The following is a 72,089-nucleotide window of genomic DNA, read 5'->3' on the forward strand; positions in this document are numbered from 1 at the left end:
AGCCATGCCAGCTGGGAGGCAGAGGGTCATGAAGTTTGCAACAGGGGCTGTAAAAATTCTACCTGTAAAAATTCTAAGTACCCTGAGGTGCAGAGGGTCAAGCAGGGTCAGAAGCAGAAGGTCATGTAGCATTCAAGGCAGATGTAATACTAGTTTTGCCCACCTGTCCTAGCTACATGACACTCTTCCTGTGAGTTCATATTACCAACTGCAGGGTTGGCAAAGTAGGTTTACAGTTGTTCATATGGAAAAAGATATGCAGGTTATGATTATTCCAGCGAACTCACAGCTGTAAACCTACTTTTGCGCACCCCTGTATATTAAAAATAGCAGCAACTATTTTTTTGTGAGTTTCATACTGATTCTGTGTTGGGTTTTTTTGGGTGTGATATCTGAGTAAGACAAAGCTATCTGTGGTATTAGACTAGGAGCCATCAGATAGTGTGAAACAGGTTTAGAGACTTCTGGGCTAGGACAGCTACCATTGGCAGTTCATAAAACACTTCAAATTGATTTTTTCACCTTTCACACCACTTTCTAAAGGGACTCAAATCAAGTTTTCCAGGAGGTACCTGAGGTACAAAAGTCTTTCAATACACTTAAACAATTATTCACTTCTGCCCCGGTTCTGTAGCACCCAGTACCCAATAAAGTTGAAGTGGATGCCTCTAATATTGGAGTGAGTGCAATATTGTCTCTGAGAACTCACCCCATTGATACATTACATCCTTGCATGTTCTTTGCAAAAAAAGCTACTGTTCATAGAACAGAATTATGACATAAGGTATAGAGATTTGGTGGCCATATCGGTTCTTGAGAATTCTTGTGCCATCAGAATTTAGAGCTAAAGTGCTCAGTTAGATTAATATATTTGGACATCCCAGCATAAAACAAAAATAAGAATTAACACTACTATGATGTCTCTAACACTATTCTAATAATATCTGTAAAGATATGTACAGCTTTGTTATGGCGTGTGAGGTTTGTGCAATGGTCCTCAATTTATTTTGCTGCGGACCCTGCTTGCTGCTACTTTAATCAGTTTAGTCTGGATCACCAATTTGCCACCGTCACATAGTTACACACTTATTTTAGTAGTTGTTGACTGCTTTTCAAAAATTGCTAACTTCATCCCTCTCTAGAAGCTTCCTCAGAGACCAATATTTTCAGATTACCTAGTTTTCTCTCAGACATCACCTGGATAGAGGGCTTCAGTTTTTTTCTTGTTTCTGTCAGTCCTTCTGTGGAATGGGAAGCTGTACATTAAACCTTGCTTCAGGTTACTACCTTTAGTCAAATGTTTAAATTGAGTAAATTGTGATATTTAAAAATTTATTAGACGTATGATTGGTGCATTTTAAGAGAGTTGGAGTGAAGTATTGCTGAATATTGGCAGAAATATGCTGTATCACTCAGACACTAAAATGCCACTGTTCAAAAGCCTGTACAGTTACAAGTCTAATCTCCCTGCAGTGCCAAATCTCACAGAACACAAGTTATAAAAAAACTGAGTGTCACAAATCTTATGACCTACAGATCACAAACAATGCAACACTCCTGATTTCTGTGTAGGGGACAAAATGCACCAGTCCAATAAAAGACATTAGCCTTAAGGTTGCTATATGAAAGTTTATCCGTCATTTTATCAGTCTTTAAGCTATTTTATTGGTTGGCTCTTCCAAATTGTTTTAAAATACACACGTTTGAAACCTGTAAGCACTAATCTGTACTTTCGACAGTCTTGCTCCAGCTCCTTTAATTGTGTGATGAGTGATTAGACTCTCATAAATGCACTCATAAATGCAGCACTGCAAAAATGGTGTTGCACATAAAAACAAAACAGATGTGTGAAAAGTATAAAATAAATAAATGGCACTCCTTGGTTGAATATCTTGTTTATTGGCAAAGCTATGGACTAAAGACCATTCCTGGGTACATTTGACGGACCTTCATGTTCTTTGATTCCACCATTCATTTCATGATTGGCTCCCTGATGTTAACAGGCAAAACAATGGGAGGAGAACTTTGTTGAGAATTGGTAAATATGCTTTGTAAATTTTTTTCTGGTTGGAATAATTTTTATAGTGTCACACACATGCATCAAACGGACAGTTCAAGGGCTGGTGATGGTGTTTCTCCACTGTTTCAAGACTTGGTGCTGTATAATAACACCTTCTCTTTTCCTACTTCTGCAGACAGGAAGATTGATGGTTTTCACAACCCCAATATCACTTCCAGTGCCCGCCCACCTGGACCCGCCTCTTCCTGCTGGAAATCAACCTGAGAGTCTGTCATCTTTGAGTCAGTTCAGTCTTGGACTCCTGTCTGAAAAGATGTTACCTCAATGCTTTGAATTGCATTTTATTTATTTTTTGAGAAATCAGTTACACAGGGTTTGCCCACAGGTGCCCCAACACTTATTGTGTCCTTTTGTTCTTACAATAGGATAGTTTTTTTTATTTTTAAAGTTTAGTTTTGGAGCTCTTCTTCATATATAAGATTAAATATTTAAATATTACCTGCACCACATCACCACTCTGAAAGGCTACACTTTGTACAGGTTAATATATGTGTTATGAGATCTTGCCTGGTTTGCAGGGTCCACTGTTCTGATGCAAACTGATCAACTGCAGTAAAGCAGTAAAAGCTGCTTTGTGTATGATATGGATTCAACCAGTTAAAAAGTGCCCTTTGACAGTTTTGTTTTCAGTATTCCAGTAATGACTCTTGCTGTCTCCCTTATTAGCTCGACCGTCATCTCAGTGTTTTTGCTCTGGTTATATTGCAGAAATTTGGTGAACAACTCCTTGCAATTTTTTCCTGGCAGTATTAATGGTTAAGCCCTCTGGTTTAGAACAACAGATTGCAGTGCTTAGAAAGGTTTACTATTTGTTTATGATTTTATTCCTGGATTTCTAAGAAAAAGATATTTTGTTTTATTTCTGACATAAATACAAATTTACTGGTTAACTGCTTTTAATATCCAAGGAGTGCTCTCTAATAGTGCCAGTAGTCAACTCGGGTTGGTTGCTTTGGGAAAAGAATGGGCAGTGGGCATCAGTGTTGCAAATCTTTTGAGCTGTTTTGCATTTTTATTAGGTAAAGCAGTGCTTTACACCATCACTGAAAATATTCTGTGTAAAATGATGTCACAGTTCTGTCCATGTGATGTCACACACCACAGTCACATGAACAGCAACGCACATCATAACTATAAACAATACGGTGGTGCACGTGACGCAGCACGGCAAAAATGGTGTTACACATAAAAACAAAACAGAGCTGTGAAAAGTATAAATACAAAGCAATAATAATATTTCAAAACTTTCTTAAATGAATTTAAAAAATGATCAAAATTGTAAACATAGGCACACGATCATGACACTTTTAGACATTAGACACCACATGAATGTCACATCTAGTTACAGTTGTTTATTGTATTATTATAGCTTTATTTTTTCACATACGTTAATTTGTTTGTTGAGGTTTTCACAGTGTCTTATTTCATTGTAGTGAAATTCCTTTGGATATGTTAAATCATTAAATAATGTTTCATTGATTTCTTAAATTTTAGATATGATATGTTATTAATATTTTTGATTATATTGTTGTTTTTATTTACTTTTTATCACTGACAGCTATGCTTTCAGGCATATTTAAAAGTGGAGGTTGATTGACATACATGTTAGGGCTGCTTAACATAGTAATAAATTTGTAAAGTGTTAATTTTTATTAAAATTAGGCCCACTTATCCTGAGCAGGGTCACAGAGAGGCTGGAACATGCCCAAGCAAGCATAAGCATGTCTTCTCCCTTCCTATTTACTGTCTACAGGAAACAACAAGCAGAATTCCAGCACAATACCAGCGCTTGCCATCTACAGAAATTTTCACGAAGACATTAGCAAGACAAAAGAGCTGGTTGTAGACTTATGGCAGGCCAGGCAGTCTATGAGGCCTGTCACCATTCAGGAGGAGAATGTGGAAGTGGCATAGAGCTACAAGTACCTGGGGGATCACATAAATAACAAACTGTACTGGTCTGACAATACAGTGGCACTGTAGAAGAAGGGCCAGAGCAGACTGCACTTGCTAAGGAGGCTCAGGTCTTTCGATGTGTGTAGCAAGCTGCTGGAGATGTTCTATAAATCCACAGTAGCCAGTGTGGTGTTCTACACTGCAGTCTTCTGGAGAATCAACCTGAGCTCAAAAGAAGCACAATGCCTGAGTAAACTTATCAGGAAAGCCTGCTCCATCACGGAGCAAAACATGGATACACTGGAAGCTGTTGTTGAAAACAGGATGGTGGCAAAATGGAATGCCATCATGAAAAATACCCTCAACCTCCACACCATGAGGTGCTCTCTTGGAGCATTTTTAGCCTTAGGCTTATTCCAACACATTGTGCTAAGAAGTGCTTATGGGGGTCTTTTCTGCCAGCTTCTATCAGACAATTCAGTGCTTCCATCCTATGTACTTGTTTATTTATTTATTTATTTATCGATTGATTGAGTAGATTTATTATCCGTCATGTGAGTTTGTATTCTTGTTTTTTATGTTTCTGCTGTTGTAGCCATTTGAATTTCCCTATTAGATTAATAAAGTTTATCTAATCTAATTCATAAGGCACAGGGAAGGAAAAGTTCCTGGATAGTACACAAGTCCATTGGAGGGTGAATACACACACACACACAGACATAGGCCAATTTAGCAACACCAGTTCCCCTAACCTACTTGTCTTTGAACTACTGGAGCAAACCTATTGAGACAGTGAAGAACATTCTGTCACATACAAGCGCATGGGAGACAGCTGAAGGACATGATAATTCTCTAGCAAAATCTTCCTCAAAAGTGCACTACATCAATACCCTAATAACTAACCTCAATACATGTAAAAAATGTAGACAGTGTGGCATAAATGTAAATAATTTAAATTTCAATTACACCTCTAGATGAGCAATTTATTAAAACTATAAAAACAGACTATAAATTAAATAAAAAATATGACAATGCAAATACCATACAGAGAACACCTGGGACAGACCCTGGTCTCCTTTGTTGTGAGGCTGCAGCCCTACCACTATGCTACAATGCCATCCCATTAATTTTTCAAAAGTATTCAAGAAGGAGTTAGGATTATTGGCAATTCTTAATTCTCTTCTGTATGTTTCCTTAAATGTCTTTATTTTCTTCCAGTTAACCTGCTCTGCATCAGTCATATGGACAATTTCACTGTTCACTCTAATTATTTGTGACAATGAAAGTATATTTTTTTACTATTTGGTACAATCTTTTATAAGCCACGCCAAAAGAACAATTTTGGAAGTCTTTGTTTTGAACATTTTATATTTATACACTGCTCAGGTATTGGGACGAAATCATGTAGCAAGAGTATGCAGGCAGTTCCTGGAGGATGAAGGAATTGATACCATTGACTGACCCCACGCTCACCTGACCTCAGTCTAGTAGAACACCTCTGGATGTGACATTATGTTTTGGTCCATCCGACGCCGTCAGGTTGCACCTCAGACTGTCCAGGAGCTCAGTGATGCCCAGGTCCAGGGCTGGGAGGAGATCCCCCAGGACACCATCCTTTGTCTCATTAAAAGCATGTCCCTCCAACGTTGTCAGACATGCATACAAGCACATGGGGGCCATACAAACTACTGAGTATGATGTTGAGTTGCTGCAATGAAATTTTGGCAAAATGGACTAGCCTGCCACATTATTTTTTCAGTTTGGTTTTCAGGGTGTCTTTGAATTCAGCCCTCTGTAGGTTTATAATTTTCATTTCCATCAAACAATGTGGCATCCTTTTGTTCCTAACACATTACCCAGTCTGTATCAGTATAGATATCCAGCAGGATTTTTTTTTTTGAGATCTGATGTGTTTTCAAAGTGTTCCTTTAATTGTTGTTCATCTTCAGCTCACAATATACCATGACTGTTCATAATATGACTATATGTTCATTTCAGGAGTAAAGCCAATAGTTTTTGTATACATCGTGGAGCAGAAATGTCTGCTGGTGAATGCAGGACTTTAATTTTTTTTTTCTTCCTCTTACTGTCTGATATAGCAGGAGAAATAAGTCACTTGGATTTCAGAATGGAAAATAAATAGAAAAGGTACAGAAAGTACAAGTACAAGTAAATATGTAAAGGGTAAAAAAGCATCATGTGATATTTCAAATTAGTAAAACTATCAGAATGCAGACAGAAAAAATCCAAGAAAATAGTTGGGGGATCAGATTACTTAGATTCAAATACTTTTCTAAAATCTGCTCAAATCTCAGTTGTCATCCCACTTAGTCTAGTTATTAGTGTGTAGTAGAAGTGTGAGCTACCAGCCTATTCTAGATGTGCCGTCAGTCCAACACAAAGCACCCATGTGTAACTCCACACTCACTCAAAAAATTTTATTTAAAGTTTATAAAGTAATCAGTGGCATGTTTGTCTTTGCGATATGGGAGGTAAAACAGAGTGCCCACAGAATGTAAAAGCTCCTCAAAGAGAGTGACTTGGCTGGGATTTCAATCCAGGAATATAAATCTGTATGGCAGTTTCACTAAGCACTGCACCTTCATGCCACCCTGTTGGGTTACATGTACTATAATATTGTACTAGCAATTAAACAGATGGCAGTGGTCTTATTCATTTATGAATTGTTTATCTGGCATGGTTCTCTCATGTACTAAATTCAGCTACAAAACACCAGGAAAAAAAAAAAACAACTATAAACAACACCAAAGATTTTGTTTCAAAATTCATTAAATGTAAATTTTGAAACCTGGTTATTTAAGTGCAGAATCAAAGTGGACATGATCCTATAAGTGCTATACTAGATCCAAGGCAGGAAACCAGCCACCCATTCATCTCAGGCTACAGTATCTCAAACCAAGCCAATTTTGAATCGCTTATTAATCTAACCTGTATAATAATAATAAGAAGGAAGAAGTTAATTGACAGCATGCCAGGGCGAATTGCAGAGGTCTTGAAATAGAAGGGCCATCACTGTAAATATTGACTCTTTGCATAAACTTAATATAATTGTCAACAAAAGCTTTTGGAACGTATGAAATGCTTGTAATTATACTTCAGTATACCATAGAAACATCTGACAAAAAGATCTAAAGACACTGAAGCAGCAAACTTTGTGAAAACCAATACTTGTGTCATTCTCAAAACTTTAGGCCACGACTGTATATATAAATGTATGTTCAACTTTAAAGGTAAATATGTGTCTTATCCAGTTTCTCCTCACATAATCATATAAATATATTAAGCATTTACTTAAAACATAATAGATGTATTTTTCAGTATAATGAATATATAGTTGTAGTTGCAGCATTGACTTGTGTACAGTATACAGCAGATGCATGTTACCAGCAGGCTAATGAAAGTTACTATTACTTACTGATAACTTAAATTCTTAAGTTTAATGTCACCGTAAAGATTTATGAACTTGGGCTTCCAGTTACAAACAGAGCAGCCTCACTTATCTGTTTAACTCAGGTGTGAGATTCCTAATTGCCTACAAGCCTAAGCCCTCTCTTGGGTAATTTGCCCACAGACACTTATGAAACACATCTGTGAGGTGGTATCACATTTACTCATGAAGGAAAAATCCTGTATGGAAATTAAAATGTGCAATAAATCTGTGTAAGATTCTGTAAAAAAGCAGGCTAAACAAACATGTTAAGCAAAATATCTTTTAGCCAAACTAAACAAGGTTCAAAAGAGCATATATAAATATTCCAGAATTAGGTGCCATGCATTAATTTTATTCTAAGGTCTAATTGATCTAAAGGACATGCTTTAAAATTTAAACTATTAAAAAAGTAACATTAAGGTCACTGCTCCACTGTACCAGAAGTGTTAAAAAATAATTTACAGTAACAAATAAGAATAATAATAGACCAAGAAAAATATGCATTCGGCAGAAATGCAAAGAAAATGAGTTTACGATAAAGGAAAAAAAGATGAATAAAAATTGCATGAAATTATTCAGTGCTTGGATTCAGTGTACAAACGTAAACCTGGACTGGGAGTTGCCAAATTACTGTTGAGGATTGCTCCTTCATTTAAAAACTCTCCATGGCATTATAACTGAGTAGCTTTGGGAAGGATCAGGTGTTAAATGTAACATGAGATTGTTAGACAAAGAAATTATGTTACTTTATAACTAACAAAACACTTCATTAAGTTTAATTGCATAATTATTACCTGTTTCAGTGAAAGTCAGAGCAAGGAGCAGTTATAATCTGACTACAATAATTGTTGGGGTTTTTTTTGTTTGTTTTTGACAATGATAGTGAAAAATTAAAACTTGTTTATTGTATTTGAATAAACATAAAAGAAAAAGAGTGAAAAATGCTGGTGTCAAAAATAATAAACTGGATTTAAAATGAAAATTCAACCTAGAGGCCTTGGGCCTTGTGCAATAGGACAGACAACAGCATTTGTGATAACATCTGACTTTTTCTGCAATACTGTATAGCACATTATTTCAAAATGCTACATATCATTATCTTAAAGCCAGTAAGATAATTTGGTGTAACTTTAATTACTATTGTCATAACTCCCTTTGAAAACCCACACAAACTCCTTTCTTCCTAATGCCATATGACTTTTCAATAATAAATATCAGAAATAATGATTAAGGTTTTGATAGATATCCTGTAACCTTTTTTTTTTGGTGTAAATATGTATTATCTAACTGCCTTACCTTAACCTTTCTTGTTTCTATTTGTCTGTTTTATCTCATTCTGTCATTTATTAGATGCAACTGAGAAGGCAAATTTTGTGTTTTCTTGTGTAAACATGAATAAAATAAAGAAACCTTAAACCTTAACTTGGAAGATCTAAGTAACTCATCGCATGTTCTTGCACAGGTAGACCTGGGCACAGTGATTTGATGTATCTGATGGACTTTTAAATCTTTGTATAGTCTTGGCTTAAATGTTCAAAAAAGTGGACATGGAAGACTTCTATTTCATTATATCATGTAGTGAGCATAACTACTGGAATTTAATTTTTATATTGTTTAGAATTAGTGATGTGTTACCTATGCTTAGATTTTTTCAAAGCACAGTTGACTCTTCCATAACTTACTCATTTTATAAAATTCTCTCTTAGAAACCCCAAGTTGCACTTTTCCAAAAACTAACTAGATATAATGAAGCAGTCTTTCTGTATCATCGAGTGTCACAATATCTTAAACTGAGAACATGCAATAAATTTCTAATGTTAATTTCTGGTGGCCTTCCAAATACTCGCTTACTGTATAGAAATATTATGCTTCCCCCATCTTAGTATGTTGATCCCCATCTGGATATTATAAGATTACTACTCTCTAAGAGACCCTGCTAAATTTCCTGCAAAAAAAATCACTGCCATATGGTTATGGGGACCAAAGCTGTTGCTATTACTTTTATTCCTTGAGTTGAAAAACGGTTGGTTTATTTGTGTCTCCTTTTGTTAAAAACTTAGCACACTGTGTACAGTGCTGGAAACCACCATTTATCATTTTTGCAATTTGTTTAATACTGTTACTGTCTTACATTTATTCGTATATTATTTTGAAACATATGTTAATCACACTGATGGTGACGACTGAGTTCTCATAGCTATAGTATATGTATTAGTGTATTAGTAATGTTCAGTTTGAAACTGAGAAAAACCTGCATAATTTTCTACTTATGGGCAAAATAGGGAATCAATACTAATTCCAAGTGTGATTTAGCTTTGCTCGCTCTTGTAAGACCATCATTTAAATAGCAGAAATCTGAGGCAGTTTAAGGCACCATTGAAATTTGTAAAAAAGGCAAGAAAGGAATCAGACCTGAATTGGATTACTTGGGGGGGGTTTCAATGTTGTGTTACTTTTCAATGACAGTGAATAGGCCTTTATGCAAATTCAGAAACAAAAATGCCATTATTAATATCCCTGTCCCCACTAATTATACCCAGTGAAAATTAATGCATTAAAATATAATAGGAGAAATTATGGTTATTTGTATGGGGAGCACATTTTCAAACAGTGATCAAAACATTAATTTGAATTGTCTAGGTAACTAGATGCTACAGGTTTTGTTTTACACTTAATTGAGAAGTACTCAAGAGAGCTGTGCCTTCTTTCTGCTATTCCCAATAGACGGTACACACTGGGAGGCAGCAGGTGCTCGTTGTAATATAATATCATTAGCAAATGAGCAATTTGACATGTCGTAAAAACAACAAGTCATCAATTAGGCTTACTTTCATCATGTATTTTGATAACATGAATTAAACAAACAACTGTTCTCTGTTGTAAATGACTTAACCTCTAAAGAACTTGAAATTTGTCAGTTCTCTGCAATTTTGAGAAAAACAGTGCTTTGGATTACACTTGCGCAGATACAAATATAACTGAAATATGAGTTTCATTACTAATATTCTAGAGCTCTTACTCAAAATTTAATTGACCAGGGTTCAATACTTCAAATGACTGCTGTCTTTCCGAAGTTAGTGCGTTCTCCTTTTGTCCACATTTTTTTGATTCTTTCGATTGTTTCTTTAGCAATTTTCTCATGCTGTTTATAAATATATAAATGTATATACTGTATATACACGTACATATATATGAATGTTAGATGAATTGCCTGACCCAATATTACTATACTAGGTGGCACGACGGCACAGTGATAACAGTGTTGCCTCACAATAAGGACATCAGTGTTCACCTCCCAGTTCCTTCCTTTATGGACTTTGCATGTTTTCAGGTGTCTGCGTGGGTTTCCTCTGGGTGCTCCGGTCTCCTACTGCTGTCGAAAGACATGTATGTTAGGTGAACTGACGATGCTTAATTAGCTTATGTTGTGTTTGGTGCATGTGCTTGGCCTGTGATGGACTGGCGCCCTGTGCTAGCTGGGATAGCCAGCAGCACCTCCCAACAATCCATGTCTTGATTAAGTGGGTTAGAAAATGACCATGCCAATATTACTATGCTCATGAAAATAATTTGCATTAGACTGGCATTCAGTCCAGTGTTGGGTTCTGCCTTTTACAGGGATACACTAACATGCACTTAAAAAAATGTAGATAAATGGATAAATGCATAAAAAAATTGATAGCCAGAATAAGGTATATGTCAATGATATAAAAACTAAATCCATCTACTCTTAAAGTAAAAAAATGGAACTCTATAAAAGTAGAAATGTTTATTTTTACATTGGTGAAGTGCACATTTCAAGCTTACATACTCAGGCATTGTGAAATCATGTGCCATCTTAGCCACAGGAACACAAAGGTGAGTAGTCACCCTTGTTCATGATATACAACGAAATAAGACACCTGCTCATCACTTCTTCCCTAACCCTAATTTCTTCTTGTTGTGTGTTTGGCGGCTTTTCTGCTTTAAGCAATTTGATTTTAATGGAAGATTTATGTGCAGTCTTAACATTCAAATCATGTAGTATATGATCTTACCATAAGCAAATCAAACACAGTAAAGTTTATAAATAGTATTAATATATTCAAGCCAGTTCACAAATTACATAGATAATATTCAGTACTAGTATTCTATCTATAAAATAAGTTATCTTCATTTTCTACATGTACTGTAAACAATGAGATGCCAAATACTGTAGGCGCTACACACTTTAATAGAAATCTTTTTCTCCATTGTGTGCACACACTCACATTTCACTTATTAATTACACTTCTGTTCCCTAGATATTATTAATTCAGTCCCACGTCTTCAAACCATTTAATGAAATTGAACCCAAGAGGCTAGGTGCTAATGTCTGTTGTGCTGCTCATTTTGTTACACAATGGTGATAGTTTATTAACATTTTCTTTAGTGTAAGGGCTTTAAAGGTCTCCTTTGGCACTTGGGCACATCAGCCATTACGATCATTTCAGGGTTCTCATTCACTGTGACAAATGACAGTTATTGTTTCACTTTGAATTTGACTTTGGTGCAGAATTTAAATTCTCATTGAAAAGTAAATATTAGAATCCTGTTCATTTATCCTTTAAGTCATGTCTTTTTGTAACCCACTTAATCCAGGCCAGGGTCGTGTGGTGGTGCAGGAACAAACCCTTGAAAGGGCACCAGTCCATCACATGGCAAACACACTGTCACATCGAACACACACTAGGGCTTATTTAGCCTTGCCAATTCACATATCCTGCATGTCTTTGGAGGGTGGGAGGAAATCAATGCAGACATGGGGAGAACATGCCAACTCCTCACAGGAAGGACTCGGGACGTGAACACAGAAAGGCATCAGCACTACCACTGTGCCACCCTCTGTTCCTTAATTTTGTATTGCAAATTTCTTATGGTGCACTGCAGAGAAGCACACAGTGTTATTTTCTACACAGTGTAATGAAACAACACAAAGTAAACCCATTAGCAGATTCTGACCGACCTATATAAATATACAATCTGTTATCCAAGGTTGTACATATATGAGCTAACAATGGAGCTAATTAAATAACTTAAAAAGCAATTATGTTACTGTATAATCATATGGAATAGTGTACCTATATACTGTGGACGCAAAGGGGCGCTGTTGCCCTGTGACAGACAGAAGTTCAGGACACACGTAAAAAAGCACCAAGTATAATTTTTAATTCTTTTCTTAAGTAAAGTGCACAAAGCATCATAATCGCCACATTTCACCAATAATCAATAATCACAATTATACAATCCTCCACTCCCAGCAGCTCCGTCACACACCCTCCCAACTCCGGCTCAGCTTGCTGGGTCTCAATCAGTTCTTTATATATTCCTTGACCCGGAAGTGCTCCTCCTCTTCTTCCGGGTCAAACTAAACATCATCAGTCCTCAAGCAGCCCGGAAGTACTGTGGGCTTCCGTCCTTGTGACTCTGAAGTACTTCCGGGTTGTAGGAAAAGTAGGAGTCCCCAGGTCCTTTATGAGCTCCCCCTGGCAGCACCGACGGCACCCAACAGGGCTGAGAAAACAGACTCCATGTCCCAGAATGCACTGAGGGAATCTGGGGCACAGCTACTATCTAGGGAAGCTGCCACCTAGCGTCCTGGGGGAGGCGGTGTCCTGGAAGGGCTGTCTTCCTCCACTCTTCTAGTACATGGACGTCCCGGCCAGATGGAGCTGCTGGCCGTTTTTCACAATACATAATTGAGTTATAAATTGTGAAAGACAAATAATTAAATAAAAGTGATAAATTATTATGAAATAAAATTCCATTGTGCTTTATTTTTCAAGCAAAGTTAATTTAATTTTGAAAGATTTTTTTTAATAAAAAGCCAAAATAACCATTGTTGACAAGGTATATTTGTAAAATGTTTTAAGGTAAGCAAGCAAACATTTAGGAGTTTTTAAATGCAGTTACTGCATGAAATACAAGTGTCCCATGAGTCACCTACACTACTGTACCTCTGTATCCATTTCTCTGTTTTAATGAATAAATCATACAGTTTTAATGGATAATTGATAATATTTACAATCCAGCATCTTAGACACTGCATCATACTATCTTACCAGCCACAGAATATAAACATGAACTGAGCAACACTGGCCTGCAGGAAGAACCCCCTGAAGAGAATTTATAACTTCATAGGTTTTGACTTATGATCAAGGTTTCAATTTGTAATTAGCTTGCATTCAGAGTCAGTGCTACCTTGTGATTATTACTTCTGCCTGATGCATGTTGTATGTTGTCAGGAGTCCTGCCTTGTAAAAGCTCCTTTACTGGTGGCTAAAGCACTTCATAAGCATTGCAGAGCGTGATCCGAGACAGAAATATAGGATAGAGATTAAAAGTGACAAAAAAGTGAGTAACAATATTATCATGTGGAAGTTGTGCATTTCTGAGGTGCTTCAAGAAGCAGAAGGTAAATTCAACCGTGTAGTGTCGATGAAAAACACAAAAAGGTGGCATTGTGTATTAATGACCAATGAATGTGGGGAGAGGCAAATATTCAATTAAAAAGTTTCAACCAATTGAATGTGCTCCCCAGGTTATTCAAAATAGGATTTTCCAGAGACAAAAATACATATGTTTGGGATGTTGTGAGTATATGACTGGATATCTGATTTATAGATTATGCTACAGGAGTAAATTGAGATTCTTGGATGAATAGATAGATAGATACTTTATTAATCCCAAGGGGAAATTCACAAATAGAGAAAAATAGATAAATAAATAAATAAATCACCCAAGGAATTTCTAAATGGGCTTTAACAGACCCTGGTTTTTGACCGCACCCTAGCCTGGACTCTCTAAAAGGACAAGAAAAAAACTCCCAAAAAAAACTTGTAGGAAAAAAAATGAAAGAAATCTTAGGAAGGGCAATTCAGAAAGAGATCACCTTCCAGGTAGGTTGGGCATGTAATTGGTGTTAAAATGGGCTAAATACAGCATAAAATAATCCATAAGATACTAACCAAAATGCCAAAACAAACTGAGTAATATATCATAATTAAAACAGGACAACAGAATATAAAACCACAGTTACCAGCCTTGTAGCTATAACATACAATTCATGTAACTAAAGGGGCTTTTTTTGTTGTATGGTATAAAGGTATGTTTTCCCTGGACCACTAACTCAGTTCTCAGTGCCTGAGTAGTTTTTCTTCGCTTCACTTCAGCTTGCCTTACATCCTCCAAAATGTACATGTTAGAGTAACTGGCAACTGTAAATTGTCCTTGTGTGAGTATGAATGTGTAACGTGGACATGTGATGGACTGGTGCCTGGTCAAGGTCTGAATTCAGCTTTGCCAGCACTGTGATGGTGATAGGCAATAATGCTCCAAACCCTTGGGGCCTCATGTATAATGCTGTGCGTAGAATTCACACTAAAACATGGCGTACAGACAAAACTGGAAATGTGCATACATACAAATAAATCCTGATTCATAAAACGGTGCATGCACCAATGTCCATGCATTTCCCATTTAATGATCCCAATGTACGTGAAATTTAGCACACATGTACACTCCTACAGCCCCACCCTGACTCCTCCCACAATTTCACATTTGAATATTTCAATCAATATAAATAGCCTCTTCTGTTCAGTGTTTTGTTAAGCACATGAAAAAAAGAAGAATTTCAGCAAATGTGAAGTGGGGGCAAGGAAAATTGTACTATTTGTTAGCTTAAGCAGTGGTATAAGCAACAAAAGGAAGTTGATGGAGTGATACAGTGTGGCGGAGACACTCGAAGTTCAAGTTCAAATAGTCACACAGTGCCAAAAATAAAAAGAAGTAATTAGATATCAAAGTTGCATCCCACCATATGTTTATTCTGTTTCAGACAATATTACAGTAGTACTAGGTTGTTGTACCGTGTTAGCCATTATGAATGTAGAGAAAAGCCAAGAAAAATGACACCTTTTATTGGCTAACTAAAAAGATTACAATATGCAAGCTTTCGAGGCAACTCAGGCCCCGAGTTGCCTCAAAACTTGCATATTGTAATCTTTTTAGTTAGCCAATAAAAGGTGTCATTTTGCTTGGCTTTTCTCTACAGACAATATTACAAAAACTGCCCCCATGTTGAGGACGTGACTCCAGAAGGTGATGGTGCTGCTTTGCCAAGTATATCTTTGGGCGCTGGCTGCTGTGGTCCATGGCCAGCTTTGTATTCCGGCCAATACCCCCAGGCCACCAGAGGGAGCCCTCCCAGCAGCATGGAAGGTCTTCAAATTCCAGCAGAGCCTCATGGACATTGTAGTTTTTATGGACAGCCCTGCTGGATACCGTGGGGGCCACCAGGAGCCGCTCTAGGGAGGCTTGGGGAGCCTTATTTGCCCTATAACCCGGAAGTTTGTCAAAGGAAGAGCGACGGGCTTCTGGGGTAAAGAAAAGAACTTTTTACCTGACCCGGAAGTGATACAGGATCACATGGACTGGGGATTGGGAACACTTCCGGGTCAGGGAATATAAAAGGACTGTGCGAGGTGAGCTGGGTGGTAGGAGGGCAACGCGTCTGGGAGTGGAGGATTGTGATTTGTTATTGTGATTGGCTATTTATGAGTAGTGTGGAGTGGAGGGTGCTTAGTGCACATTAATATAATAAAAATAATTATTGTAGCACTTTTACCTGGTGTTTGGCTGTGGTACCTGAGGGTTTTTTTACAATATGCACAATCAGTTACCACAGAGCCACATTTTGTTAACCTGTTTGTTTAATTCTTAAAGTATAAGCAGAGAAAAATCTTTCTTACTCAAAATGAGCTGTATGAAGTGGAATATAATAAAACAGTTTTAGTAAATGTGAACGTACAAACCTGTCACCTTGCAGAGTAGCACCTCTTACAAATGAGAAATGCATTTTCACCTCTAGACAACTGATGAATGCTTGAACCTGCTTGACTACAAGGGTCATTGCCACAGGCACTGAGCACAGAACAGTAACTGTAAATTATAAAAATCCAAAACTGTAAACTGTGAGTGAAATTCAGCTGTAAATAAGAGCAAAAAAGATGATATATGCTGCAATCATCCAGTTTGTTTTCAATACGTAGGAAGCAAAACCTATAACTTGTACATTGGAAGCATAACAATAAAAATAATTCCAGATGATTGTGTGTGTGATAGACAGTAAAATGCAGATCAACACAAGTACACAGGCACAGAGACAAAAACATGGCAACAGCGAAGAGCAAACGGCACTAGGTGGGATGACTCCCTAATTGCCAAGCGATGTTTCAAATGAAGCAGGCAAGGTTTCAAAGATGTCTCATCATCCAGAGCCATTATGAGTCAAGATGAAAGTGAAGATGTAGATGAGTCCAAAAGCAGTGTATACTGTAGATCAGACCAAACAACTTCCTGAAAGCCCCAGGCAAGTTGACAAAATCTTCTATGAGGAATTCACCATGGCAAATTTGTCAGGTTTGAACATGGTGCCATCAGTGCAATCTGTAACCTCAGAGAGGAGCACAACAGGCGGCTGTAGGTTTGTTCAGGTGATACCAGCATCTGGAAGAAAAAAAACATAAATTATGGTCTACTTAATAAAGCAACAGATGAGCACTGTCTCAAAATGATACCCTAACTCAAAGCTATCATTGATTTCCAGCACACAACCCATTTTATTACCAACACACTCTTCTTGAACTTTTCCACTTTTTGTCTTGCACATCTGCTGACTGGTAATCTCATATAGTATGTATGGATATACTGTATAGTATGTATATCCAGTATCCCTTAGTATTTACATCTTTTTCCACACTTTTCAGATTGTCAAATGCTCTTCCTAACCTTGTAGACTAGCTTTACCATATAGAGTTTCAAGTTGTCAACCTAGTCTTTTGTATCCACTCATAGCACCTTCATCTAGCCATCTAAAACAGAGGTATTTAACCTGTTCCTTTGAGGTCCACATTGTGTACAGACAATTGCTCCAACCCTGTAGAGCTCCATCTTTTTCAGTAATAATTAACACTTTTTTAAACAGGGAAGTATTTTAATTAGTGAAATATGACACTATACAAAAACTTTTAGTAGACTAACTATACTATACTATTTATTATGTAATAACAACAACATTTATTTATATAGCACGTTTTCATACAAATGATGTAGCTCAAAGTGCTTTACAACATGAAGAAAGAAAAAAGAAAAATATGAAAATAAGATTTGGCAATACTAAGTAACAAAAAATAAATTAAGGTCTGATGGCCAGGGAGGACAGAAAAAAAACTCCAGAAAGCTGGAAAAAAAAAAATCTGCAGGGGTTCCAAGGCCACGAGACCGCCCAGCCCCCACTGTATATATATGTAGTATATACTATATATAGTCAACTATACCCATTTAAAGCATGCAAAATACAACTACACTTCTGATGCATAACCACAAAGGTCTGTTGATGGCATAATTGTTGGCCATGACACACTGCAACAATCCATTCCTTGATCAGGAGAATCTTACCTCAACTGCCACTGCCATGACACTAAGAGAATGGAAAAGGCACATTAAAAGATAATTACAATTATTGCAAGAAATTATTAAGACCAATATGAACAGCCTCTGCAACTGCACTAATAGAAGTATTTTTATGTAAAATAATGAATCCTCAGGTTTAATTTACCTGCTAGATGGATTAAAGCTTCAATCAATCAATCAATCAACATTTATTTATATAGCACATATTCATACAAAAAAATGTAGCTCAAAGTGCTTTACAAAATGAATAGAAAAATAGAAGACACAATAAAAAATAAACATAAGTCAACATTAATTAACATAGAATAAGAGTAAGGTCCGAAGGCCAGGGTGGACAGAAAAAACAAAAAAACTCCAAAGGCTGGAGAAAAAAATAAAATCTGTAGGGGTTCCAGACCAAGAGACCGCCCAGTCCCCTCTGGGCAATCTACCTAACATAAATCAAACAGTCCTCTTTGTATTTAGGGTTTTCATGGAAGGACCTGATGATGATGGTCACGTAAACTTCTGGCTTTCAGTCCATCAATGTTGATGCATCATGATGCTTTGAGTAGGTGGTGGTGGCGCAGGCCGCCACCACAAAGAAACCGGAAAAAGAAACAGAAGAGAGAGTAGGGGTCAGTATGGATTTTGGAGCCTCTATGAATAGTTATTATGAAGAATTCTTGAAGAATAGCTTATCTAATATTGGTCAGTAGATGGTTCCATCTGTCTAATATCAGAAATTCTTATTAAGAGTATGTGACCAAATATTTCAGGCTTAAAACACTTTGTACTCTTAAAGCCTTGAACCTAATATTATAGAGATTTTTTTTTAATTTATAGCAGTCATTCATTCACATTTAATAGATGCTGAAATAAGATATAAATATGTAAGTGAATTTAATTGTTATAGTTTAGCATTAATTTGTTAACTCTTTTTAAATTTATTCATGTTCAACAAATCAAGACCTTCTGAATAGCTCTGTTCCATGGGGAAAGTTCTGTAGAATTAAAAAGTACAAAATACAAATGTGTATTAATTATCATGAGGATTGATGCTTAAAGAAGACTGATATGTTATGTATGTGTGTTTATTCATAGAGAAGAACACAATAATATACTAAAAATAACCTACTGCATTAACATTTTAAGAATCAAATCCTGCCTTCTAATTCTACAGGGATATTTAAAAAGGCTTTATAAGTAAACTCAGGATATATAATTAGTGAGATTACCTCCATGTAAACATGAAAAAGAAACTGGTGAGTCGTTTAAAATGTACTCTGTATTGACAATAAGTAAAGTCTGATTTTTTAGGTATGCTATTTATAGAGTTTTCAAGTTGTTTAATATGTAATAATGGTTTTAATAATAAGGCAGTGTACTTGAATAGTTGTTGGCCAGAGAGTACCACGACTCTGTGTTCTTCACATATTCATATGGATTTTCTTTCCTCATCCAAATGATATTCATGTCATTATATTTGGCAATTCTGATGGTTCAGCAGTAATGCATATAGAGTGTCTGCTGCCATTGATTAGACTTCGTGATCATGATGGGTTCTTGCCTTCGACCAGATGATTCTGGAAAAAACGCCAGCTGCCTGGATCAAATAAATAGCTGAGGGAAATTGTGCATGGCGTAATAAAAAAAAAATTAAAAAAATGTAATAGTTCAATTATTTCAGGCTTAAAACACTTTGTACTCTTAAGGCCTGGAACCTAATATTATAAATCAAAAAAATGTAATAGTTCAAATATTTCAGGCTTCAATTGATAAGACAAGACGTAAATTTAGACAACCTATTAATGATTAAATTCAGTTTCAATTCTTAATGAACTCACGGGAAAGACCGCTGCACTATACTCTATTTAAAAATACCATTTGGTTAATAAATGACACAAAATTACAAGTTCACAAAGGTTCACTAATACCTGCTTAAATTGCATAATTTAAGGACATTTAAATACCATTTCTGAAATAAATACACATTCTCATATCTATATATTAATAATCGACAGTTAGGAATATGTTCTTGTGTATCCTGACTCTTAAATCAATAAGTCATTATTCTATATAGTTAATTTAACCTAAAGTACAAAACAAGGAGCATAATGCTGTAGTACATTTACAGATTAACAGAACTACAGAAACATTACAGTGCAGGAGAAACTGACTGATTTTATGTGAACAGTACACATTTAGAGTTATAAAGCACTGTACTTAATGATATGGCATTATCACTGCTTTGATGAAGAGTATTATCCTAAATTATTTTAATACACAGTATACACTTACACGTTTAGTATATACATAAATATGTAAATATAATTATATCTTGAATGCAAAAATGTGAAATGACATTTTTAAATGATATGATGTTAGCAATTTACAGAAACAGATGGACTGCTTAAACTGCTATACGTAAGTAACAGGATGTTTGCAGCACATGCACTTATTTCAGATACTGTGATCATTCAATTCAGTTTATTTTCTTATAGCACTCTTTACCATCACAGACCGCTGTAACAAGTTCTTAGGTAAAATATAAGTAAGTATAAAAGCAAACATAAAAGGCAACTATACATTTTTACAGATTATTAAATATTAAATTACTACACAAAGAGACAATTTATTGAAGGTCAATTCCAGTACTGTAATAATTTTGCTCATGTTTAGCCAATCTGGATGATTATGTCCACAGTTTTAGTTTTTAAATAATTAAGCAATAATAATAATAATAACAATAATAATAATAATAATAATAATAGTACATTTTATTTATATAGAGCCTTTCCCATGCTCAAGGCACTTCACAGAGTTTAAGAAAGAACGGCAGGGTATACAGTGTATAACATTGTATAAAAAATAAATAAATAAATAAAGAAGAGTAAGATAGTAAATTCAGAGAAAAGCCTAACAGACAACATAATTGATGGTCTAGCACACACACACAGGTTACATGAGCATCATGACAGAGAGGTAAACTGAGAGAAGGGTAATAAAGTCAAGAAGAGCTAAAAGCCTTCCTAAACAGATGAGTTTTGAGTTGTTTTTTAAAAGAATTCATGGAGTCAGCTGAACTGATTAATTTCGGTAGGTCATTCCAGAGTCTGGGCACTATACAGCTGAAGGCCCTGTCACTCTTGGAGTGTAGATTAGTGTGGGGCACAACAAGATTGCCAGTATCAGAGAACCTTAGTGGGCGGGCAGGCACATAGTGATGGAGAAGGTCACTGATGTAGTTTGGCGCAAAGGTCATTTAAGGCTTTGCAGGTTATTAGTAGGATTTTATATTCGATTTTGTAAGACACAGGGAGCCAGTGAAGACAGAGCAGGATGGGTGTAATGTGCTCACTGTTGCTGGTCCGTGTAAGTTTTTCAATTAACTGGAGCTGTGATATAAGATTAGAAAGGGCACGTGCCAGCATCAAGTTACAATAATCGATGCGGGATGTGATAAAAACATGGACAAGTTTCTCAGCATTAGAAAAGGAGAGGAATGAGCGAACATGGGATATGTTACGGAGGTGAAAGTAAGAAAGTTTTGTAATGTGATTTATGTGGGCAGAATAAGAAAGGGAGGAATCAAAAATGACAACAAGATTTTTTGCAGTAGAGGCAGGTCTGATGAGATCACTGCCAAGATGGACTGGGAAGGAGCTCATTTTATTAAGTTGCACTTTAGTCCCAATGTGCAGGAGTTCAGATTTGTTGCAATTTAATTTTAAAGAGTTCTGTTCCATCCAGGTTAGAATTTCACTGAGGCAAGTTGTGAGCTGAGAAAGCTCTGATGAAGTTCCACTTTTAACATTGAAGTAGAGTTGAGTATCATCTGCATAAAAATGATAACCCAGTCCATAGCTATGGATAATATGGCCAAGGGGAAGCATGGAAATACAGAAGAGAAGAGGGCCGAGGAACTCCTTGTGTGACTGGATCTGCTGTTGCCAAGACTAACAAACTCTTTCCTATCAGTCAGATAGGACTTGAACCACTCGAGGGCAGTGCCAGAGATATCCAGCATGTTCTCCATTCTGGATAGTAGAGTGTCATGTCTGGCAGTGTCAAATGCTGCACTGAGGTCTAACAGAATTAATATGCTGGTGTGTCCAGAGTCTGCTGCCATAAGCAAATCATTGGTTACCCGTAGCAGAGCAGTTTCACAGCTGTGCTGCGCCCTTAAACCAGAAAGAAATGGTTCCATCAAATTATTAGAGGTTAAGTAATTAGGGAGCTATTGTTTAGGACAATGTAAAAAGTTGGATATGTAAAATTTCTTATCAGAATATTTGAGTGTGAAGGCTTTGATGATCTTTTTGGCTTAAAGTCTAGTGGGAGACTGTTCAAAAATGTGTATGTTTGATCAAAAAGTATTGAAAAGCAAGGAATGGGTTACTCATATGCTCAGTATTTGATAAATAATGAAAAAAAAGTCATGAATAAAAATGCAGGGAAAACAGCTAGATCTGTGTAAATGTAACATTGAAAGTTATTTTTCAGTAGGTGTTGTTAAAAATACATTTTCAAGGATGGAAAAAAGTGTAATTTACTTCATCTAACTGTATATAATTTTTCTATTATTTTTCATTTTCAAATAAAATGGAATGATTTCAAGCTAAATCATATGATGCACTGCAAAATGGGAGAAGCAAAAAACTTCTCATCAGCTATTCAGTTAACTAAACCATAAAAAATGACTATAAATATGTGTTATGTATTCCATGTGAATACATATAAAATATGTTAAATCCAAAGAATTTTATTTCTATTTATTTTATTTAAGTCATAAGCAAGACGTGAAAAAATGTAGCTTTGATCGTTTGCTTCTCTCCACAATAATCACCCTTTTCAATCCTCTTAACTAAGCCTTAAGTGTTTAGCATTCCTTGAGAATGCGTATCAAACATTTTAAATCCAAAATAAAGATATGTGTGAAAAGTAGGATTCTTCTATTTACTACTTATAAGTAATAAACAGACATGAAATCTGAAAAACACAGAGTCTGTTGCAAAGTACAGTGAGTCAAAAAAAGCACTGAAATGGGTTGCATCAGGGAGAGCAGATCACAGTAATCTAATAGGCTGCCTGATCCCTCATATTGTCAATGTCTTTTGTAAAATAGGTGCATTTTGGAGTATATATGAAGTATTACAAACGATTAATCCATGTTTGAAGACTAAAAAAATGTAAAATTTTTAGGTATTTGTAAAAACATGGCACAGGATTTCAATACTACTAACATTTCTTAAAGATCAGGAAAATAAGGCAGAATTCTGTTTTGCCAGTAAAAGTCCTGTATTTAAATATGTTTATGTGACAAGGGCTTTTTAAATCAATTTTTTAATACTTTGTGATGTTAGCTTTGAAGCTACTTATGTTTCAATGTAATAAATAAAAAATAAAATTATAAAGAGGCTAAAGTTTAATTTTTCATTATTCCTAAAATTAAATCTTTTTTTTGCTAACCCTACTGATGGTGAAGCATTAAACACACAGCAACAATACAATACCTAGTGCAACAGACACGAATCAGGGCACAAAACAATGGCAATAACAAAGTTCAACAAATGTGCAAAGGAATACAAGTACAGACCATGTGCCAAACAAATCGTTTTTATCTTATATGGAACTTTCCCAAAAGGAAACAACACCCCAAGGTATTTTACAATTATAGATACAATTGTCTACATGTTGTCTTATGCACAGACAGGTCAAGTAACTTGCTCAAAGTCGCACAGTGAAGTCAAAGACGCTGAGGGGTTAAAGGCTAATGTCTCAAGTGCAGTCCACTGTTTAAGACTTCTGCATTGTGTATAGGCTGTGGTTGGCAATGCTCTTTTAAACTTTAAGAAACTGGGGGTTGCACTTTAGTTTAGGTACTGCAGAAATGCATCTATTACTGTTATGTAACAAGACCTTAACAAAGGTGCCTTTTAGTCTTCTGTACTCTCATCAATCATCAGTCATAGGTTATTCATTTCTGTGCAGTGTGGCACATTAAGAGTCTTTGATACGCTAGTAAAATTATTTTTTTTTTATTTGAAAGATTTCCAGGTCTTATAATAAAGTATGCAATATCAAGAGAAATATGGGCCACTTAAGCCACCTCTGATCATTCCAAAGTGAAATTATTTTAGTAGTTCACATTACATGGACTGGCTGGCATCCTGTCCAGGGTTTGTTCCTACCTTGCACCCTATGCAAGCTAAGATAGGCTCCAGCCACCCAAGAACAACAATGGACTGGATTGAGCAGTTTAAAAAAATGAAATGACATCACACTGCATAGATGAATAGCTTCTTTACTGATACTTCTTAGGAGTTGTTAATGCCTTAGGAAGCCATTGTTGAGGTCTTGTTGCATTAAAGTAAAAGAGTAATGAAAGCCTGTTTACAGTACCTAAAGTGTTACACACCTGGGATTGCATCTTGTTTATTGGCTCTACATTAGTTAGTTTGGTGGTGTCCATGATTGGGCTTTGTGATGAAATGGCACCTGGTCCTAGGCTTGGTTCTGGCCTTTCTCCTGATATTGCAATAGTCTTATCCATTACAAATAACAAACTGTCCAACACAAGGTTAGAAATGGATGGAATTATGTAATGATTTCAGATAATTTCAAGTGTGGTAATGTGAAAAAATAATCTCACTCATTTCAAAACTAGCTTTATCATTAGCTCTAGAATTGTAACCATAAATAGGTGAAATAAATAAAAGCACAGCAATACATTTTTCAGGAAAATGTATTTCAAATGTAATGTATTCTTCTGTACCTAACTTCATTGATTATAGGCTCAGACTGCTTACATATGTTTCCAGCTCTAATATCAGACAGTCAGTCATTTCCTAACCCACTTAGTCCAGAGCAGGGTCACGTGGGGGTGCACATCTATCCCATCTAGCATCGGGTGTAAAGCAGGAACAAATCCTGGAAAGGGCATCACTCCATTACAGGCCACCATGCCACCCCAGCTATAATATGATAACAGTAAATTACATAATTATAAAGAAATTATATACACACATATTGAGAATAGAAAGAGTAAAATAAAATTTAATAGCAGTGCTATACATAAAGCAAATTTGGTAAATACTGTGAATTTGCACACGCCATGATACAGCATTGACACACCTTTAAAGCACATTGCTCAAAATTATTTCAGCACATGAAGTACATATAGACATGTAATATATGCATGTATATACACAGTACACATAATTCAAACTTTATAACAAAAATGTGAAACGGAGCCTTTTTAAACCAATGACATAAACAACTTAAAGAAACAGGTGGACTTGCTCACAATGTGATACTCAAGGCACAGGACCTTTGCAATATGTAATCAGTTCTATAATTGTAAGTAGCATATATAGGTGGAAAAAATAAAATAAATAAAAAACGCTTTGAAATTAGTTACAGTTTTTCAAGAATACTTATTCCAAGTTTAATGTATTCTTCTATACCTCTGTTCACTGATTATAGGCTCAGAAGGCTTACATATATTAACAGCTATAATGTGATAACAGTAAATTGCAAAACAACACTGAATTTACACATATACATATTGAGCAAAGGAAGAGTAAAACAGAAATGAATCTCAATGATTTATCAAATTTCTGCTTTAAATAAATGGGTTTGCTGAATCACTGAGAGAAACTGAGGAAAGAGTATTGGGGTATATTACTAAAATTTTATTTACATGAAATAACGCAAAAATTTAAAGTAAAGTAAACTATTGCTCATTTGTCTTTCTGTTTCAGATTGCTGAATTTTAGAACAACCTGGATGGAACATGCACATACAAAATGCAATGGCACCGTGATACCAGAGTTTACTTTTGTTGGTTTTCCAGGACTGATAAGAGTCCCCGAGTTAATCGGAGTAACATTTCTGGTTACATATGTGTTGACTCTCTTCGGCAACTTTTTCATTTTCTATGTAATCAAAAAGCAAGAGACGTTGCAAACTCCCATGTTTATAATAATATGTAACCTGGCCTTGTCAGACATCATTTACAGCACGGTTATAACTCCTAAGATTATACAGACCTATTTGTTTGGTTATAACTCTATTCAGTTTCACATGTGCTTTCTTCAAATGTACTTTTTGCACTTTGCCGGCTCAGTTGACTCCTATATAATGCTTGTGATGGCAATAGACCGTTACATTTCTATCTGCTATCCTTTGAGGTACCCAGCTTTAATCACCAATAAAAATGCTCAGAAAATGTGCTTTACAGCCTGGATCCTTGGGGCAATTACACCGCTCACGCCAGTTATCCAGGCTTTAGTCCTGCCCTTCTGTGGATCTAACATGATACCTCTATTATATTGTGAAATTGGCACAGTTGTGCGGTTGGCATCTACAGACACAACTTTTAATCAACAAATGGGGAGCTCTTTTGGCAATTTGGTGCTGATTGGTTTGTTTTTGCTTATCTTGCTTTCCTATTTAAAGATAATCGTCTCAGTCATGAAGATTGCAACATCGGGGAATCGGATGAAGGCAGCCTACACCTGCAGCACTCAAATAATTGTAATTTTTATTTATTTCCTCCCCAGGTTATTTGTATACATTGCCTCAACTGCTGGTTTGTTCATTCCAGGTGATCTCCGAGTGTCACTAGGGGTCCTTTACTGCCTCCTACCTCCTTTAGTAAATCCACTGATTTACAGTTTCAGAACTAAAGAAATTAAACAGTTTATACTTAAGCAGCTGAATACGAGAAACATTTATGTAAAAAGAAAAAAGGCTACGTGCATGAAATGTTTTTGAAAACAATGTTAAAGTTGTTATAATCGCAGATGCTATATGGTATGCTCAATGTACATGCAGTACTTGGGTAACAATTGTATTACTGTTTTGATGACAGCTGGCAGGATGGGGATTAAAAATTGCAAAATATGATCTTTGACTAATCTTTTATTTATATGTCTGTATTTTTACCAAATCACTTTAACATTACATGTTATTTATACTGTAAATTGATAGTCACATTGGAATCATTACATCCTCAATTATTTGTACAAAATGCCGAAAAGCAAATTGTCTGTTCAAAAGTATGCAAAAAAATTGCCATTTTATTAGGTACATATACTTAATTAGCATTTGCTCTCAGAATAGCCTCAAATTTGTTAAAACATAAATGCAAAAAGTGTTGAAATTTTGGTTCAGAAAAGCTGGCCCATATAAGCTCTGATGTATTCCACAGTTGTCATTTGATTGTAGATCTCTACTCTGAACATATCATTGTATCTGGTGTCTCAAATACTTGCCCCACATGTTCCTGGGACCATTTTGGAACTTTTCTAGTTATGCTATTAAAGAAAATCAAATGAGCAAATTGCTGGTATCAAAAATCTACCTAATTGGCTGTAAGATATCCTATGGTATTTAAATCTTCTGTTACATTACTCAAAGCATGTGGTGTTTGCTTTAAGAACATGTCCCACATTACATGATCCTTACTAGCTCTGATTTGTGATAGGACAGGATTGGTCCATTGGTAGAGGTAGGAGAGGATGGATCCATTGTGTAAAGTAGAGTTGTTTTCCTTCAATCATCATCAAGTCTCAAGTGCTAAAATCCAGACTACCGTATATACTCACGTATAAGTTGGGTCTTGAAACCCAAAAAATCGATCATAAAATCAGACCCCGACTTATATGCCCGTTCAAAAATGCGACATATTGCCTCCTCCAATTTCGTATCATTTTCTCACACATTGACTTTCGTTGCAGCAGCGCACTACCAATTTCTTTTGCTACTTCAATGACGTTTAAATTAAAACCAAATTAATATTTTCTTCTGATTGAACGCTCCATCGTACATAAGGGATGCTCTTATGATAAAGGTGTATGACGGTACTGAGATACAAAAAACACAAAACAGTGCAAACGTCACTTTGGAATAGTCTGGGTATTACTGTGTGGTCAAGTAGGCACAATAGAGAGAGAGAGAGAGGTTAGGATCATGCTGATACAGTGAATTGCCACACCCACATAGAAAAAAAAGGCAGTGTGCTCCGTGGTTACTCTCTCAGGTGGACATAGCACATCATAATCTCTTGGACCAATAGTGTGAGTTTTCCACATTCAACTTACATAACCAACATCATAAAATACCAGAAATTATACATACACTGCTCACAAAAATTAAAGGAACACTTTTTTTATTGGGCCTGGCATGAAATCAATTAAACCTGTCTGATAATTTTCTGGTTGGTTAAGCAGCTGAGGTCATTGTTAATCACTTTCAGCTGTATTGGTGTTCATGGACTTAACGACAGGTGCACTAAAGTGGCAACAATTAGAAAACCCTCAAAACAGGACTGGTTTTACATGTGGAGGTCATTTCAAGTTTCTCCCTCTTGATCTTTTTTGGCTGGTTTTCCACTTGTGCTAGTTTTGGCTTGAGTAATCATCTCTACTGGCAGTATGAGGCGATTCCTTAACCCTACAGAAGTTGCACAGGTTGTCCAACTTCTCCAGGATGGCACATCCACACGTGCTGCAGCAAGAAGGTTTAATGTGTCTCCAAGCACAATCTCCAGAACATGGAGGAGATTTCAGGAGACTGGCTGTTATTCTCGGAGAGCTGGACAGGGCCGTAGAAGGTCCTCAACCCATCAGCAGGACCGATACCTGCTCCTTTGTGCAAGGCGGAACAGGCTGAGCACTGCTCGTGCCCTACAGAATGACCTCCAGAGGGCCACTGGTGTGAATGTCTCTACCCAAACAATCAGGAACAGACTTCATGAAGATGGCCTGAGGGCCCGACGTCCTGTAGTGGGCCCTGTGCTCACTGCCCAGCACCGTGGAGCTCGACTGGCATTTGCTCAAGAACACCAGAATTGGCAAGTCCGCCACTGGCCCTGTACTTTTACAGACGAGAGCAGGTTCACCCTGAGCAGCTGTGATAGACGTGAAAGAGTCTGGAGAAGACAAGGAGAACGATATGCTGCCTGCAACGTGTTCAACATGACAGGTTTGGTGGTGGGTCAGTGATGGTATGGGGAGGCATATCCATGGAGGGACGCACAGACATCTACTGCGTAGGAAATGGTGCTCTGACTGCCATAAGGTATCGAGATGAAATCCTTGAACCCATTGTCAGACCCTACGCTGGTGCAGTAGGTCCTGGTTTCCTCCTAATGCAGGACAATGCCCGGCCTCATGTGGCAAGAGTATGCAGGCAGTACCTGGAGGATGAAGGAATTGAAACAATTGAATGGCCTTCACGATCCCCTGACTTAAACCCAATAGAACATCTGTGGGACATTATGTTTCGGTCCATTAGGCGCCGCCAGGTTGCTCCTCAGACTGTACAACAGCTCAGGGATGCCCTCATACAGATCTGGGAGGAAATGCCACAAGACACCATCCGTCGTCTCATTAGGAGCATGCCCTGACGTTGTCAAGCATACATAAAAGCTCATGGGGGCCACACAAGATACTGAAAAGCATTTTGAGTAGCAGAAATTAAGTTTTTGAAAAAATGGACTAGCCTGCCACATCTTCATTTCACTCTGATTTTAGGGTGTCTACACAATTGAGCCCTCTGTAGGCAGAAAACTTTTATTTCCATTAAAAGACTTGGCATCCTTTTGTTCCTAAGACATTGCCCGGTCGTTATTTGTATAGATATCCAACTTCCTATTGAGATCAGATTTATCTAATGTGTTTCTTTAAAGTGTTCCTTTAATTTTTGTGAGCAGTGTAGTATCAAGTTCCGACTTATCCACGAGCATATACTGTATGAGCTTCTTAACTAACTGCAAACACATCTCCTTATCTTTTGTGGAGATGAAAAATAAGTTGGGGCATAGACTACTGTACCATATCCATAACAAGGTGTTGCAACTTGTTCTTTTTGATAGATCCATTTCAGTGTTACTGTCCTGGTTTTACTTAGCAGAAGTATTAGCAATGGTCAAAACGAAGAATCAACAGTTTGTTCCCAACCATAGGACTTGCTTTGGATGGACATTTTAAAGCCTATGCTTGATATACTCATAACATTATTGTGCTTAAAAACCTGGCCATGTTTCTATTTGTCATTCACTCCAGCTTGTCTACAGCTCAGTACAATCATATTCAATAGAATATATATATTTTTTATTTTATATAGTGCCATTCACAGAGTTCACTGTCGCAAAGTATTTTACATAGCAAATAAGGAGAGCACAAGCAAGTGGCTGAACGAATAATACATTGTATCAAACTGTTTATCTGGTGACATGAGATTTACCATTTTTAACCTGCTGTAGTCAATTATAAACATTAAAGAATAGCATTTGAAAATGACATCTTAATTGAAATAGGCATCACCTCCTATTATAACCTGCCGTGACTTTGGACACTAATTTTTTCAAATATTAGATTACATTTTTGAAAAACAGAGCATTCCTCTAGCATAATGATCAATCAAATAATAATAACAAAAAAACAATTTACTTCAAAGACATTAAAGAAAAAGAAGTACCGTTTGGACATACAAAAGAAAAAAAGCAAAGCAAGATTCAACCCCCAAAATCCATCCATTTTCTAACCCGCTGAATCCGAATATAGGGTCACGGGGGTCTGCCGGAGCCAATCCCAGCCAACACAGGGCACAAGGCAGGAACCAATCCTGGGCAGGGTGCCAACCCACCGTAGGACACACACAAACACACCCACACACCAAGCACACACTAGGGCCAATTTAGAATCGCCAATCCACCTAACCTGCATGTCTTTGGATTGTGGGAGGAAACCGGAGCGCCCGGAGGAAACCCACGCAGACACGGGAGAACATGCAAACTCCACGCAGGGAGGACCCGGGAAGCGAACCCAGGTCTCCTAACTGCGAGGCAGCAGCGCTACCCACTGCACCACCGTGCCGCCCCACCCCCAAAATATCATGTTTAATATAATTTAAATCTTCAGTATTTAAAATCACAAATAAAAAAATTTCATAAGAACAGACCATTTATTTAAACAAAGCTCTTCCCCATTTCCCTTTGAATTACTTACTCACATAACCCTGTGGCATCTGCCTTCCTGGTTTTTATATACAGCGGCTTTGTGCTGACATGATACTTTTACTAACCGAGCACTCAATAACGAGAGGGGCCGTTGTATCTAATAAGATGTCACGTATGTGTCCCTTTAAACTGTTTTCTTCTTGTTTTTCTTCAGTATATACTGTACAGTAACTTCTTCTCACTTATGCTCCTGTGACAGGCTCCAAGCAAACAGCGACATTTTAAATTAACATATTCAAGCCTTTACAGGTGTGCATGATATGAATTTTGTAATTTTGCAAACAACTTAAACTGAAATTTTATTTTTAAATGGGTTTATTATTTTGCTGTTATTCTTGTGTTGTCATTACACTGATGTTTTTATAACATTAGTTTTTCATGGGTGCCATCATTTAGTTTGTTTGCATTGGCACAACCATTTTAAATCCTAATCTTCACAAGCACCACAATTTTGTGTGCCTTTTCCGTATAACGCAGTGTGGTGGGAAGGCACACAGCATTTATGCACCTTCTGAACTTTGTTGAAAGTCTAAAAAAGAAGCCTTCCAAGGTAGAGCTTTTTGAACTCTAGTTTTATTTATGATCACCTGTTAGTTGACCAAGGGCCTCTTTACTTTTGTGCTTTCACCACAGTAATATTTAGCTTCTGTTCTGTAACCTCTCAAAAATTCTCTACCACTCAGGTTCTTTAAAATGTTTCTTAATGACTTTAGTAAAAATACAGATGGTCATAATACTTAATTTGACCCAGTAGTAATTGGGCCGTACTGTTGAAAAAGTCGTCAAATGTTTTGATTTTATGTGTGTTTTCTCCCATTAGTAGCAAAATAAAAGAGGCATCAGAGCTATCAGCAGGGGTAAACCTTATCGCTTCAGAAATTAAGGTTGACAACATCAATTGTTCATATCTCTCAGGTCTTTTAAGTCTTTAGAGCTACCTACACTGAAGGATTAATATTCAAGAGCAATCCTTCTTCCATTTGAGGACCATCTCATGTAACCTAATAGGATTACAGTTGGCCTCTTGTTAGTCCTCACTTTTAGACCAGGATCCACGTGCTTTTGACCTTCTGTCAGATGAATGTTCTCTGGTGTTCTGTGGGAACAACATATTTATATGATAGATGCCACTCTGTCTTTATTTTACCATGTCCAGCTGGGCTACTTCATGCTGCCAGCATTGCCTTCCTGCAAGACCTTCTCTGCTTTTACTAGGGAGGCACACTCTCTTTGTTGGTGGTCTCCTCCAGGACCTTACTGTGTACAATGCCATTATGATCCTGATGTTGGCAGGGACCAGAAGAAGAGACCTGAGCCAAAAGACAATCAAAGATTTATAACCTGCAAGTTAAATATCCACCGTCTCCAAAACAAAAACAAAAACTCTAAATTCATTGTTAAACTTTGTTGCACAAAAATTATTTTGCTTGGAACACCATTAAAATAAACACACTCTAACCTCTTTGTCTTTTTCCCCTCAAGTTTGAATAATGAGGATGGACTTCCAGGCCCTGTACTTTCCAACAAGGCAGCAAATGCCACTCAAAATGGTGGCACCAGTGCTAACAAAAATGGTATAAAAAAAAAGCAAAAATATTTCAAGTACATTATTTATACACTAGACATTAAGCCTGTTACAATAACGGGCGCTAGAACAGTAGCGCATAAACATTAGTAGGAAAAGTCTATATTAAATGGCAAGGGACCTTGACCTCATTCTGTTTCTTGTCTTAATCTTTTTTTGTCAAAAATATTTTTGCAAGAAGCCTAAAGTAAAATAATAATAAAATAAAATAGAAACGTATGTGACAATAGTATAATTAATATTGCCTTAGTGTAAAACTTTGTAACAATCTGTAAGACACAATATCTGAAGAAGATATTTAGGAAACATTTTCTATTTTTTTTACCTCATGAAATGTTTCTATAAAATTTAATTACAGACAACATTTCTTGTAAATATTCTGTCTTAGTTTGGCAACAGTTTGCCTTGTTCAGGACCATCTACAACGTTGACAACAACATTTGGAAAACTTCTAACTCTTGATAATGCAACATATAACTGACCGTGGCTGAATACTGGTTCTGGCAAGTAAATGGCAACTTTTTGTAAGGTTTGCTCTTCTGAGTCTTTCTCTTTTAGCGTTTTTCTGACAGTCATTTTCTTTTCCTTCAATCGATCTATTTGCTCGTATTTTTCTTTGTCTTTCAGTGTTTTTTTTGTTGATATTTACTTGTTGAGCTGGCTATTCTTCCAGGAGATGTTGCTTATATAGGATTTGATTGTCTGTGTCTTTTGTCCTACTTGACGTGTCATTTTTTTTAGGTGACGTTGTTAGTAGATACGTCCGTAATATTTTCTCCTACAGTAATACTGGCTTGTATGTGGCTGTAATATGCGTCACTTGATTGTGTGTCATTAATTTTCTCTCGCAGTAATACTGGTTTGTATTTCCGTAAAATGCCTGTAATTTTCTCTGACAGTAATACTGGCTTTGATGTCCGTAATATGACTTTAATTTTCTGTCACAACAGTGGGCAATCAGCAGCAGAGTGTCCCCAGCAACAGATGTAATGTGTGGCGTGCTGCTTATAATCGTGCCTGTGGCGTCTCCCCAGCAAGTACTGTGCAGTTCCCCAGCAAGTATTTTAATCTGTGCTGGCGTCTCCCCAGTGACGGATTTTATGTGCGCGGCTGCGACTACCCAATCAGCACTCTCCCCAGCAATGTTGTCTTTTATTTCTTATCATGCGCGGCCATGGCAAGGCCATTTACTGTGTGCCCATCTTCCAGTGTGTGTGCTTTATTTGCTTATCATGCGCGGCAGTGACTAGGTCATTCACTGTGTGCCCAGCTTCCAATGTGTGTGTGCGTCCACGGTGCCATTGTGCATGGGCGGGGCACGGCCTGAGCCACGGCGAGATGCACGGCGTGGCCCGCGCATGCGCACTTCACCAGAAGACACACACACACAAACACCTGGACGCACACAGGGGTTTTATTAAAGAGGATACTTCAAAACCTAATATGAGTGAAAAAAATCACTAATAAAAATAAATCTTAAGCATATCATTAAACCTAAAAAAGGCTATTTTGCTTGAGATTTAAAAATATTTGTGTTCTTTAATGCTCTCTCAAATAAAAGTTTTCAGATAGGCAGAAAATACACTGTATGATAGATAGATTGATAGAAATGCACTATGTGTCAGTCAGTCAGTCAGTGAGGGCTTTGCCTTTTATTAGTATAGATTACTTTGTAAATGGTTAAATGTGCAATGATCTCATGGTGACATTTAGACACAATTTAGCTAAAGCGGACCCTGAGCCCGAGTGTGGCTCAAAGGCATACAAAAAATATGGATAAAAATGACACCATCATCCTAGCAGTTGTCTGCCACTATGGAGCACAGAAGAGTGATATGTTTACCCGCACACATTGAGAAAGAGCCCATAGGAGTAGCAGAGAAAGCCCCTACAAAGTGGATGGAGAGAAGAACCTTACATGCATCCCTGCATGCACTCAGGCACAAGTGTGTCAGTTGCAGAAATTTCCCTTACGGAAGTGAAACAGGTTGTGTAGCCAGTGTCTTGATGTGTGGGATAACTAGAAGACTCCAATGAGCTCTCATGGGCACTGGTGGAGAAAACCTCTAAGCGCAGAGCTCTGAGTTACTAGTAGTAGCAGAAGTGATCGCTGGGAGGAGAGGTGGTGTGCTTTTTTGCTTCTTTCATTTCTTTTGGGTTTCCTTTTGGATCAACGTTTCTGGACTTTTTTGACAGAAAAAAAATCTTTTTCTTTTCATTTTATAGTTCCTGAAGGTGCAGTTGTAAACTGGGAAATGTCCCGTATTATTTATTTTTGTGTATCATTGCTATCTGACTGTGTTCGATAGAAGTGCATGGCACTAGTGCTGGGCGGTACGACCAAAATTCTATATCACAGTATTTTTCAAAATTATATCGGTTTCACAGTATTCATCAGTATTTTTTCACATGCATGAGTGGATGTTAACCACATTTTCCACTGCAATTACTGTAGTAGACTGGCTAAGAATAACCAGTCCTACTGTCATGACAATTGTACATTGTACAAAAAAACATTTTAATGTTAATATTAATACAGGTTTGCATGGCCCCATAAAGTGATAGTTTTCAAGGGGGTGGCACTAATGAAGAGAAGGAATCACATTGCATGACAGTTGCTGTCAAAATATTGAACCTTTTTATTGAGCAAATTTTGCAAACAACTTAAACTAAAATTTTAACAACATATTTTCAACCATCCAAAGAGTCATTTAGACTCAGTAAAATATCCAGAGGTGCTTGTCAAAAGTTGTATTGCACTGAACATGTCTTAGAAAAGGAATAAATAGTAAATATTTTTTGTAAACCAACTACACTTTCTTTTAATATTAACAATCTCTGTCCACTGACACGTTAAAGTGACTTTTTAAACAACTTTACCATCATTAAACTGAATAATATTTAAACTAATAAATAATAACAATAAAATAAATAATAGTGTAACATCCAGTAAAAATACTATTACTTCAAGACTTCAAGCCCAGGTGCATTACACAGTATTCACCAAATAAAAATAAAATAAAATAAGTGCATCTTGGTGATGACATCTTTACCAACTGAACCATGATTAAGGCAAACTGCATTAATATGGACCTTGCTTCAAGCTAAGCTATATACATAAATAATAAAACTGCAACTGCATTTATAATGATATAAAAAAAAACTATATGTCGAGAATAAAGTCGACATTTCCACTTTAATCTCATTTTATTTTTTCACTAAAGTAGAATGTCGTAAACTAAACTTCAACCTAAAATCAATGTTTCATTTACTAGATTTTCTCAAACCCTGTCATAAGTTAATGTAGCACATTAAATGCTTTGTGTTAAGTTTTCCCTGACCCAGTTGTTAATCGCCACGTGCTTCTTAAACTGACTTCCTCTTGCACTAAGAGGAGACGCAGGCAGCGATCACCGCACAGAATCCATTCACTTCATGATATTCCTGCTGTCTGAAAATTTAGAATGCTAACATAAATACTTGATATCATTTTCAGGTATTAAACATGCACGGTAGTGCTGCTCCCTCGCAGTAAGGGGTGCCCAGGTGTACGTTCAGTGTAGAGAACTTTATGGCAGATGTGACGAGGCTTCAAAAAACTGGATGTATGAATGGGTATCGCACAGGTTTAACTTAAATATTGTGTAAATGTTGGGTTTGTGACACGAACACAGAATTCAATGGATGTTCTTCTGAGTGGGCTTTCTTTATTGTAGTTCCTATCCTTCCTTTTTCTTTCTCCACATAACCAATCACCACACGATAAATGTCTTTGTGAAATTAACACTAGTTATAAACTTAGACCATGGAGTGTTCAGAACTTTAAAAAAATCTTTGTTATACATGTTTAATTATGTCACCCATTCAGGGTTGCACCCAACCATTGTGTGGAAGGCAGGAGCTTCCTGAACGGGGCGCCAGCACATCGCATGGTGAATACAAGCAATACATACACTAGCAGGGTCAATATAGCATAACAAAACCCCATATCCTACATGACTTTGAAAGGAAACTGAAGCACGGCGAGTAAACCCACCAGAAAAACATGCAAATTCAAGGCAAGGAACACCCGGGACCCACTTGCTGCGAGGCAGCCGTGCAACCTCCATGCCACAGTGCCCCCGCACATTTAACACACGCTTTAATGCATTTCATCATGAAAATGATATCAAGTATTAATCTTAGCATTCTAAATGATCAGGGAGCAGGAATGTCATGAAATTAATGTATTCGGTGTGGTGATCGCTGCCTACGCCTCCTCTTAGTGCAATAGAAAGTCAGTTTAAGAAGTGCATAGTGATTAATAACTGGGTCATGGAACTCTTAACACAAAGCATTTAATGTGCTACATAAATTATGACAGGGTTTGAGAAAATCTAGTAAATTAAATATTCATTTTAAGATTAACTTTAGTTTACAATGTTCTACTTTAATGGCAAATTATGAGAATAAAGTGAACATGTCGACTTTAATCTCGATATAAACGGTGAGAATAAAGTAGAAATGTCGGGAATAAAGTCAACATTTTGACTTTATTCTCCTCATAAGCGTCGAGAATAAATTCAACATGTCGTCACACTATTACACAATACCCAGGTACATTACACAGTATTGGAAAAAAATAAAACAAGTACAACTTGGCTTGCAGTATTATCCAGTAGTATAGAAACACACATTTGAACATTATGGTCCACATCTGACCTTTTAAAACCAAAATATGTCCAGACAACAGACACGGCTCCTTTTTTTGGTGAAAGTTCTTCTGTGTCATCATGTTGAACGTTATCGTCTTCTACAGCTTCAGTTTCAGAATGTTCTCTGTCCATTTTCACTGTTCAATACCTCCACTAATGCATGTATTCTGATGTAGCAGTGAAAAAGGTCCCTCCTCTAACAGTTTCCCACTGCTCCACATTTTGAACGTTGTTAAGGCTAATTAAACCGGTTTTGCGGTATAAGAAAAATCCATATCATAACAAAAATAAAAAACTTTTTTGGTATGGACCGGTATAATGCCTAGTAGTACATGGCACTGATTTTTTAATGTTGTTTTATCAGGACTTGCTGCAATAAAGGACACCTTTAGTTTTTGAACCTCAGATTTTGTCTGTGTCTCTCACTCACTACTGTTTTCTGGTTGGTTATAAACAACAAGATGCCCAGGGTTCGAAGTATGGGGTATCACAGGGTTTTTCAGTTGGTTTCTGGTAATGCCCAATGGCAAATTTCTAGCTTTATCATTTAGTGCTAAATAAAGGAATATTTGAAGCTCGGTAATGCTGTCTGCTTTCTGTGCCAGTCTACACTTAATTGGCCCGTTGTGCTTCATTCCCTCAGCAGGACTTTACAGCATTCACTCCCAGTGGATTAGGGCTGGTACCAGGAAAGTAGCAGGGCTTTCCTGACCAGTGCAACTTCACACAAAAAATCTGATTTGGGTCATTATAGTGATACCATAATAGTAAATATCATGCAAGGGTTCTTCACTCCTTTTTACTGCACTTTTTCTGAATTCCTTACTAATTCATCCATACATATAGCAAGAGAGTAGGTAAATAATATGGAGCTATAGACCTCTAGTGGCAAGTTTTAAAGCTGGTATGAAATGCACTAAACTGTGCTCTCTGTTGATTTTCATTGTTCAAGACTAAATATTTCGACCCCACATTTGACTCAAAATGGTTAGATAATCTCCAGGCAGTGTTAAGCCTCTAATCTGAGGAAGACCTGTTTAGTAATAAAAATATCACCTGTACACGTGACAATACTGCAACAGCAACCAATATTAATAGTTATAATAATAAACTAAAAAGACATTGTCATTAATAGATTAAACCAGACTCAGGACAACTAATAAATACAACAAATAAGTTGTTAATTAAGATGCACTACAACAAAGTTTTGCCTTTCTTAAAGGTTTAATCTAATTCAAGCAATAACCACTGAAGCTTTATTTATTTTTGGGAAAACAGCAGCAAAATTGTTTATGAATTTAGTGTTCATACACATGAAAAAATACATTTTGAGATAATCGTACTAAAGAATATAAGATAGAAAGTTTAAAAGTGAGAGAAGCTACTTTTCCTTTTCTGGCATTGCATTGTCATCAGGTTATGATCTCTGTGGAATAGCGAGTGCTATAAATAAGAGTGTGAGTCTGGAGAAGAGATGTCAAAAGGCAAAGAGTGGCCGTGACACAACTTCAGATACATCAATCTATAGTCACTTCAAATGTGAGTTATCTTTTTATTTATTTTAACTCATTACAGAAATTCAGTGGTAATGCTTATTTACAATTTACTCCAGGAGCTGATTAAAAAATATTTAGGTGTTCAAAACTCAAAATATTCAGATGATAAATAGACAAGAAAAAAAATGCAGTAAGGATTCCAGAAATTGCAAACATAGCAATAGAAACTATTAAATTGAAAATACTTTGCAAGAATTTTGTTACCAGGCATTCTGACCTACCCAGGAGTCTTCTTCTAATTTGATTTAAATGTAATACTGTAATGCACAGTATGCTATAAAAGGAAGAAACAACATAATGTGAAAGGGTTTCTCTTTAGAGAGCAATCATTTAATTAATTACATATTTTGCAGAGTATTCATGGGTAAGTATGGAATTTTTGATCAAAATCTCTTCATTATTTTTGAATATCTAAGATAATGAATCTACTTAAATGACTCAAAATTGTATGTGGAGGGTTGGAAAATCAATGGAATGATGAATAGATAGAAGAAATATTAATTTATTGTTTACTTTTGGATCTTTTATAGAATTAAAATGAAAGATTTAAGCAAGCTTTTGGTGATAGATTTAAACTCTTTAAATTGTCACCTCCTTTGATTATATTTGTGTTTGTTGCATATTCAAGCACTACGTTAATGATATATATTATAACGTGTGAATTTTCTAAAGGAGGTGAATATCTTTATATATATATATATATATATATATATATATATATATATATATATATATATATATATATATATATATATATATATATACGCGTCTGTGTGTGTTCTCTTAAAACTCCTGATAGTGATTGTATAAGTAAATTTGAATCAAATATAATATAAACTGAACTATTTAACTCTCCTTTCTGTATAAATACTGTATATTTTTTTTAGTAACCAACATATGCTTCATAAACACATAACCATTTATTTCATCATCTTTCGTTTGTAAATTTAAATGTAATTATTAACATCTTTGTCTAAAAACAGTGCAACATTATTATGAGATACATTTAAGTATTGCTCAGTGTTACTAGGAAATGACCCGATTGCTGTATTTTGCATTCATTTAAAATACCACCTAATTTTCGTAAAATGTAGAGAGTAGTAATTTCAAGCATATTATCTTTTTTCTTTTAGACAATGGGGGCAGAATGGAAACTGAATGATGTCAACTACACGTCTATTAGTGATTTTCTTTTTGCAGGCTTTCCTGGATTAATTCTGGTCCCAGAGTTATTAGGAGTGACATTTATATTGACTTATTTTCTGACATTGTTAGCCAATATCTTCATTTTTTATGTAATTAGGAAACATGAAACGCTGCACACTCCAATGTTTATTATCATCTGTAATCTTGCTGTTTCTGATGTCATATATAGCACAGTCATTAGTCCTAAAATTATACAAACTTACCTTTTTGGTAACCGAACTATAAAGATACATTTATGTTTAGTGCAGATGTACTTTTTGCATTTTGCAGGGTCGGTTGATTCCTTTATTCTTTTAGTCATGGCAGTAGATCGTTACGTGTCTGTATGTTACCCTTTACGCTACTCGACTCTAATAACAAACACAGTTGCTCAGAGGATGTGCTCAGTGGCCTGGGTGCTGGGAGCTGCCAATCCTCTTCTTATAGTGAGTTATGCTTCTATTCTTCCTTATTGTGGCCCTAATAAGATCTCTCACTTGTACTGTGAATACGGTTTAGTGGTTCGACTTGCCTGCACTGACACAACATTTCATCTACAGATGGGAATTTCAGTAGGGTGTTTGGTGCTACTTTGTCCATTTTTGCTGATTTTGTTGTCATATTTAAAAATAATCATCTCAGTCCTGAAGATTACTACAGTGAGTGGCAGAACGAAAGCTGCTTATACTTGCAGCACCCAACTTATTGTGATTACCATTTATTTTCTACCTCGAGTATTTGTGTATATCGCTTTCACGGCTGGATTTTCATTGCAGGGTGATCTCCGTATTGCTTTAGGTATCATCTACTGTCTCCTGCCTCCTATCCTGAATCCAATCATCTACAGCTTCAGATTAAAGGAAATCAAACAGGTCATGTTTAAAATACTTAAACACAAAGATATAACTCAACTTCCTTCTTTATCATAAAAAAGTGACATTTCTTATGTATGTACAAAGCAAGATATGTATATCACACACTAATGTACGTATGACCAATAAATGTATACTCCATGTCCAATTCTTATATTTTTATTCAAAAGAGTACATATTTTAAACATTGTATGTAATGTATATTAAAAGATGCTTATAATTTAATAAAAGAAATACTTATTATATTATTAAGCATGAAAGTATAAAAACTCTCTTTGAAGTAAAAGGATATTTTGAGACAACATTTGTTAACAAGGTATTGGTGTATTGTAATGATTGTACAAGAGCAGCATGAATATATACTGCAACATCATAAAGCGAAGAGTAAATTACTGTAATTTTCTATAAATTAAAGTAATAAAATATGTTTACACTGAGTATTTATTTTATAACAATTTGTTTAAATTAAGATTTAAGATTGTGTAGCATTAAAACATTTGAACAATGTAGATGAGAACAGGCCGAAGTCGAATTTTGAAAGTCTCTAAAGTCCTACTGTCTACCACACTACTTGGTAGTTTATTCCATGTTCCTATTGTTCTCTGTATAAAGAAAAAATGTTGTAATATTTGTGCAAAATTTACCCGTAACAAGTTTCCTTCCAACTGTGTCCCTGTGTTCTTGACAAACTCATTTTAATATAACGGTCTTAATCCACTAATTCCCTTCATAATTTTAAACACTTCAATCATGTCTCCTCTTAGTCTTATTTTGCTTAAACTGAAATGGCTAGCCTTTTTCCTCACAATTCATCCCCTGTAGCCCTGGAATCAGCCTTGTCGCTCTTCTCTTAGAGAATGGACTGTGCCTTCTCTATTGAGTTTGAATGCCATAGCTTTTGTTCTTGTGGGTTTTCTCCAGAATTTCCAAATGTCTCTTGAGGTCCAGCAGCATGTTGTTAGTTTGCCTGTACTGGCCCACTTAGAGTGAGTATGTCTACATAAATGTGCACTATAGTAGTTTGACATACTAAAGAGGAGTTGATTTCCATGCTGGGAAACTGGATGGTTTGTCTGAACTAATTAGCGTAGAAATGACTCATGTATATATTTGAACCCCAAACAAAGATCTTTTAAGGACATCTTTTTGTGTATATTAATTGTGGGATATACACACAATCAGACAGATGAAATTGATTCACACAAGATATGCTGGATGTGAACAGGGTATGTTTCCAAAGAGCTGTGTATTGTACTTTGTATTGTATTTGTAAATTCAAATTCATCTTCTTCAGAGCTGATTCCTTGGTTAGGATCAAGGATGCTACATTCAAGATAGAACCGAAGGATGCAGCCCAGCTGGGAAATTACAGAAAACGCACTTTTCAAGTTGTTTATTAACATGTGATATGATATTTGCATGTTAAGGCAGCTGACATGCAGCAGAACTGCATCTTTCTGACTGCAGAAAGCAGTGCATCACAAAATGTATTTTCTTGAAAATAACAGATGAAGCAGGCCAGTTTTGAATTACAAAAATCCCTGACAGCAAAATTGACTTCCTCAATACAGGAAAGTAAAGTCACTGGTATTCATTATTTACATGGCATTGTTATTTTAACATTGTAATCAAAATGGACATTTTGCCCATAATGACAAAGCACTGCAGCACACAACTCTTCAAAAGATAGACAAATGCTCAGGAGATAGAAAACCCTTCCAAAGCAGCTGCAATTGGATCTAACATAGTCCCACAGTTCCCATCTTCACATGAAGCTAAAGCCACTAGAAAGTGCAGATGTCATGCAAAACTTTGGAAACAAAGCAACAGAAAGGCAGATATTTCTGGACTTCCAGAATGTCAAGATAAATAAAAACTATAAGAGATGCTCAGTCATATTTTGGCTGACTTCTATTAGTTAGATTCACTAGGAGAACACTTCCTTCTAGGAATGTCCATTGCTCTTTAAAGACATTTTCTAATTGGTTAGGTTAACATAAACTGAAGTTTTCGACTTTGAAGAAAAAGAAAATGAAATTTATATAGAGCTTTAACTACTCAAAGTGTTTTACATAGTCAGTGGTGGGGCCACTGCAATCACCACCAATGTGACGGTAGCCATTATTGTGTGAGTGCACTCAACCTTAGCAATCAGTTGGGGAAGGAGTGAGAAAGACAACCAGATAAAGACAAGGGATGATTAGGGAATCAGAATGAATAAGACTGTGTTGGGTACTTTATCCAGGATATTGGGATACACCCTACTCTTTTCAAAAAATCCCAGGAATATTTCATGACCACAGAGAGTAGGGACCTCGATTTTGTGTCTCATCTGAAGGACAACACCATTTTTCAGCACAGTGTTCTCACTGCACTGGGGCAATGGGATCCACACACACACCACAGGCTAAGCTGTGGTCTCTGCTGGCCTCACCAACAACTTTTATAGCAGCAACACAAGCTTTCCTGGTTGATCTCCCAAACATGCTTATCTCCAGCTGGATTACCTGCAGAGAAGTGCAGATGGCATGGCTGCTTGAACGTGTAAGATTACAAGCATACAAAAGGGGACAGTGATTAAGGTCTTTTAAGCACCACAGAACTTGGTGAAGTGTGGTAGTTTGCTGCCTCTCAGTTGCAGTTTCAACTTTCAGCCCAGATGCAAGCTGGAGTTTGCGTATTTTCCTCATATCTGCAGATCCAAGAAACTATAGGCCGGTAAGCTTAACATGCATCACAGGAAAATAATTGAACACATGACAAGAACAGTGTTTTACTGAACAGTCAGCATGGATTCAGACGAGGGAGGTCATATTTTACCACCATGCTGGAATTCTATGAGGAAGCGACAAAAGGATACAACCAAAGTGGAGCATATGATAATATTATTTATCTTGACTTTCAGAAAACATTTAATAAGATGCCACATGAGAGGTTGGGCATCAAACTAAAACAAGTGGGTGTTCAGGGTGATGTTTGTCAATGGGTGCAGAAATGGCTCAGACACAGGATTCAAAGGGTGATGGTGTAAAGAACCTCATCAGAATTGGCTGATGATAAGAGTGGTGTCCCACAGGGGTCAGTGCTAGGGCCGCTGCTATTTTTAATACATACAAATGATTTAGATAAGAATATAAGCAATAAGCTGATTAAGTTTGCCGATGATACCAAGATACCTGGATTGGCAGATAATCAAGAACCTGTTTTTTGCAGAAATCTAATTTTGCTTTAATTCTAAATGTTCTTTTTTATCTTTTTCCTTTTTTCTTTTATGTGTAATTGTTGGGTCCTTATTACGAGTTTAAAGGTCTAACACAAGACTGTGGGAAAAAAATAGAAATAAATCTGTTACATAACATGGTAATACAAAGTTTCACTTAAATATTATTATTATTATTATTATTATTACTTGGAGATTGTATCATCATGTGGGATAAGACTACTTCTGAGCAAGGAGGCATAGAAGATCATCAAGTATAAAGACCTAGAGATCAAAGTCAGACTCTTGTGGAACTGGAGAAGAAGACTGGCTCCAGGAGTTGTAGGCACACTGGGAACCATCAAGACCAGGTTTCCAAGAACAGCTGGACAAACTCCCGTGTAGAGTCAGAGCGAAAGAGATGCAGAAGATCCCACTCCTTGGCACAGCCTGCATTCATTGCCGAGTCCTCAGCATAACAAGAAGCTGAATTCAAAGCCTGGGAAGTCTGGTTGACCTCTGGCAAATGCATCAATGTACCTTAGTGTACTGAGAGGAAGGTGAAATAATAATAATAATAGGGGTGGCACAGTGGTAGTGCTGCTGCCTTGCATTAAGGAGACCTGAGTTCGCTTCCTGGGTTCTCCCCGTGTCTGCGTGGGTTTCCTCCGGGTGCTTTGGTTTCCAAAGACATGCAGGTTAGGTGCACTGGCGACTCTAAATTGTCCCGTGTGTGTGTGTCTGGCGGTGGGCTGGCACCCTGCCCAGGGTTTGTTCCAGCCTTGCACCCTTTGTTGGCTGGGATTGGCTCCAGTAGACCCCCATGACCCTGTGTTAGGATATAGTGGGTTGAAAAAAATAATAATAATTGTAAGTAACAATTTTTTATATAGGGCCTTTTCCATTCTCAAATATATAATATCAGCACTGCACACCAGAGTTCTATAACCTCAACAATTATCTCTTAAATCTCTTATTATTTTTTCCATTGTGTTTTATAAAGGGCAGTTCATTCTAACCAGTCCAGTGTAAATTAATGTCTTCTTTGCATATATTACATTAAATTCAGAAGAGAATGCATTTGAAAGAGAATGTTAGATAGTTGCTGAGTATATGCAGTGTGAAATTTATGTGCAGGCTTAAGACTGATAGTGTGCTTTGCTCCTCTGAGCCAGTGTTTCTCCTGCCGTTAAATTTAAAAATAGCATTTCTGGTAAAAGTGAAAACAGTAAGGTACTGAACACTATAAATCACTAGAGGGATTTACACATTCAAAAAAAAAGCACTATGCTCATGTCTGTGGGGATTATAGTGTGGTAATTTAAATAGATATGGCACTGCAGTCAAACAGAGAAACTCAGTTCCTCTTGTTTTATATGGGATCTTCAAAAACCCTTTAAAATCAATCCACATATGTAGGTTTTCTGAGAAAAAAATCAAATATAATGCATCCACCTAATAAAAGGTGCTTGTTTTTGTGAAGACAGACAGAAGAAAAAGGCCTTGTCATCCTTTCATGTTATTTACATAACAAGCATTAAAGTAAGTTACCTTTTAGTGTTATTTTTTAATGGATATATGACTTAATTTAAATACAGCATGCACATTATTTTCCATGTAATACAAGGAAGTGTGGAAAGTGAATGGCTATGTAATGATTTTGTATATACAGTATGAGGATAAAATGAATTGTAGACAAAGTTTCTTATAATATTATGGGTGTAATGTTATCTCTTATTGAGTAACATCTCCTTGTAAATGTTTAATTAATTAGTTTTTTACATATTCTGATTTTTTGTGCCTCCTATAGTAAGTACTTCTAGAGAACTGGTAGCAATATAAAGCATGTCGTATGTGATCTGTTAAAACTATTGCAAGAATGTCAGTTAGTGACATGTAACACTTGATCTACCACTGCAGCCTATGGAGTATGACTGTCTGATAACTACAGTATTTAACGTTTATCCGGTGCCTATTTTAAGCTGTGTTGCTCACATATGCCATGTTTGACGCTCCACGCATGTTATGAAAATGTTAATCCTGCTGGTTCTGCAATTTCGTTTTTGCCTGAAATCCCACAGTGTACCATAAACACATGGGACATACTCCTTTCATGTTAGTTCACCCCACCTGTCCACTTCAAGATTGTAGGAAGTCAGAGCTTATCTAGGCATCACACGGCAGATGGCAGAAGTCAACGCTGGACAGAAAGACAGTGCATTGCAAAGTATAGTTCTACAAATTACCTTTTATAATTCCAATGGACATCTGTTACTATTATTATCAAATTAATGATTCTTAAATTCGAGCAAGGACATCCATCACAAGTGTTCATACTTGCAAGAGTCCATACTTATTCAATCACTAGTGATATTCAAAAAATATTTATTCACAGTAATCAGTGTGGAGATTGTACACCCTGTCTTTATTCATTATCCCCTGTATGTGTAGACTGTGTATGTTTGATCTGATTTTGTGGTTCCAAAAAGCCATAGCAAGCCAGGTGACTTCAATAGGAATCTTCCTCATGTGCTTCATGGTAAACTTTAAATAATGAGAAATCTCATTTTATTATTTTTACAGTCAACCTGCTCATTTTATGAGGGTCATGGGGGTGTCCAAACTGATCCTGTACAGCAAGGATCACTTCACTTTGTTATTATTCAAATTATGACTCCATTCATTTTCTCTGTGCAACTGTAAACATTTGCTTGTGTACTTAAATCATGTTGTAAGACTTAAAATTCTTATAATTAGTCTTTTACATTAACTTAATTTCCTTTCACATACAAACTAAAAAACCTGGTGAAAATGTAGGTAACTTTGCCAAAATTGTGTCATTATAAAAATACTGTTACCCCCACATATTGTGCTTTTAAATTTAAAAGTTCATCATCTTTCACCGATCACTCTTGTTATTTGCCAATAATGTTAATAAATACTTAAGGGATAAAAACAGTGAAACTGCACCTGCTACTATGAAGGACTCCTAAAAAATATATAATTCCCATTTGAATCATGCTTTCAGTTGTCTTCTACTCTTTCCATTTTTTTTACATTCTGCATTTTGCCATTATTAATGGCTACACTGTAAAGTCAAAAACAAACCTAAGCTTCATGGTTGCCACTTAAGTTGCTTGTAAATTCCAGATTTTTATTGTTTTTCATAACTAAAAAAGTAAAGGAGAAGGAAAAAAGAGTGGCAAGAATTTTGTGGAATCACCCTTAATCAGAGCCTTCTCCCCCTGCTTCCTTCATGAGGGCCCGGACAGCCTACCATGCCAAACTCAGAGTGCGGTGTGCCGACTTAACAAGTGGTCACTGGTCAATCATTATAATCCTCAGTTCCATGTGTGCAGTTTACCATAATACAGGATGGCCAAAACATGCATTTTAAGATTACTTAAGCTTAGCAAACCCCGGTCTTCATTTATGCAGTATTTCCTAGACAGTCTCCGACTCACAAGCCCACACTCCATTAATCAGATCACATGCTGTAACCGAGAACTGCTATGATTGACAACAAATCTGTGTCTCAGTAAATGGAGGGGTGCAGTGCGCCTTTACTCTTTGATTTCCAAATTGTTGAGGTGAAGCACCCACAGCTCAATGCAGGCCGACATGCCACAGTGTTGATGGACATGCATTGGAGTGCCACTGTCAAGGTCACAATCGGTATCTTCTGTCAAGTTGCCACGACTGCCAAGAAGCCATTTCTGAGAGATTTTGCACTTGTAGGCAGTGCATATTATCATGGTACCAAAAATGCACAAAAAGATTTTAACATTTGCTGTTGTTTTATCATTTCAGAATATCAGAAAAACATGGAACAAGAATGGAGACTGCAAACACCGAATGTAAACATTACTTCTATCAAGGAATTTGTTTTCGCTGGATTTCCTGGAGTATCAAAATTTCCAGAATTAATTGGACTAACCTTTATAGTTACTTACATAATGACTCTGCTAGGCAACATGTTTATATTTTATGTGGTGAAGAAACAGGAATCATTACGAACTCCAATGTTTATTATCATCTGTAATCTTGCTTTCTCTGATGTTATCTACAGCACTGCTATCAGTCCAAAGATTATACAAGTCTATCTGTTTGGAAGTAATACTATAAGGTCTCAAACATGTTTTCTTCAAATGTACTTTTTATATTTTGCAGGTTCTGTTGATTCCTACATTCTTTTGGTCATGGCTGTAGATCGTTATGTTTCGATTTGTCACCCTTTGCGGTACCCTAGTTTAATAACAAATAAAAACACATATTTGATGTGTCTAATAGCATGGATTATAGGAGCATTAAGCCCCGTAGCTCTAGTTACTTATGCTTCTGGACTACCTTATTGTGGTTCAAATGTAATCTCCCATTTGTACTGTGAGTACGGATTGATAGTTAAACTTGCATGTACTGAGACGTCTTCTATTAAGCAAATGGGCACCTCAATAGGAAGCATTATTCTCATCGCTGTGTTCGTGTTGATTTTGTTTTCTTATTTAAGAATTATCATTTCGGTTCTTAAGATTGCAACAACAAGTGGAAGAAAGAAGGCTGCTTACACTTGCAGCACACAGCTTATTGTGATTGCCATTTACTTTTTTCCCAGACTTTTTGTATACATTGCGTTTACAGCGGGGTTAAGTGTACAAGGGGAAGCTGAGCTTCGGGTTTCCTTAGGTATTCTCTACTGCGTTGTGCCTCCTTTAGTTAACCCAATAATATACAGTTTCAGGCTAAATGAAATTAAACAATTTGTTTATAAATTACTGAAACAGGGAAAAATCACAAACACAGGTGACCAGATAAAAAGTACAACAGGAGAGCAAATAAAAACCATATGTGCTTCAAAGTCTTGACATTGACACATGCTTAAAGTAAATTGCTGAAATTAAATATATAGCAATGTATCGAATAAATTTTGAAACATCCTAAATCGTAGTTTAATTTTCTAAAAATTAATCTAATTGCTAACCAGTATTATTTACGCAATGGTTTGATTCCCAATCAGGGTGCTATGGTCCAGTATGTAGTTTTCATGTTCTTCCTGCATTCACAAGTATTTCATTTGGTTATTCTGATCTTCTAACACAGGTTTAAGACATGCTGTTAGGCTGATTAAAAGTCATTGTGTGTGAGTGAATGTGCCTCTACTCTTTCCAGATTCGTGTCCAGTGCTATCATGCTGGTCTTCTTAACAGAGCAAGATGCAGAGGACAGGAAGATATTGAAAAAGATGATCCAGTGTGGCAACCCCTAATGGGAGCAGCCAAAAGAAGAAGAAGCTATCATGCTAGTCTTCTGTAGCCCACAGCCCTTATATGAGATTGGATGGATGGTGGTTGAACTATTTTGATACCATTTGGTTGTAAATCTTTGCTGTGTGGTGCAATGAGCAGAACAAGTTATTAGGAGTACTTAGACTTGTTTTTTATTCCACCTAATTGTTTTTTAAAAACTGGCCACTATAGTTATTATTTTTGGACATTTGACAATTTATTATATTGTACTTATGCTGTTGTGATGTGTATTTTTATTTAAATTTTCTTGTAATGAGCTACTTTCACATGTTGTCAAAAATATCCAGTATAAAAAAATAAATATCACTGATTACATTTTAATAAAGAATTTGAGCATAATAATGCAAATTAAAGATGATTATCTTCTATGATACCCCACTCCATCTCCAATACTTTGTTTATAGATTGTCCTCAGGGCGGCACAGTGGCGCAGTGGTAGCGCTGCTGCCTAACAGTTAGGAGACCTGGGTTTGCTTCCTGGGTCCTCCCTGCATGGCGTTTGCATGTTCTGCGTAGGTGTCCTCCGGGTGCTCTGGTTTCCTCCCACAGTCCAAAGACATGTAGGTTAGGTGCACTGGCAATTCTAAATTGTCCCTAGTGGGTGCTTGGTGTGTGTGTGTGTGCCCTGTGGTGGGCTGGCGTCCTGCCCAGGGATTGTTTCCTGCCTTGCATCCTGTGTTGGCTGGGATTGGCTCCAGCAGACCCCCATGACCCTGTAGTTAGGATATAGCAGGTTGGATGATGGATAGATGGCTGGTCCTCATGATGAAGGGGCATTGTGGAGTGGTCCAGGCACTTTCTCTGTTTGACTTTATAAGTTCATTCCATATCTGAGCTGTTTTATTGGTCTCGGGTACTGTGGTGGATTGGTTCTCCCTTACTCTCAATGCTTCTGGAACTGGACTGTAGCCCTTCCTGACCCTGAAGTGGATTAAGCAACTTTGATAATTGAAGGTTGGATGGATGAATGTGTAAATGCCCACTCTCTAACACTGTGAGGCTCCACAATATAGTAGACACTCATTTAGAAAAGCTTCTAATCAAAGTGAAAAGACCATTGTAAGAATTTCAGAGGTCTATATATTTGGTGAAGAGTACAAAACCATTTGAAAGATACTTAATTTCCATCAGAGATATCGGCAATCCATTATATAAAAGTGGAGAACTGTGACAATGGGGGTTGGCTTCCCTCTACCAGTTCTTTCCAGGAGCCTCTCAAACCAGCTGCAACCAATAACGTACTTGAGGCATGAGCCAGGCAAATGAGGACACTCACACAAAGCAAGGGGTAGGTGTGAGAGTGGTTCTATGCTTTTATTAAAACCCAACAAACCAAGTGTCCAAAAGTGCAGTGACAAACTTCAATCAATAAATAAATAATCCATAAAAATAAGCGATTGTAGAGGTTAAAGTCAAATAATCCATTAAAGTGAGGTTAAAACACTGTGCAGGAAGCTGTCCTTAAAACTCACTCCCCTATACAACCCAATAAAATGGAGATCTCATTAGCTTAACTCTAAATGGGTCCTTGCCACCCAGATGGCGCCTAATTGGCAGTTCAGCAAGTCGTCTCGGCTTGGGTCCCTGCAGCCATCTGTGGCCCTGTCAGGGCAGCAATCCAAGCTCTGACTCAAACTGCCAGACTTGTGACCCCGCGGTCCATGGCTCCACCCGTAGAATGCCTCTCTGAGCCTTCCAATACCCCTGTAGCTCCCATTGCTTTTCTCCTGGCCTTACATGGAGTCGCTCCCATTGCACAGCGCATCAGTCACTCCAGCTCTCAAATCTCTCAGCTGAAGTGGCCTCCTTCAGCTCCTGTGCATCAGCTACACGATCTCCAAAGGGACTTCCTCCTCGCTGCCTGAATTCTGTCTCTCTCTCTCTCTCTCTCTCATTCACACGCACTGGCTCCTGCCTTCTCTCTCATTTCTTTAACCTCCTTTCTTTTTCTCTTTCTTCTGATCTGTTTTTCTTTCTCTCCCCTTCTGTCCCGCGGAGGCTGCTTTATCCACTACTGTCTAACTGGGTGCAGATACAAGGAGCCACTACCTCCATGGCATCATTGAGGTGCCTGACTGATCCACCCACCTCTGCACATGTATATGGCACAGCCTGCCAGTTCCCCAATTAACTGCTGTGTGAAAGGCACTCACGCACACCCGCACCCTATTGGAGACTGCACCTTCACAGGGGGTGATTATTTATTTAAAACTGGCCATTAATTTCCTAGCCATGAACCCACTATACTACAAGAACATACCCACCATGTTGTGTAGATTTAGTCATCATCAGCATCAGTTACAGGATTACACGGGCACTTTTAACTAAATGAAATGCAAGGCAAAATGTATGTATGATGAGTTATAAAAGAAAAAAGTCTTGTGTGCATCTGACACCTAAACCATTGTTATAATTCTAATGAGAAATGTTTTGATCCTGTGGGTCAACACAGGTAAGACAGTTTGGAGACAAAGTGAGAAAGACTAGATTGAAATGATTTGGGAATGTGCAGAGAAGAGATGAGGCGTACATCATGTAAAGAATTTTAAGGATGGAACCGCAATGCAAGAGGAAAAGAGGAAGGCCAAAGAGGAGGTTTATGGATGTGGTGAGGGAGGACATGAAGGAAGTCAATATGGCAGAAAATCATGTAAAGAGGGATAGATGGAAACAGATGATGCAGTGTGGCGACCCCTAAATGGGAACAGCCAAAAGAAGAGGAGAGCTCTGACTACTGGCATCTGTTTTCAACAGTACTACAATAGTGAAGCTGGTTTTGAATCTCCTCATCAGGAGCTCTTCTGGCGTCTTGTTACTTCCCAGTGGGATTTTCCTATATGAGAGCACAGCCAGACAAGAATCATAGTTTCTGTGTAGAAAAATTTTAAGAATTCATTTGGCAATTTATTCTACTTTCTATATTTTTTCATTGGCTTGAGGATAGAGGTCACATGTTTCGATTTTTCTTGTGATGCAGTTGAGCAAAATGCATACAGTAGATAAGCTCATTGGACATGATAGTAAATATGTACCATGCTGGACAGATGCTCACTTTAGATGAGCTATTACTGTTGTTGTGCTAGTTAACAGTGAAATATCTGAATAATCTGAAAAATAATTTAAATATTTCTTTCTATCAGAATGAAATACTGAAGTGAGAAGAAAGTTGCTTGCAGTACTGACAAATGGTGCATTTACTGACCAAACCCATTTATTTTTTTCCAGTAATGTGCCTGATGTGTATTCCTGATGTAATTCTTTGCACCTAAACACCCTTTCTGTATCCTGGTAAATAACTCATACCTCATAGAAGCAGGCAACTGTAGTCTGTCACAGGGTTTAACAGTAATCCATCCACCACAGAGAGTTCTTCCTAACTATAGTTATATTGCTTAAATGATCCATTTTCAGTAACCCATCCACCACAGAGAGTTCTTATTAAATATAGTTATATTGCTTAAATGATCCATTTACCTGCCCTCTAGGAGATCTTGAACAATGTTACTTAAAACTGGATCCCTAGCAGTTCTAACCAACCATACCTGAGAGGTAGACAGTGCCACAACGACCACAGTCTCACAAAGAGCCATATGTGCTTCTGTGTCATTTTGGTAAGCTATTGTCCAGTGTGTCTCTGAGACAGACACTGACAATTGTGATCACCAGGGGGTGTAACAGCACTCTAAACCACCAGACCGAACTACACAATACAATTGACACTACACCTCCTCAGGGTTTCAGTTTCCTCCGTTTCAAGCTTGTAGCACTGCCTCAGCTTAAATTACTCTATTTCCAAACTACCCCAAGGGTATCACTCTGATTGGACATTTGAGGAGATCACAGGGGCTGCTGGGGAGAAGAGGAATCTTAGAAGGGAGCTAGGTAAGCAGAAAAGAATTCCCATTGTTTTGTGTTTGTGTTCACCCGTTTGTCTTGTGTGCAATACCACCTGTGGAATATCATTTCTATCCAGGATCATTTAATCTGTAAGGATCTGGACTGTCTCGTGCCTGCCTGTTATCTAAGTAGTGTTGGATTGGTCATCGTGCTTCATCGGAGGGAGTGTTCCCCAAATCTAATCACCCCTCACCATATCAAGACTAACGGTAGGACTGTTTAATACATTATTTACAGAAAGTCAAACGAAATAAGTTTGGGAACCCCTCATAATTCTTTGGATTTTTGTTTATCATTGGCTGAGCTTTCAAAGTTGCAACTTCCTTTTAATATATGACATGCCTTATGGAAACAGTAGTATTTCAGCAGTGAAATTAAGTTTATTGGATTAACAGAAAATATGCAATATGTATCATAACAAAATTAGACAGGTAAATTTGGGTACCCCAACAAAGATATTACATCAATACTTAGTTGAGCCTCCCTTTGCAAATATAACAGCTTCTAGATGCACCCTATAGCCTTTGATGTGTGTCTGGATTCTGGATGGAGGTATTTTTGACCATTCCTCCATACAAAATCTCTCCAGTTCAGTTAAATTTGATGTCTGCCAAGCATGGACAGCCTGCTTCAAATCATCCCATAGATTTTCGATGATATTCAAGTTAGGAGACTGTGACGATCATTCCAGAACAGGGGTGCCCAATACGTTGATTGCGATCGACTGGTAGATCGCAAAGGTAGTGCAGGTAGATCGCATTGCATTCCAAAAAAATTTTTTTTAAACGTTAATCTATCATATATCCTCCCTGTGACATTTGCCACTTGATTGACATACAGGGCAGCCAGTCTGAGATCTATTTTCTTCTAACACACTGCTCATCCCGCACGCACAATCAAACATGCGAGCTACTGCAAAACTCTGGCTATCTAAGTGATCTAGTTAGCCTTCCAATTTATATCGACTAAAGAAGGGATTTAAAAAAATTTGTTTGGGGAGGGTACGGGCTGGATGTGGAATAGGAAGAGGATTTTTTTCTTACAATGTCGCAATCGAAGTGCGTTTGTCTGATCTGTCAATCTATCATTGCTATTCCAAAGAAGGAAAATGTGGAAAGGCACTTTCGAACTGTTCATAAAAACTACGAAACTGACTTCCTTCCGAAAAGAGAGAAAGAGAGGGAACTAAAATTGCAGTTAATCGGACAGCCACTTGGCTGAATTCAAAAGCTCCTTGAATGTATTATTCGGCTCTACTTATTTATGCAAGTCAGCCTTTTCCTACATGATGATTACTAAATCCAAATACTGTAGTGACCATAAATGTATTGAATTGTTATTGTGCCATAAAGGTTATTCAGTTATGCAAGGTACAAAAACATATATTTTATGTATAAAGTATACTCATTATATATATATATATATACCACTGTGAGTGGAAAAAAAACACACCAAAATGTTTTTCATCACATCTTCAACAATAGTCGGATGATTTACTTAATGTTTGATACAAAGTGTATGTAATATGTTTTCCAACAACAGTTGTATTAATTACTCACATCAAACAAACAACATCGCTGCACTAGCTTATTGAACTTAAGTCTTCGTGTTTTGACATAAATAAAACGAGATTACCTTTTCATTCAAAGTTATCAACAAGATGTGGAACAGTAATTTTAATAAGTGTTTTATGATTTATTAAAGAAGTTGTTGTGCTTTCCCTTGGCACGAACACAAGCCCTCAGCCTTGGTCTCCATTGATCAATTGCCTTGTCAACAACACTCTGTTTCAGTTCAGCCCAGACAGAGATGAGGCGCTGCTTCAGGTGCTCGATGTCTCGTATTGGAGTCTGGTAGACACGGTCTTGCATCAAACCCCAGATTCGATAGTCGACGGGATTGAGGTCTGGTGAGTTTGCTGGCCAAAGGTCTGGTCCAATTAAACCTGGAGTTTCACGACGTAGCAGCTCAACAGTGTCCCGTGCACGGTGTGCTGGGGCGTTATCCTGCTGGAAGACAAAGAAGTCTCCTGACATGTGTCTGATTGCTGGCAACATGTTCTGTGTCAGCAGGACATCCCGGTAGTATGCACCATTGACTATCTGTCGAGTTGTTCTGTGAGTCTAGAGATCTTTAACAGCTTCAATGTTTTCAAGTGTACGCACTGAGCGTGGTCGACCACTGCCTGGTTGCCGGTCCACAGTGACGGTTGACCGAATCTTTCGTAGCAGCACATCGAGGCCGTTTTTGTTCCAACCTTTCTGTGGGAACTCTTTTATCAGTCGACAACTGCTGTAACCCTTTAGCAGAACCAAATTCTTAATAAAAATTCGGTCTTCTGTAATAAAACCCATTTTTATCTGTAAATTTAGCAAGGGTCAACTTTATCGTCTGCGTTCGCACGTATCCATGGCAACCAAATTTATAAATAAGTAAGATCTTATACTGGTTTGACCAGGCTTTGACACAAGTTTATACAATGTTCCAAATTTTATCAAAATCGGCCGACTATTGTTGAACATTTTGGTGTGTTTTTTTTCCACTGACAGTGTATATATATATATATATATATATATATATATATATATATATATATATATATATATATATATATATATATATTATTTTTAATGTAGGTAGATCATTTCGACCTGGTCATTTTAAAAGTAGCTCACAAGCCGAAAAAGTGTGGGCACCCCTGTTCCAGAACATTGCACTTCTCCCTCTGCATGAATGTCTTTGTAGATTTTGAACTGTGTTTTGGGTCATTGTCTTGGAATATCCGACCCCTGCGTAACTTCAACTTTATGACTGATGCTTGAACATTATCCTGAAGTTATCCTGAACCTGTTGATATTGGGTTGAATTCATCCGACCCTCGACTTTAACAAGGGCCCCAGTCCCTGAACTAGCCATACAGCCCCACAGCATGATGGAACCCCCACCAAAGTTGACAGTAGGTAACAAGTGTTTTTCTTGGAATGTGGTGTTCTTCTTCCGGCATGCAAAGCACTTTTTGTTATGACCAAATAACTCAATTTTTTCTCATCAATCCAAAGTATTTTGTTCCAAAATGAATCTGGCTTGTCTAAATGAGCATTTGCATACAACAAGCGACTCTGTTTGTGGCTTGAGTACAGAAACGGCTTCTTTCTCATCACCCTGCCATACAGATGTTCTTTGTGCAAACTGCACTCGAATTGTAGAACGATGTACACATACACCATCTGCAGCAAGATGTTCTTGCAGGTCGTTGGAGGTGATCTGTGGGTTGTCTGTAACCATTCTCATAATTCTGTACATATGCCGCTCCTGTATTTTTCTTGGCCTGCCAGACCTGCTGGGTTTAACAGCAACTGTGCCTGTGGCCTTCTATTTCCTGATTACATTCCTTACAGTTGAAACTGACAGTTTAAACCTCTGAGATAGTTTTTTGTAGCCTTCCCCTAAACCATGATACTAAACAATCTTTGTTTTCAGATCTTTTGAGAGCTGCTTTGAGGATCCCATCCTGTCACTCTTCAGAGGAGAGTCAAAGGGAAGCACAACTTGCAATTGACCACCTTAAATACCTTTTCTCGTGATTGGACTCACCTGTCTATGAAGTCCAAGGCTTAATGAGCTAATCCAACCAATTTGGTGTTGCAAGTAATCAGTATTGAGAAGTTACATGCATTCAAATCAGCAAAATTTCAAGGGTATCCAAAAACAGCCAGTTTTTCACATTTGATTTAATATCATACAACTAAATACTACTTCACTAAAAATTTTTGTTCGGAAAACACCCCAGTAGTCATTTCCTAGGAAATGAAAGACATACCACTGTTATCTTTTTTGTTGAAAGGAGAGTCAATTATTAGGCTGAGAGGGGTTCCCAGATGTTTTCATATGACTGTATTTTCCTCCATTCCATGTCATCTGTTAGTGTTGCATTTGGACTGTTTATGGACTTGGTTGTTAGTGTATATTGTTAGGTGTTTATCATGTTATCACCATAGGGGAGTAGGGAGGGTTATGTTTATTTGTTGTTTGTGTTTTTGTTTCATTAACTATACAGCACAGCTATTTATTTGATTTGCTCTTATTTTGTGTCTCTGTGTGTGAGTGGTGTGAATCTGGCCAATGCTTGGTGCGTTCCTGGGATCTCCACCAAAAAATAAACAAATCACTGTCCCTATGGCAGTGTGAATCTGAATGGCACCGGACTGCTACAAGCTGCACAACAAAATAATAGGTTTTCTGTCTCCACGTACTGTAGTCTCATTCACTTCCTCTCGACTCTGACTACTAATGCAGGAAAACCATCTTCTTCTATGCCGGACAAAGTAGAAGTTCTGGTGCCTCAGCATTGCAAACTGGAAGCACTTCCTGGTCAAAGGTATAATGATTCCCTGTAGCTCTCCCTGGCATCACCTAAAAATCCTAACTGGATTGTCCCATTGAACTGCAATTCCTGGCCTCCCCTGCAGGTATCCAAATGGGGTATGCTGACACTATCTGTACATGGAAAAAATACACCTCTGGAAAGCAGATACCCATGGTCCTTCTACATAGGCCTCTCTGCCAGGAAAGACAACTGCACTCATTCTGGTTGTGATGACTGACCATCCCTGTCCTTCCACTGCAGCCGCTGTTCCTGGCAAGGAACTACATTCCATCCAGGTCACGATGCCAGTCCAACTCTGTCCTATAACAGTCTCCCTTCCCAGCTCCCATCCAGGTTAGGATGCCGGTCCACCCAGCATAGCACTCACACAATGTATTTGCAATGAATATTTGTGCTCCTGGCGCATATGTTAGTTTGAAATCATAACGATTTAGCCTCATCTAATGCACTGTAATGTATTCCAAAGATTTTTCATGGTGACCCACAGTACAGTTCACTTCGCTCCATCTTCATTTAGCTAGAATTAAATTTTCTCCATTAAACATATATTTTTAGTATGTTATAAAACAAAAATCCATTACCTTTAAAGTACCTTAAATCTTCATTTCTTAATAAAGACAAATTCAGCATCAGTACTATCTGGTGTGAACACCAGGGGGCACTCCAGTTCCCTAAACACCCAACACAAGCAGGCTCTAACATAAGTATAAAAGGCAAAGTGTCTTACTCTTTTTCTTCCTTCTCTCTTAGTCACTGGTCACTGCCTCCTCCACTCCTCCTCACAAGCGTTGTCCACCTTCTTCCTGAGTACTTCACTTGTGGTCCAAAAGCACTTCCACATTAAACAAAAATTTCATGAAATAGGGTTCCCCAGTCCCTGCAACACCCCCTGGCGGCATCCACACAGGACTGAGTCAAAGTACTCCATGTCTGATGCTGCTCGGTGAGATGCCGAGGGCAGCCATCTAGTGCTCTGGGGGAGTTAATGCTCTGTGCTCTCTCCCATGTTCCTTCCATCAAATCCCAACTGTCCCTTACAAAAGTAAAATCAAAAGTAAAATCATAAAATAACACACATCTCCAGTATAAATCTGCCAGCATTGTAAAATTCTGTGTTGTTATGAATTCCAGTATTTGTGTTAAACTTCATTTGGCTTAACTTGCTTCTCAAATCAAACTGTTTTTAGTTTTATCTTCATTCTGAGGTGTTATTATTAATGACTTATCAATCGTTACTGCTATTGGCATATTTTTCTGTGGATCCCAACATGTTGTGGCTCATTTGATATGATCCTTTTGTCTGCTGCGACTCCTGGAAGTTGTGACGCATGACATCATGAATCCCATGCTATTTCAGCCAGGAGCTCGGTTCAGTCTTCGTCTAAGATTGTGGACATCAAAACAAACAACACTTCACATGTTTTTTTCACTTGACCGTATGAATCCTCCAGTTTAATAATGACCAGGTCAATCTCATGCTATCCTGTCACAACCTACCCTGTGGACTACTGTTCAAGGGATGGATTTTAAAAAGTATCCCTTACCTCAAGTTTTGTTGGCTGGCTGGAGACTATTGACTGGGTAACTACTGAAGACCCTGTTCACAGTGCCAAATGGTAGAACGCTTTAAGTTAGTTTTTTAACTTCTTTAATAAATTAGATAAAAAGCAGCAATTTAGAAAAAGCTTTTTATTTTACAAAGTACTTTGGGAGCTGGCAGTACAATGTCCAGTACACTATAAAAGCCAAACTCAAAAGAGATTTACTCTTTGAGAAAATGAGCATGGTCTCAACAAAAGGCTTTGGCTTTCTAAACAGTTCTTTTCTTTTGCTTTAGGCTAATGAAATGCTTTGAAGTGTTTTTATAACTTTATAAAAGCTTCAAAAACTGTATTAAAAGACACTGCTGGTAACGTCAAGGGAGAAAACAAAAAGGATGTTGTCCTTCTACTAAACAGCATAATGCTGACTGAGCAGACTGGATAGTCTCAGAAGAATACGACGTTTACTGTACATAAAAAGGTGTGTGTCAGATCAAATTTCAGAAGGAATTGGAATTCTCTATCCATACGTATATGAATGAAATTCCATGGTATACACTGATGTTAAATGTTTTTTGAGCTGTGAGTATATTATTTTTTTTTTATTATACTTATAGATGGTGGATTTCTTGTAGTAAGGGAATGTTCGGTTGCTTGCTGCTTTCTCACTTGTCATTTAAAAAATATTTTAATGGGAGAATGCTTAATAAAAATAACCTGAATCAATATATAAAAAACACTTGTGTTGTAAGTATTAATTAGATCAATTGTTTTCAACCCAGGCCGCTCTAGTAAACTTACAGGGGGCATCAAGAAAACTGAAAATAATCATGAAGTAGCAGCAAAAGACTTAAATAACTAAAAACCAAGCTACAGCAGCAGTGCCAAACTTATCTTTTTAAAGTGAACTGCTTCATTAATATTCAAAACATGATACATACAGTCTTCTAGTTACTGTCAGCTTTCTCAAAGGCCCCCTTTGACAGTACCTTTCACGTATAGATTGTATCTGTATATAGTTTAGCTGGATTACATTTACACCTGACAATAAAATGCATCTCCAGTGTCAGCATCGAGATCAGATGCACGCCCCTCACAGCACACATGGGTTTAGCGGTTGCTCTGTGCAGCTCAGTGCATCACAGCTACTAACCTGTAATTAAAATGGGAATTGACTCAACAAAAAAAAAAAAAAAAAAATTGTAAAGAAGGTGACATTTTCCACTGCCATAAACTAAAGACTAAAGGTTGAGAATATATCTGAATCTGTATTAGATAATTATGCTCAAATACGTAGAAAACCTTTTTAACAAGGTAAAAAACATTTACTTTTTATATTATGATTTTCACAAGGAAATATAATATAACCAGTAACGGTGCACTGCATGATAACCTGCAGTGAATACACTTGACTTGAGCATTCCTAGTTTTCATTCTCTTTCTCTGTACGTTTAGCATTCGTTTGCTCAGAGTTCGATGCGCTTGCTGTTTCCTGAGCAGCTCTTCTTTTCTCCACCCGAGCGGCCCACTTCTTCTCTTCTTTCGTTGGCATCTCTTTGCGTTAAAACTGATTAATGCAGTGTTTGTGTTGTAATTACTTAGTATGTTTTCTTTATATTTTCACTTAATCTGGCACTTAAGTCTTCGATCTGCCTCAAGAATGATTTAAGATATGAAAAGGTAGGGATAGTGACGGCGAAAGTGATAGGGATAAGAATGGTGCCCGTACATATGAGCCGCTAGGCCACCCTGCTGCCTGCTGCCGAGAGTTGATTCTACAATAGAATAAAATAAAAATAAAAAAGAAGAACAATCTTGGAGGTCAATCATCAACCCGAAAGCGGATAGTAGACGTCACGTAGTATATGTGTACCAAATTTCAGGTCAACAGGCGAAACGGTTTGCGAGCTACAGGTAATTTAAAATCCTGGACAGACAAACGAACAGCCACGCTGGCGTATTTATTATATATAAAGATTTGGAGCCCAGAGGCACAGTGTGTTTAGGGGCACATGATGAGTCATTCTGCAGGGGTTGCACATATCAGGCATTTTAACATTAGTTGAAGCTTCATAACAATTTTTAAAAACAGTTTCTACTACAACTTTTAAAATTTTGGTTGACTAATCATAGCATAAAGTAGTTACAATAATAAATAATAATGTATCTCCAAGAGGACTTTAAATTTGATAATGTAAAGCGAAAAAAAAGCGTACCTCTATCTCAGGGAACTGACATGAACTGAAGTAAGAAACCAGAAGCAATATTCCTGCTTGTTAGTCAATCATTTTAAATAAAGCTTATCAAAAGTTCTTGATGCCCACTTTGGTGACACTGATGTTACAGTATAAGCTCTTGTGTTTGCTGTTTAAGACTTTGACAGCCCACATATGCATAGCTCCATGCCAATGGCTTCCGTTTCAATGTTCTTACAGACAGACACTATTTAGGTAAAATGTGCAATGAATTATATTTAAACACAAAGCATACAGTCCTTCTTAAGATTTAGTTTATTTAGGACCTTCACATATCTGCTTAATTATTCATAATAAAGGAGACCATTTACACCACATCCAGGAGTGACTTTCAGAATCAGGAGCTTGTAGAAATACATGACCTCCAGAACACACTTCTTTAACATGGTTCAGATATAAACGATAAAATTACACTACTACAGCATATGAATGCCACAAATATGTGATTTGATTAGTGCAGTTATTTGAAGGGTTTATTGCAAATAATTTTTAAACTATACAAAATAGTGGCATAATGTCAGATATTACTAATATGGCCACGATGTACCCAAATTATCTTCTTCTTCTTTCGGCTGCTCCCGTTAGGGGTTGCCACAGCAGATCATCTTCTTCCATATCTTTCTGCCCTCTGTATCTTGTTCTGTTACACCCATCACCTTCATGTCCTTTCTCACCACATCCACAAACCTTCTCTTAGGCCTTCCTCTTTTTCTCTTACCTGTCAGCTCTATCCTTAGCATCCTTCTCCCAATATACTCAGCATCTCTCCTCTGCACATGTCCAAACCAACACAATCTCACCTTTCTGACTTTGTCTCCCAACCATCCAACCTGAGCTGACCCTCTAATGCACTAATTTCTAATCCAGTCCATCCTTGTCACACCTAATTATAAAATGTTTAAATCTAATTAAAAGTGGAATCTTTTGTTGACTTCACTGTTTGATCTTTGTTATGAGATATTTCAACTTTTCACACTTTTCATTCATTCTCTATTACAAGCTAAATTAGCCTTGGTCACTGGTGGCCATTTACACCACATCCAGGAGTCACTTTCAGAATTTGGAGCTTGTAGAAATGCATGCCTACCAGAAAACACAGCTTTAACATGGTTTAAATATAAATGATATGTTCCATAAAATTAATTTTAACAGTCTGTTCTTGGATCATCCAAGACGTGCAGCTGGTGGTGTGTGTTAGGTGACTGGTACCTCATCCTGCTCAGGCTCTTCCCTCACACCCTGTGCTGCCCCCTGCAATGCAATAACTGGAAAAGTCCAGAAAAAGGATCATTGGATTCTTTCTTTTAACTCAGTAGAAAACTGAATTTATTCTTCACTGGTGAAAAGATTTATTTAGTAGATACCATGAATTTTAGACAGTTAGAATGTAAAGTGTTTTACAGGTAATTTAATTCCAAATAATGAATGTCACTAATAGTTGTACTGAAAAACATCACTCAGTTTCAGTTTGCTTTTATAAAATAGAGGACTTCTTGCTTTATTTCAGACACCCTCCATACTGTATAATGGATCCTGATGGGAAAATGCAGAAGTCGACAAATCTCAGCTACACTTCAATTACAGAATTTGTCTTTTTGGGCTTTCCAGGAGTATCACAGGTCCCTGAACTAATAGGAGTAACATTTATTATTACTTATACCTTAACGTTACTTGGCAATGCTTTTGTTGTTTTTATTATTAAAAACAATGAATCTCTGCACACTCCAATGTATATTATCATCTGTAATCTTGCTTTATCTGATCTCATGTACAGCACAGTTATTAGCCCCAAAGTCATACAAGTGTATCTTATGGGCAGTAACACTATAAGAGTTCCCATATGTCTCATACAGATGTACTTTTTGCATTTTGCTGGCTCGGTTCATTCCTACATGCTTTTGGTAATGGCGATTGATCGTTATGTGTCAATATGCCACCCACTGAGGTATCAATCCTTGCTATCTAATACAAAGGCTCAGCTCATGTGCTTGGGGGCATGGATGTTAGGAGCAGTTAGTCCCCTGGTCTCTATTTATGCAGCTTCCATTCAGCTCTATTGTGGTCCTAACAAGATTCCTCATTTGTATTGTGAATATGGACTAGTCGTCAGCCTTTCTTGCAATGACACATATTTTTTTATTCAGTTGGGGTCTTCAATTGGGTCTTCAGTATTGGTTGGTCCTTTTCTACTCATTGCCCTCTCATATTTAAGAATTACAATCTCTGTATTAATGATTGACTCCTCAGGTAGAAGAATGAAGGCAGTTTATACTTGTAGCACCCAACTACTTGTTATTTCCATCTATTTCCTGCCCCGTTTATTTGTGTACATTGCTTTTGCATCAGGAATGTACATGCCGGGTGACGTTCGTGTTTCTTTGGGCCTTTTATATTGCCTTCTCCCTCCATTAGCAAACCCAGTAATATATAGTTATAGGATGCGTGAAATCAAACAAATTATAGCAAAGGTGTTAGAAATAAAAGAGATTCCTACAGAGATCAGAGTTAAAAAAATATGTGTTTCTGAATTCTAAATTCTCACGCAGATCATATGAGTAAATCCTGAAGGTGTTCCTTATTAATTTCTTGCAGCATGTGTTTGTGTGTACTTGTAATATGTGAAAAATGTTGTTCTGAGCAAAGCGGTAGCTTGTAGCATTTTCTATATACACAAATTAAACCAGATTTTCATTTAATATCTGCAGTTTATAATTCACTATACTGTTGAATTATTCTGCATGCACAGCTGCTTTATTACTTCCCACACTTAGCTTACAACATAATAATAAAATAATGTCTTTATTTGTCCAAAGTAAATGCAAAGGAAAATTTATATGAGGGAGATAATTCAGGGTATCAAACAGAGTTGACAGAAGTTCAGGCTGCTCCCTGACTGTCAGGTGGGCTCGGCTGCAAGTTTACCAACTTCAAACACCGCGCCAAGCACTACAAACACCTTCCCCTGTGCTGCATACAAGCATCACTTCTAGATTTGTAGGTGTTACAATATTACTTTATTAAGAGATGAACTGAAGGTCGGAAATCATTAAAATAAGGAAAATGAATATACAGGGAAGCTTCCAAAAGTTATAGATATCAGTTTTTTGTGGGTAATCAAATATTTCACCTTAATAAGCAGAAACAACAATCAGCAATCATAGAAAAAAAAAGATTACAATAGTAGGCAATAAAACTCTCTCCATCTGTAAACGCTAACATTATTCAAAGTTATTGTCTATTTTTACATGCATTTTTATCACTCTTTAATGTAATATTGTTTTTTTGTATCTGTATGCTGCTGCTGAAATATGTGAATTTCCCCTTGGGATTAATAAAATATCTATCTATCTATCTATCTATCTATCTATCTATCTATCTATCTATCTATCTATCTATCTATCTATCTATCTATCTATCTATCTATCTTTTATATTCATCAATTGAAGACTAAATTCTTAATAAGTATTGTTAAGTGCCATGAAGGACAGACAGATATGCCTGGCTGGAGGAATATAAAGGATGGACCAGCAGAAGCCAGAGGCTAGGAGCAGATCCGTCCCCCATATGACAGATGGTAGTGCTTCTCTCTGAAGAGCCCCAGTTTGGACATCTGTAGGGGTACATGGGAGTTGGAGTCCAGAAGAGCAGCCCTCTTGGGGTCCCTGGGTGCGGTTAGAGGGAGCTGTCAGGGTAGGACTGCCCTGGTTTCCACATGACCCAGAAGGAAGAGGATACATTATGGCACCAGAAGAATTCCCAGGTCCAGCTTAAAGGAAGTTGAGAGACAGTGGAAGAAACTCAACAGGAGGAGTAGAAGGAGATGACAAAGAATCGCTTGCTTGTATTTCTGGTTTGGTTGGTTGGGTACACTTGTCAGCTATTTGTGCAAATAAAATTCTTTATTTGAACCCAGGACTGCATTGGGTAATATTTGTCTGAGGTTTGGGGCTCAGTTGTGCCCCTCTATGTGGTCACAATATGTAATACATTCTGGTAAGAATGCAAAGAATGCTATCAAAAGCTCCAAACAGTAGGATATATAAAATAATGTCTATATTCAAATAAAGAAAGTGTTCACAATACAATAAATACAGAAGTTTTTTTAAAGAACACCAAATATAAGGTAGAAGAAGGTAATGGTGTTGCCAACATGACACTCATGGGTTTTGAGTTTCATAGACTTTGCCTCAAAACAATGACAGCATTATAAGTGTGTTTTTCTGGTTTAGGTTGTGTCTCAATAAACAGTCTGTTTTAGTCGCTTCATTATAGGTGAATGAAAAATTCTAAAGAATGTCATTAATCTGTAGTAAGTGCAGGAACTCAGTTAAAATATGGATCACCCCATTTACTCAAAAAGGACATTAATAAAAAGAACATGTGCTTGATGGTGCAGACATTAACAGAAAAATCTCTAGCCATTGGTTAACGTAACAATGCCTGTCCATTGCGGTCAGGGTTGTGGCTCAGAGCTCCGTCTTGTGGGATGCTCGTCCCAAATGAGATGCCTCCTCCCTGGAGCACCCTGTTTTTAGAATTTCTGGACCAGAAGGGGCGGAGTTAGTTGCCCTCATTGGGTGTCCTCTCTGAGCTGTAGCTGGAAAAGGAAACAAGGTGGTTAGAAATTCCTCCCCTCAGTGTCCCAGGGTGGTATTGCTTACTTCTGACGAGCCCAGAAGGCGATCTTCTAATGTGCATGCATAAAAAAGATATAACAGAAAAGTTAATATCATAGTACTCAATACACTATCATACAAGAAATTTGTAATATTGTATAATACAAAGTTCTGAGAAAATTTGTAAAGCTTAAGAAGTAAAAGAACATGCAGGGTCAAGGGGAAGCTGGAGTCCATCCCAATAAGCACAAAGCTGAAACAATCCCAGGACAGAATGGCAATAACATATATAAAAGTTAAAAAATATAAAAATGCCACAAATAATGACACATGGGCGGCACGGTGGCGCAGTGGTAGCGCTGCTGCCTCGCAGTTAGGAGACCCGGGTTCGCTTCCCGGGTCCTCCCTGCGTGGAGTTTGCATGTTCTCCCCGTGTCTCGTGGGTTTCCTCCGGCGCCGGTTTCCTCCCACAATCCAAAGACATGCAGGTTAGGTGGATTGGCGATTCTAAATTGGCCCTAGTGTGTGCTTGGTGTGTGGGTGTGTTTGTGTGTGTCCTGCGGTGGGTTGGCACCCTGCCCAGGATTGGTTCCTGCCTTGTGCCCTGTGTTGGCTGGGATTGGCTCCAGCAGACCCCCGTGACCCTGTATTCGGATTCAGCGGGTTAGACAATGGATGGATGGATGGATAATGACACATTATAAGGACAAAAATTCAGAAAGGCTAGAGAGAGCTAGACTAGCCATTCAGACTAAAAAGACTAACATTATTCAAGCTTACTGAAAGACCAGGGGTCTCATGTATGAAACCTTGCTTAGATTGCATACTAAAATTTTGTTAATGCTTGAAAGGCAAAAACAGAGTATGCACAAAAATAAATAAATAAAAATCTGATTTATAAAACCCTGTGTACAGCATTTTCGATGATAAGTTACTTTACAAATCCCATATCAACTTAAAACTAAAAGTGGCGCTTTTAGCAACTGCCCGTCTCCACCTGACAAAAACCATAAATGGCTTAAAATGCCTTTTTTGAATATTCATAATCTAATCACCATATAAACTTGGTCATGTTCCTGAGTGACGCCTTTCCGTTCAAACCATGTGAGAATACAGCAAATGAAACTTCAGTGAAGCTTAAGGCATTATTGACTGAAGTGAAAAACTGCTAAAACATTCTTTTTGCTAGTTCTGTCTGCAGAAGTCACAAATAGCAATGTGCCATCATGCAGCACCCAGGCCACCACCACATTCTGATGACAGAATTCTACACATGACCGGAACCAAAAAATAAAAAACATGCAAAAAAATCATCAAATGGTGGCAAAAAGCAGCTCACAAAATGGTGTCACCAGAATAACAATAAAAATAAAACAAAGAGTAGAAAGACAAACTTTTAAAGAACAAAAACTAAAATGCTAAACAGAAAAACTAAGAATTACAATACAAACAAAGTTCAAACTGTAATACACAGTGTGGCCTTAAATAAAATGACCACCATGATATCACACACAGGTAGCCATATCTTCTAGCAAAGCCTGTTGACATATTAGTTCAAAATCCAAAATGGCTAAATAAAAGTATTTTAAAGAATACAAGTATGAGAAAAGAAAGAAAAAATGATATGATATTCAAAAATAAAACAAGGTCACAATAGCAGTAGAGTTATCTTCACGTAGCAAAGGCCATAAGAGATGTTTCTTGTCAGTTATTAGTTGGGTTTCAGTCGCGTGTGATCAGTAGCAGTTTTATGCACCCTAGGGAGCCATGGTTATTTTTTTAATGCATACAGTATACTTTATATGTGGACCCAGCCTTGAATTAACCGAAGAGCAAGGAGTTAAGAAGATAACCAAGTGGGTGCTTTAGTAAAAAAGACAACAAGACAGAAAGTGACGATTTGACATGTTACGGTGAGAAGACCACTGAGGCAAATTAAAATGGTTAAAAAATGTACACAATGATTGCAAAATTCAGGTGTATTCATTGACTACATTAACAACAACAACATTTATTTATATAGCACATTTTCATACAAATAATACAGCTCAAAGTGCTTTACATGATGAAGAAAGAGAAAAAAGACAAAGTAAGAATTAAAATCAGAGAACACTAATTAACATAGAATAAAAGTAAGGTCCGATGGCCAGGGAGGACAGAAAAAACAAACAAAAAAAAAAACTCCAAACTTCAGCTCGAGAAAAAATAAAATCCGCAGGAGTTCCAGGCCATGTTGACCACCCAGCCCCCTCTAGGCATTCTACCTAGCATAAATGATCAGTCCTCATTGTATTCAGGGTTCTCATGGAAGAATTTGATGATGATGGTCATGTGGACTTCTGGGCTTTAATCCATCAATGTAGGGATATCACGGTGCTTTGATTAGGTGGTGGTGGCGCAGGTTGCCACCACAGAAAACCGGAAAAAGAACAGAAGAGAGAGTAGGGGTTAGTACGGATTTTGGAGCAAACACCATGAATAGTAATAATAATTAATTGAATATGCAGAGCATCAGGATTAAATTAAAATGAAGCCATGAGAAAGCCATGTTAAAGTAATGTGTTTTTAGCAGTTTTTTAAAGTGCTCCACTGTATTAGCCTGGTGAATTCCTATTGACAGGTTATTCCAGATTTTAGGTACATAACAGCAGAAGGCCGCCTCACCACTTCTTTTAAGTTTAGCTCTTGGAATTCTAAGCAGACACTCATTTGAAGATCTAAGGTTACGATTTGGAAAACACTCCAATATATAAGATGGAGCGAAATTATTTAAGGCTTTGTAACCCATAAGCAGTATTCTAAAGTCAATTCTGAATGACACAGGTAACCAGTGTAGTGACATCAAAACTGGAGAGATGTGCTTGGATTTTCCTTTCCTAGTTAGGATTGTAGCAGCTGCATTCTGCACTAGATGAAGTCGAGTTATGTCTTTTTTGGGTAGTCCTGAGAGGAGTGAGTTGATAAGTTTAAGTTGATATGTCGTCGGACTTGCGGCCATATGTCTTGGACACTCGGGTGAAGAGAGAGCCGGAGCTGTCAACTGATCACCACCTGGTGGTGAGTTGGCTTCGATGGTGGAGGAAGATGCCGGTCAGACCTGGTAGGCCCAAACGTGTTGTGAGGGTCTGCTGGGAACAGCTGGCAGAGTCCCATGTCAGAAGTAGCTTCAACTCCCACCTCTGGCAGAACTTCAACCACGTCCCGAGGGAGGTGGGGGACATTGATTCCGAATAGGCCATGTTCTGTGCCTCTATTGTTGAGGCGGCTGACCGGAGCTGTGGCCGCAAGGTGGTCGGTGCCTGTCGTGGCGGCAATCCTCGAACCCGTTGGTGGACACCTGCGGTGAGGGATGCCGTCAAGCTGAAGAAGGAGTCCTATAGGACTTTTTGTCCTGTGGGTCTCTGGAGGAAGCTGATAGGTACCGGCAAGCCAAGCGAACGCGCTTCGGTTGTTGCTGAGGCAAAAACTCAGGCATGGGAGGAGTTTGGAGAGGCCATGGAGAATGACTTTCGGATGGCTTCGAGGAGATTCTGGTCCACCGTCCGGCGTCTCAGGAGGGGGAAGCAGTGCAGTGTCAACACCGTATATGGTGGGGATGGTGCTGCTGACCTCGACTCGGACGCTAGGGTCGGTGGGAGGAGTACTTCAAGACCTCCTCAATCCCACTAACATGCCTTCCAATGAGGAAGCAGAGCCTGGGGACTCTGAGGTGGGCTCTCCCATCTCTGGGACTGAAGTCACCGAGGTGGTCAAAAAACTCCTTGGTGGCAGGGCCCCGGGGGTGGATGAGATACGCCCGGAGTTCCTTAAGGCTCTGGATGTTGTAAGACATTGCAACACTGCAACATTGCATGGACATCGGGAACAGTGCCTCTGGATTGGCAGACCGGGGTGGAGGTCCCCTCTTTAAAAAGGGGGACCGGAGGGTGTGTTCCAACTATAGAGGGATCACACTCCTCAGCCTCCCTGGAAAAGTCTATTCGGGGGTTCTGGAGAGGAGGGTCCGTCAGATAGTCGAACCTCGGATTCAGGAGGAACAGTGTGGTTTTCATCCTGGTCGCAGAACAGTGGACCAGCTCTTCACCCTTAGCAGAGTCCTGGAGGGTGCATGGGAGTTTGCCCGACCGGTCTACATGTGTTTTGTGGACTTGGAAAAGGCGTTCGACCGTGTCCCTTGGGGAATCCTGTGGGGGGGTGCTTCAGGAGTATGGGGTACTGGACCCCCTGATAAGAGCTGTTTGGTCTCTGTACAAACGATGTTAGAGCCTGGTCCGCATTGCCGGTAGTAAGTCGAGCCCGTTTCCAGTGAGAGTTGGACTCCGCCAGGGCTGCCCTTTGTCACCGATTCTGTTCATAACTTTTATGGATAGAATTTCTAGGCGCAGCCAGGATGTTGAAGGGGTCCGGTTTGGTGGTTTTTGGTGGTTTTGCAGATGATGTTGTCCTGTTTGCTTCATCAGGCCGTGATCTTCAGCTCTCTCTGGATCGGTTCGCAGCTGAGTGTGAAGCGGCTGGGATGAGAATCAGCACCTCCCAAATCCGAGCATGGTCCTCAGCCGGAAAAGGGTGGAGTGCCCTCTCAGGGTTGGGGGAGAGATCCTGCCCCAAGTGGAGGAGTTCAAGTATCTCGGGGTCTTGTTCACGAGTGAGGGAAGAATGGAGCGTGAGATCGACAGGCGGATCGGTGCGGCATCCGCAGTGATGCAGGCTCTGCATCGGTCTGTCGTGGTGAAAAAGGAGCTGAGCCGTAAGGCAAAGCTCTCAATTTACCAGTCGATCTACGCTCCTACCCTCACCTATGGTCATGAGCTATGGGTAGTGACTGAAAGAACGAGATCGCGAATACAAGCGGCTGAAATGAGTTTCCTCCGCAGGGTGTCTGGGCTTTCCCTTAAAGATAGGGTGAGAAGCTCAGTCATCCGGGAGGGGCTCAGAGTAGAGCCGCTGCCACTCCGCATCGAGAGGAGTCAGATGAGGTGGCTCGGGCATCTGATCAGGATGCCTCCTGGACGCCTCCCTGGTGAGGTGTTCCGGGCACGCCCAACGGGAGGAGGCCCCGGGAAGACCCAGGACACGCTGGAGGGACTATGTCTCCCGGCTGGCCTGGGAACGCCTTTGGGATTCTCCCGGAAGAGCTGGAAGAAGTGGCCGGGGAGAGGAAAGTCTGGGCCTCTCTGCTTAAGCTGCTGCCCCTGCGACCTGATCTCAGATAAGCGGAAGAGGATGAATGGATGGATGGATGAGAGGAGTGTGTTACAGTAATCTAGTTGACTGAAAACAAAAGCATGAACTAATTTCTCAGCATCTTTCAATGATATAAAAGGTCAAACTTTTGCATTTTTGAAAAAATGCTGTCCTAGTGATCTGATTAATATGCAATTTAAAATTCAGGTTACAGTCAACAGTTACCCCTAAATTCTTTACCTCCGTCTTGACTTTTAATCCTAATGCATCAAGTTTATTTCTAATAGCCTCATTATATCCATTATTGCCAATCACTAAAATTTCAGTTTTTTCTTTATTTAGCTTGAGAAAATTACTACTCACCCACTCTGAAACACAAGTAAGACATTGTGTTAGTAAAACAACAGAGTCGGGGTCATCAAGTGCTATTGATAAATACAGTTGCGTGTCATCAGCATAGCTGTGGTAGTTCACATTATGCCCCGAGATAATCTGACCTAACGGAAGCATGTAAATCAAAAAGAGCAGCGGACCCAGGATAGAACCTTGTGGAACACCATATAGAATATCATGTGTCTTTGAAGTATAATTACCACAACTTACAAAGAATTTTCTATGTGCCAGGAAGGACTCAAACCAATTTAAGACACTGCCAGAGAGGCCCATCCATTGACTAAGGTGATTTCTAAGAATATTGTGATCAATGGTATCAAATGCGGCACTCAGATCTAAAAGAACAGATAAATGGCCTCAGTCTGCATTTACCCGTAAGTCATTTACTGCTTTACTGAGTGCAGTTTCTGTGCTGTGATTTGTTCTGAAACCCGACTGAAACTTATCAAGAATAGCAATATGATTTATTGAGGTGGTCATTTAACTGCATAATGA

At 37.8% G+C, this 72,089-nt stretch overlaps 2 protein-coding genes across 2 annotated transcripts; both read left to right on the forward strand.

Moving 5' to 3' along the window:
• Positions 1-24,391: 24,391 nt before the first annotated feature.
• Positions 24,392-29,676, forward strand: LOC120524629 (olfactory receptor 10G7-like). Its single transcript, XM_039746459.1, has 3 exons — positions 24,392-24,480; positions 25,664-26,639; positions 29,620-29,676. Exons 1-3 carry the CDS (start codon positions 24,392-24,394, stop codon positions 29,674-29,676), a joined length of 1,122 nt encoding a protein of 373 aa, XP_039602393.1.
• A 10,222-nt stretch (positions 29,677-39,898) lies between these two features.
• On the forward strand, positions 39,899-40,876 carry LOC120524630 (olfactory receptor 6N1-like). The gene has a single exon (XM_039746461.1). It carries the CDS (start codon positions 39,899-39,901, stop codon positions 40,874-40,876), a length of 978 nt encoding a protein of 325 aa, XP_039602395.1.
• Positions 40,877-72,089: the final 31,213 nt, after the last annotated feature.

This window comes from Polypterus senegalus, chromosome 2 (genome assembly GCF_016835505.1).
Source record: "Polypterus senegalus isolate Bchr_013 chromosome 2, ASM1683550v1, whole genome shotgun sequence".
Classification (NCBI taxonomy): Eukaryota; Metazoa; Chordata; class Cladistia; order Polypteriformes; family Polypteridae; genus Polypterus; species Polypterus senegalus.

Bases quoted from the DNA above. Each gene is read 5' to 3' on its own strand.
- LOC120524630 (XM_039746461.1), top strand. From the start codon at position 39,899: ATGGGGGCAGAATGGAAACTGAATGATGTCAACTACACGTCTATTAGT.
- LOC120524629 (XM_039746459.1), top strand. From the start codon at position 24,392: ATGGCACCTGGTCCTAGGCTTGGTTCTGGCCTTTCTCCTGATATTGCA. The intron at 24,481-25,663 runs GTTAGAAATGGA...TTTCTGTTTCAG, and splicing joins AACAAACTGTCCAACACAAG to ATTGCTGAATTTTAGAACAA. The intron at 26,640-29,619 runs GTAAAAAGAAAA...TTTTGTGAGCAG, and splicing joins TGAATACGAGAAACATTTAT to TGTAGTATCAAGTTCCGACT.